Source organism: Saccoglossus kowalevskii, chromosome 16, assembly GCF_978046115.1.
Source record: "Saccoglossus kowalevskii chromosome 16, keSacKowa6.1, whole genome shotgun sequence".
Taxonomy (NCBI): Eukaryota; Metazoa; Hemichordata; class Enteropneusta; family Harrimaniidae; genus Saccoglossus; species Saccoglossus kowalevskii.
In genome coordinates, this window is record NC_140656.1 from 20,547,374 (window position 1) to 20,608,321 (window position 60,948).

The 60,948-nt window shown below is 38.3% G+C and overlaps 2 protein-coding genes and 1 non-coding gene across 3 annotated transcripts; 2 read left to right on the forward strand and 1 right to left on the reverse strand.

Annotated features, from left to right (window-relative positions):
* Positions 1–22,183: 22,183 nt before the first annotated feature.
* On the forward strand, positions 22,184–28,828 carry LOC146733744 (uncharacterized). The gene is made up of 7 exons (XM_085490930.1): positions 22,184–22,298; positions 23,497–23,655; positions 26,370–26,540; positions 26,804–26,965; positions 27,327–27,497; positions 27,887–28,086; positions 28,293–28,828. Exons 1-7 carry the CDS (start codon positions 22,190–22,192, stop codon positions 28,473–28,475), a joined length of 1,155 nt encoding a protein of 384 aa, XP_085347056.1. The 5' UTR covers positions 22,184–22,189; the 3' UTR covers positions 28,476–28,828.
* A 5,858-nt stretch (positions 28,829–34,686) lies between these two features.
* On the forward strand, positions 34,687–55,123 carry LOC100371725 (uncharacterized). Its single transcript, XM_085491201.1, has 3 exons — positions 34,687–35,418; positions 46,755–46,820; positions 53,372–55,123. The coding sequence occupies exons 1-3, from the start codon at positions 34,961–34,963 to the stop codon at positions 54,963–54,965; spliced, it is 2,118 nt and encodes a 705-aa protein (XP_085347327.1). The 5' UTR covers positions 34,687–34,960; the 3' UTR covers positions 54,966–55,123.
* Positions 55,124–57,867: 2,744 nt separating this feature from the next.
* On the reverse strand, positions 57,868–57,940 carry TRNAV-AAC (transfer RNA valine (anticodon AAC)). The gene has a single exon. It is a non-coding gene; the product is annotated as a tRNA-Val (tRNA).
* Between the last annotated feature and the right edge of the window lie 3,008 nt (positions 57,941–60,948).

The following is a 60,948-nucleotide window of genomic DNA, read 5'->3' on the forward strand; positions in this document are numbered from 1 at the left end:
ACAAAACAGTTGAGCGATATATTGAGTACAAACAAACAAGTAAATACGAATGCAACTCAATTCACTTATAATCACAATCAGCGTACATGCTGCTGACACATACGAGGTCATTTCAAATTTTCTATTGACATACTTATTTGGTTACCCTTGACAACTGAGTAGTACTGTCGTCTGCTTCATTAATATTAAACTGCGCACGTACACGGAGATGCTTGAACATAGTTATTAAATGACAGTTGACATCTTTCATTGTCTAATTACAGTTACACAATACATGACGTTGACAACTTAATTCACAGAGAGTTTGCAAGAGATTTCAAGAAGATTGTGAACACATATATACTCAATGTTGATTACAAACAAATCACGCCACGCGTGACCCTTATTTTGGAAAGTGGGATTTAAGTAAACATCCAAATACGCTGGTTAGATCTACGTTCAAAACGATAAAAAAAAATTGAACCAGTTTAATACACATTTTTAACATAAATACAGGCGCTTCATATTTTCTGAATATCTTTATGAATACATTGAATTCAATTTTGAATTATTTTATTGTGATTCAGTTTGTTTTGGTATAAAACTCGATAAGCCATATTTTGTAATTGTATTCGAGATGATTATGTAAGATATAAAAATATTGTTTATATAAAGTTGTGTATATTAAAAATATATACCCTATGTTTCAATATTGAATTAATTGACGGAAAACAGTGAGTGGAGTGCGAGATACTGGCTGAGGAATTATCCAATGATTCATGCACGAATATTTACTGAAACATCGACATTGGAACAACACAAACAAATGTGTGACTGGTAACGTTTTAAGAATAATTAATTATTACAATTTTCCAATGTGTGTTGCAATTTGTATGATTCCACAACCGGAAAATACCGAGGTCATGTTCCATCTATATCACCGGTTAATACTGCTGTTACTTGGGGGTCCATACCTGGCCCATTTTTATGCTTTCTCCAGATAAATAATTTGAATTTGAATTTTTACAACCTGATCGCTAGATATATATGCGGACTGAATAACCAGTCCTAAATTTGGCGAATCAATTGAAAATATTTTGTTTACAAAATAATATTTTTTTACTGACAAAGTCATTTTGTCATCGGGTGATGCATGGAACGTCTGTCTCAACACTGCGCAATTATCTAATGAAACCAGAGAGAAATCATCGGGATTATCCTTCATAATACTATCTTGGAAAGTCATATATTCCTGTTAACTGAGAGCACGAGAATGAATTTGAGTATACTTGATAAGATAAGTAAATGGCCAATATTGACGGGCGACAGTTCCAGGCATGTTCAAATTGCACATTATTCGAAAAGCATGAATTGCTCACTACAAATACATGGTAGTGTTATGATATCCGCTATTGATTTTATATAAACGTAACAATGTAAATTAAGAAAATGAATTGAGTGGGAATGAAAAAAAAATAGAAATTGACATTCTAACGACGTTCTTTCAAGCTATAGTTTTTCTTCAAAGCTACTTGCCAACGATTGATTCTAATTTACATGGCATCAATTCCAAAACCATGATTGACACGTGGTTACGCAAAAACATGGCGGTCAGAATGATAAGCAAAAAGGTACACCCCATTGGATGAAAGATCACATATAAGAAGTAAGTGTTTACAATTCCCAAATTACCGTCAGGTGCGATGTAATTCTATTTGCGCATGTGTAACCTACCTAGCAACGGGCGAAGGTAGTACAAAATATAAAAAGTCAAAAGACGGAAAAAGTCAGCGGCATATTTGAAACAGTGTTTTAAAGATAGCGTATTGAGTGTGTGTGGGTATAAAAAAGGGCAGCGAGAAGAACTATTTAAGACAGCTGAGAAACTTGGACTTCCAGTTGAAAAAGATGATTTTCGGAGAAAATGGACTGAAATAGAGATGGTACTTGTGTGTTTCGCTAAGCAAATATGACCGTGACAGTTTTTCAACTCCCAAAATACCCACAAAATATGAAAATATTACGCGATAGTAAGTTGAAAGATGATGGCAGTTTTGTTTCAGGGAAATGTTTACGTTGCGAGTTGGAAACATTGATGTTCGGTGCAATGTGACAATGCGTTTGGAACGTTCACGCGATCTGCGCAAGCGCACAAACGATGAACGCGCAAACGCTATCAATTCGGGAAAGGTAGATTCGTATTTAAAAGGATATAAATGGGTCCAGCTTTGGGGTGACACACACATGCGTAACACGCAATCTATAATGGGAATTCAGAGGAGGTTAATCTACCATGAATCACACCATCTAAAAGCCCATAGCTAGTTTCATAGCTATCATCAAAATACATGTGAATCGGTGTTTTTTTGCTAAACACACGATGAATTTATTTCGGTTTTTCTCACTTTTCCGAAAAAAACACCACAATTATGAATTCCCAAACTATATCGCCTACTCTGAATACAAAGCAATAATCAGATACAATTATCTCCTAATAATATGTGATTTGCAGTGCGCAAAACTCGAATTGTATTCTATGACGCATTAAAAACATGTTTTAAAGGAGTTGAAATAAGCTTAATTGAAATATTTAAGATTTGTAAACATGATTGTCATGTCATTTCAGCGTGTGTAAACATCGCTATTATGGTGAATAATCTTTCTCCTAACGTGTGACCCTGTGTCTTCTTATGTCACAGCAATTTAAAAAACAATTACATATGTTATGATATGACGACGTCGATCTTGATACTCTTTAATTGTCACTGTAATACATTACAAAAAAGCGGATTACTGTAAATGTAAACGGTCTTCTTAATTTACTTTAAAAAAAACTTGATCTGCGTAACTGCACGAAAAATGCATATTCATTATTTGTATCAACATATATGCATACACGTCATAGTTGGATAAATTTATATTTAGATTACCATATTGTATGTATGACAATGTTTACATTTACTCTTAATGTCTCCAAATTGCAATCAATCCTGTTCAACTAGAGTTCGGCAAATGGGCCTCGCCACTGTATGCAAATGTTTACGCTGTAATGCACTGTTCAAAAACGACGCGAAATAACGGACAGTAAATAACAATAAACTCCAGTCTTATCATAGAACCACCTACTACCTTGCGGCCAGTTTATTGACTAGGATTTAAAAAAATATATTTTTGGACCCGTCATTAGAGACATATTATAAATAAAATGTGATCTAGTTCTATTATCGGTGTTCAGTCGAAACGTTTCGTTCAGTGCTGATAACACATTCATTACGGTGCCGACGTGGGAACAGCGAAATTTTCAAATGCAATCTAAAAAACGCATGCATAAATTGGCGGTATTATTATTATTATTATCTATTTTTTTCGAAATTTAACACCCCCGTAAGACAGCTGCTGTTGTCAAAGGCCAACGGGGTGTGTGTAATATGGGGACATATTATTCACTGAGGCACACCTGGTGCAGATAAATCTTCAAATACCCCGAAGCTTAAAGTTAATAACCGGGGATTCTCACATCAACTTGGCGAACTGAAATATGAGAGATGACATTAGTATTTATAGATATCATTAATTTAGTTTACTTCTATAATCATTACCTCTAAGTCATTCAATATAAGTGAAAATAGTTAAGTTCATATGTCATATGCTGTCCACACATTCAAGATATTTATTACACCATATCATGTGGAGTTACTAATGTGTGTCTATGTCTATGATTTCGTTTGTCTGTAAAATCTGTTTTAATCCAGTATAAATGAAATTACGAGACTATTTAAAATCCGAGTACAAGTAGTGCACCTACGTTAAAAATATATATATTATCTTGTTTTGAAATAAACAAAAATCAAGGTTACGTAATTTGCTTTGCACATGCGCACTCCGTGACATGCACGGTGATGCAGAAATGACGTCAGATGAAGCTCTGTAAATTCATGTGTTGTGTATGTGTATCATAACATACACGCAGTAATTTGCCACGGTAAGCCTCATCATACACATGGTTTTGTTCCCGTAACATCATGTATCTTAAGGTAGGTTTTTGTTATCGATTCTGTACTACCGGGTGATGTTGTAGCCGAAGCAATGCTTATATTAGACTGAGCATTTGAAATCTGTAGCAAAATGTAAATATCCCAATGTTTTGTTGCCGTTTTCACTCAGGTCCATTGAAAGCCGAACAGACAAATCAGTACGCGATGCAATGAACATGGACACCAACATGCTAGTGAATTTGACAGAAAATGGGAGTGTAATCCAAGAGAATGAAGTGAAAACTGTGTGGAATAATGGATCATATAATGTGTGGAAACAAATATTTTACATCACTGTGATCACTACGGGAATCATTGGAAATTCGCTGGTCATTGTGGTATTTTGCTCCGTGAAACACCTCAGAAGTCTGACAAATATATTTATTGTGAGCTTAGCGGCAACAGACCTATTTACATGTATTGTGATGATACCTTTAAAGCTAACGGACGGATGGATATTTTCAGGTGTGATTGGCGATATTGTTTGTAGATTAATATTTTCTGAATTCCCATTATGGACTGCGTGCAATGCGTCCGTATGGCACCTCGCCGCCATTACACTGGAACGCTACTGGGCCATTATATATCCCTTCAAATATGAAATTATTTTCACCCGGAAACGGGTGGCATTTACTATTATTACTGTTTGGCTAATCGCAATATCTTTGAATACATATTTCCTGTACGTTTTCCACGCTTCGAGTGATGAACATTGTGTTCTCGATTGGCCTGGACCTCTGTTACAGTGCGTAGTTGGAGTTTCGTGTTTCCTTATCACATTGGTTATTCCTATGGGAGTCATGTTATTTTCGTATATACGTATTATCAGCAACCTGCGAAATAACGCCAGGGAGATGGTCCAAATACATCGGGGTGAAAATGGACCTGGAATGGTAAAGCTTACTGCACGGAGAAATGTCATAAGGATGCTGTGTGTTGTTGTGATAACATATTCCATTTGTTACATCCCTAACCAGGTCATCTTTTTAATTTACAATTTGGGATTTTCCATAGACTTCAATGGAGCGTATTACAATATAAGTGTGTTTCTTGTTACAAGTAATTGCTGTATGAACCCAGTGATATATGCTTTTCGCAATAGTGGTTTTAGAAAGGGTCTGAGAACAGTTTTCTGTCGTGATACAGTGAGAGTATCACCAGGCGTCACAGGTGTAAGTTTTCCACTCTAGCGCAAACATTCATGTATAATCACTTGATATATTATCTGACACTTTCTACCGCGATGGTCATTTGCTCGAAGAAGAGACTAATAAACATAAAGTATTTCATAATCTAATTAACTGATACTCAAATTAGATGTAGGAATTATATTTTTGCGGGAGGCTTTCTACTAGATCAAGCTCACAACCCAAACTACCGAATAAGATTATTGTTCTGTTCAGGTGTTGAATCAAAATAATTATAACTCACGTCATCCATGATTTTATCTGGAAGCCACACGACAACTGATCAAACCTTGAGACAAGAAATAATCAATACATACGTTACGCATTACGCGAGGGACACGAATTTCTAAATGGTCTACAATACTAGTGTTCAATATTTATTATCTGTTTGCTGAAAATAACTTTTTCAAATCCCTGTTCCTGGTGGAAAAAAAAATACTTTCCATGCGTTTTGTATAAGAAGGGAAATGTTTCGCCGAATTGTGGCATTTCATTTTTTTTATAACACATCTCTACCCTTATACTGGGTATTTCGAAACTTCCCCCAGCCAACCTTCCGGCAAATAAAAAAACTGCAAGTGTTTATTATGTTTCTAAAACATTATAAATTGAAATCACGTGCACAATGCTGAAATTGAAAGCATATTATTCATCACTTCAAAACTGAAATTCGCACAACATTAAAAGATAAATGTGATCTGTTCAACAGCGAGTCTTGTCGGGCGAGTGTACTGGTCAGTGTTAGTAATATATTTCCCTATATTCGGGGTTACCAGTCGTTAGATGAGGCACTCGAACGTAGCATTGGTTGTATACCAAAACAAACAGTCCGTGATGATGGAATTCTCTTAACTCATCTGAATTAAGATCGCATGGTAAACGTGACTGGCATTTAATCAAATATTACGTGGCTTTACGGATGACCGATTGCATAATAAATTAGCTATTATCGAATCAAATAACATAAAGATGGCGCTAATACATTGTAGTACTGAAGTAGATAATATATGTATTGAATCACTACAAGATCGGACGTGAACAGAGTGTGGAATGATTGCCAATAAATGAATGCACATTAGCCACACTACTATAAATGATACCACGAGAATAGTGCAATGTACATGCTTAGTAATAGTTTAATAAAGACTATAACCCGTATTGGCAACAAAAATAGTCTGCGCTGTACGAACTTTTTGGTTCAGTGGCGAGATTTTATTCCGGTCGCATTACCGCACGTGTGCGTCAAACTGTCAAATTTAAACAAAGGAAAGTCTTCGAATGTGACAATGTTGGTCATGTAGTTTACTTTATATGGAGGGAAATTCAAACGTCCAAAGATACATTTGGAACGAGTACTGGTATGCTTTTTTACAGAACGGGAATTTGTATTTTCAGATGTACAATAAAACCATGTTTCACCATTTGCAAGATTTTATTTAAATATTCTTTTTTAGGAATGAATCTGTGACTATGATTATTTCATCAGTTGAAATTGTGTTTGCAACAAATGCCATAAGTTTTTTTCGGATCTTTTATAATTACTTAAGCAAAGATAGATTGTTACGAAATGTATTCATTCGTATTTTTTTCATTATATAATGACATATTCATCGATTGACTGTTTGATTACAAAATAAAATTAAGAATACAGGCATGCATACATCAATGAAACCTACAAAATATGAAAAATATATTATGATCGATGTTACTGCTTTGTTAGTTTCATTCTGTTATCAGCTCACCGACATTTCATGATTTTGTAATATTTGTGTTATGTAAAATTAAAATAATATGTTTTAATGAAAACTATAATATAAGTATGCGTTGCTGAAATGCGTTGATACTGGAGATATTCTATTTATATTTTTATGCACGGGTGAGGTGCATTCGTTCACATTTTTACCGACACGGGGACAACAGACCTAAAGTGAAATAGCATATGTGAACTAGTGCACGATTAGAGTGTGTTGTCTGACAACACGTAAACCACGCATGGAGCTTGTACTGGCCAATCACGTTAAACTGATTGTGTTAGTAAAAATGTGTACATTTTGTTTCGGATTTGTTTTTATTTTTCACATAACATTTATGTATTAAATTTATCGCACAGCATAATAAAAGAACATTTGTGACCATATTATGAACGTGATAAGGTTAGAACACCGACCAGTAACTGAATTCCTGGCAGAACAATGACTATACGACGTCTGACCTTGAAGCTGCGAGTTCGAACCACACCAGGAAGCGTTGCGTCTAGTGCTAGTATTTCACAATTTGGTATTTTCAATAAAAAATAGTAATATAGACAGTCACAGTCTCAAATTGACAACAGTGTAGACTTTTAATAGTTTGATATGTAATGGTATTGCGTACATCAATGACTATTTTATTATTTTCCCCAGGGCAGTATAAAATATGGACCAAAACACAATTATCACATTCCCCAGGAGGCTAAATAAAAATTGCTAAAACCTTATCACTTTACTTTACTACACACAACAGGTGTCGCTTCATTAACAAAGAAATGCATGTGCAAAATGGTTATGGTTATTTTATTTATGATTTCGTAATTGCCTTTTTATTCTTCAAGTACGAAGATGATAATTTCTCTTCAAGTTGCGGGTGTCTCACTAGAAGTGTTTATGTTTATAAATATCTGAGTATTTATCGTGACAATCACATCAACCGAAATACTGAGAATCACTACGTGCATTTCATCATGACAACCTTCCGAGGTGTAAAAACGAGACAAGACCCAATTGCATACGAATTAAGTTGAAAATGTGTTAAGTACTCATTATTCTAGTATGATTGCGTATTTCCACTGAATCATTGGGTGTAATTTTGTTTGAGATAAACAATTTAAGCTTAGCTTTTGATGAGCAGTATTTATTTGATCGATATTCAAATCTCTACTTTAATTACACTGTAACAATTCATGTGTGAATGCGTATGTGTAATGAAAACATAAATAAATATATTGGTTCAATTATTTGAGCGTAAACACAAACATAACAGGAAGCTAAAAGATGTTTACTTATTGTCACATGGTACATGAAATTCCCGTCATACATCAATATTTTATATGCTACGTATGTCGTGTGTGTAGATCAGATAGACACCTAAATCAGCTTTTGCGGTTTGTGTTTGGCCTACAAATAAAGGAGATGTGATTATTTCAGTTCGATGCATTTAATTGAGAGCTACTACCAACGAGAGTAAACACGTGCAATGTACATGTACTTCACGCTTTGAATTACAAACACAAGTTTTCGCAAAATACACTCGCGTGTTTTTCAAAATGTTGATCGAGACCCGTTGGTAATGTAAAAGTGAATGCATTTTGCCCAAATTCAACAAATCGTATTAAAAAAAAACACTAAATATACAAAATATTGCGCCAACATTTTTGCGGGAACTGTTGGCATTCAAACGGTTAACTTAATATGTCAGGTCATATCTTACCACTAGCTGTAATGAAACAAGTACAAAAATTAGCCTGTATCAAGCATCACATATGTAGGTCAAAGTCTCCACATTGACGGATGACTGACGTAAACAAATGGTGTTATAACGCATAACAGCTAAACTTTCAAAATACCGCCTGGATATCATGACGTCACCAAATTAACATATTCCAATTAAGACATAGAACAGCACAATTATCTCAGAATTGATATTGAGAAAAGTGAACAGAAATAAGCAGTCACTGTATAAATCACAAAATACATATTTATATCACATTGAAACTCAAGAAAAAAAACAAAATACAGGTCTGAACGTTACTAGCCCTACACAGTATAGAATTATGAAGTACTTGTGTGGAAATATTGTGTAAGCTGGCGCTCTTCCAGGGAAAACTGATTTTTGGGAACAATAATACATCTCCTACGTAAGAAGTCGCCATGTTTGGAAGCACGCATTATCTGCCGAAATGTGCCAATCTGCCAAGAACCATGAAAAAGTGAAAAGTAATAAAACACAGCCAGCTCTTGCTTGATATTGCAGTGCAGTCAACCCTCACAGTATATCCATCCATTATACAGCAAGTCAATGCCCTCGGATACACTTAGAGATTATCAGATGCGAAACTATTTGAATAGCCGGACTCACGTATTTCCTTTATTTCATAGGCCTGCCACGCATGGTGTAAACGAAAGTACACATCATGGACACTGATAAAACATAGAAGGCAGCATGCAACCAAATTTCGCATCTACAATCCAAAGCCATGCCATTATTTTTTTTATAATTTCAGACCATACATCAACACACTTTTGATAATCTACTAGTAATATATCATCTTGTCGAACATTCATTTGATGTGTATATTTTTATTTTCAGTTAGCAGAGTAATCTTCTAATCAGTACACGTAGAGTATAGAATTATTTTTAGTATTGTTAGCACTCTTTATTTTGATACTGTATTTATTTCAATACGTCTAAAATGTATACGGAGAGCAATAGATATATCCACGGAAGTATATGTTTAAAAACTTGTTTCTATACTATAGGTAAGCATAGCTATTGCTCAACAAGTCCAGCTTTTTTGAATAGTTACTTAGGACAACCAAATAAATTATCAAATAATATCTGCTATATATAACATTTAGACAGGTTCCTTTAACTAATGACCTGTGCAATAAACATGTAATATGTATTGATGTACATTTCCCGCTAGGACAGTAGTGCTTACATGCTGTGGTCCTCGATGGAACATAAAAACTTAAGAACATACACAACATATCATATGTATCGAACAAGCAGTGTTCATGTATCTAAATGTCAGTTTATATCACAGTCAGCTGGCGTACAAGGAAAATCCATCTAGAATACGGCTTGAAACTAAATAAAGAGACAAGTAGAGAAACGCGTTTTTCTTATTCCTGCAAAACAGGAAATAATTACCACATTTTCACATTCAAACCATCTGTTTGGAACACATTAAAATGAACTGCTAATACAAATCGATCAAATTGATTGTTTTTGGGTGGGAAAATCCCATGCATTCGAATACCTAATTACACGAAGAACGTAGATAGAACACTTTCCCCCGGTATCTGAGACCTCTCTTTCAGTAAAGAGGAGAAGAGTTTACTCAGAAAATTTAGGAGTGGTTCAGCTCGCTCCTCCTTTTTAAAGATAGGTGTGGTATTTTATTTCAGCCACTAGGACTGTGTATACCATGGATGGTAAAAGTTCTGCACGAATCGCCTTGAGCGTAATTATAGAGGTGAAGTTATTCAAATTAATAATGACACGATTATGACACAAGAATTGAGACCCAATCGATGATAACAACACACGCTAAAAACGCAAAGGCTCATGGATAGATGTATGTTTGTAAACAATGACACGCTTTGGGCTTCTGACGCATGCGCAGGTGACGACTCCCCCGCTTTAAGTCTAAGCAGGTTTTCAGTCAGACTTGACTAAATTTGGAATGCACATTGGGTAGTAACTACATATAGAGTGACCCCCCCCCCCCGGATCTCCACCTCCCGACCCCGGGGGGCACTCTATATGCCGTTACTACCCCATGTGCGTTCCAAATTTAGCGGGGAAAGGGGGTGTTTTTCACCTTCTAAAGCGGGCCCGCGTGGAAGGCAAATTGGCCCCCTTTAAAATTATAATGTCTGCAATAGGTCCCCAGGAATAAACTCACAGGGTTGCTGCGCCCGCTGTTGGCCCCCTCTTGCAACAACCACTCCCATACACCGCCATAGACCATAGCTTGTTTGAGTTGATCACACCCCACTTGAGTGGAAAAAAACGACAGAGAATGCTCGCAATAGGAGTAGGATGTTCTCAATATATGTCTGCAATAGGGGGTGTTTTTTTCTTCAATATGTCTGCTCTAGGGGTACTAAATTTACAGTGCGTCTGCAATGTGCTGCCAGTCCTAGGGGCCTATTATTTTTTAGCAAGAACGCACATGGTGTAAGGTTATATTATTGAGTGAACCCCCCGCGGGCTCCCGACTCCAGTGTACACCAAAGGAAGGCTACACCGAGATAGAGACACAAGACATTACAAGCAACACGTGCTCACAACTCTACTATACAGACAAAGACGCGGTATTTAAAGCATTAGATCCCGAACTTAGGCAGAGGTTTGCCTATAAGCCAGGCCACGTTGTTATGGGTCCTTACTTAACAGTTACAGAATATCGGTGAAAGGGGTCATCGACTTACCCTTCATATCATTAATATTCTACATCCTCCCTAGTGTAATCATTCATACCCACTGACAAAATATCACTCGCTATGCACATCCCTCATATACTGAATAAACAAGTGAAACAAACACACGTCCATGCATCATGCTGTGATGTGCAGTCATCATTATGTCGTGTGCTAACATAACGTTATGGTGTGTATTCTTCATGGAATGGTGTGAAATCATTATATTGTGTTCATTTATCAAGATATTGTGTGCAATGATCACGTTACGATGTGTGTTTAACATGATATGTATGTGGTGCTAAGATGTACAATATCCATGATGTTGTATGCAAATAACTTGTTATTGTGTGCATTGATAATACTATGGCGTGCATTCATTACGTTATGATTTGCACCTATCATGTGATGGCGTGCTTTGATCCAGATATTGTGTGCCAGTGGCGGCGGCACCGTGGGGGCAGTGGGGGCGGTCGCCTTATGTGTTCATCGTGTTATTGTGCACAGCAATCATGTCATAGTGTGTATATCGTATATTGTCGCCATAACATGATAAAGGCAGATCATAACAAAATAGATGAATACCATAACATAATGTTTGCACATACAATAAAAGCACGCCATAACATGAACAATATTTTTTTGAACGATTTCACGATAAATGCACACCATAACATGATTTCTGCACATAACATCATGACGAATGCGCATCATATAAACATGATGAATGTACACCATAACTTTATACTAGTGAACTTAAGACAGTCATGATTTTCCGTGGAATTGTATTGAACTATTGATTTCTGATACGAGGCGCTTTGAGAATTGAACAATTTGAACGTTCAATTGAAGCGCGGTGGTCGTCTCGCAGCGCGTGTTCGAATTTCATGTAAATAAACAATGTATTTTACACGCGTTGTATACGTCTCTATGAGTCCCATATCGAACAGGACGCGGCGCGACGTCTGCCGCCCTTTATGTTGCCTCTCGTGTATTTCGCAACTCGAAACATTTTGTTGAAATGTAATATCCTGGGGTGTTCTACCTCGTTCTAAGCGGACCCATAGTATATTATTCATATTCGCCCAGTTTTCGGATATGTGTTTGCTCTCTAGCTCAATGGATGGACGTGACTAATGCTGGTTAGTCGCGACGGTTTCAAATGTCGTCACTGGGGAGTCGTTATAAATATTTTCAAATAATATGACCACGATATCAGGACTGTTAGTTGCCAACACTTGGTCCGAACATTGAATCCCCTAAATTCATGTGCCGATAAACTGTCTGGATTTTGGTCATAGTCCTGGATTCAAAATGGACTAGAAATGTAATCACTTCCTGTCGATGACTGCCACATCTGAATGCTCGAGTGATTTTACTGAATGGTACCGTCCGTGACGTCACATCTTCTGAAAACATGCCACATGTATTGTGCATGCCAGCACTAATTTATAAAGTTCAGTAAATAACGGATATAAACGTGATGCAAGCCAATGAGCTTTCTTGATCACGATACACCACTCAAATGAAAGCAACAACGAAATATATCAAGCAGAACTTCTTTTGAAAGTACATTCGTGTAGACAATCTCGATGTGATGGTTTCGTTCTTGGCAATAAGTGTATTCATATGCATCTTGGTACACGACTCCACCTGTGTCCGCCCGGAAAATGCAACGTATATTTTGCAGAATGAAATTCCCCAACAACACGTGTCCTTCATGTCTCCAAACCGCGTGGTTTATGAATATAATCTTCATGTATCGCTTTGTGCATATGCATGTATACTTCGAGGCGACGAGTGCGTGTCTTTCAATTACCAGCGCTACCTAGGGATATGTGAGATGATTCCAGAAAGAATCGCGATCCAGTCGCGGCTGGATACCCGCCTTGGTTACGAGTATGGTGAAAAAAGCGAATACGACATAGTCGGGGTGGGTGAGATTATGTATTACCAATTTCATACTTTTTGTCGAATGATCATTTCGTCGAATGTCAATTTTGTCTGTTATTTTAGGCATCCAAATAATGCCCAATGTTGTGCGAATTAAGGGAACAATTAAGTATATTAACCACTGGTAAAATCCGGGAAATGCAGCTTTCAGCTCGTCATTCAAGTTGAGCACACCGGATGCGGGGATCTACGACATTTCGTCGGAAATAATTTTGTCGAAAGTGAAAATTATCGTTTAGTGTCCACCTACCCCCAAATGTGGTACAAATTAATGAAAATATTGAGTATAGTTGCCAATACCTTTTTTGACACACAAGTATACTTTTTTTGATTCTGTGTTCTGTATATATTTGAATGTACACCCACTAAACGGGCATTGACTGAACCGTCTGTTTGAAAGTGTATAGTAATCACAGGGAAGACCTAATATATGTCAGATGTCAGATTATATTATTTCCAATTTTGAAATTGTATTTTTTTGATAACTACCACCCAATTTGGTTTTGTACACTAAATCATGGCCGAAATAGTATAGTCCTGAAAACAAATATCGCATTTACTGTTTAATATTACCGAATTCTCAAATAAAAGGATACTATTACATTGAGTTATATCGAGAACTTAATATTATTGTCAATTCTAATGAGTAAACAAATTCTCACTTGCGTTGTCGACCACCACTTGTCCTTAGGCACTGCGATGAGTGCGGTCTATGTCTGCCTTATGCCTTATGCCTTAATGCCGTTTTTTAATGTGTCTAAAAATACGCAAGTGTCGGATATTTTTTATCGCACCAGGATTGCAAAAAGAAAACAGGGTGATTTCTATTATTTGTCAGATTTTATTGTACATTTGCCACCCCTAGCCAATTTTCACAGTGACATTATTATTTGTGCCTTTATTATCCGTGGTATTATATTCTGTGTTTTTTTTACCGGTACCATTATTACCGTGCATCCTGCTAAACGTTCTTGCCTAAGCTTAGATCTCCGTGTCTCATAAATATACGTGATGCGTGGACAATATGCCGTTTCTAATAATAAACCCCCAGGGAAGTAGTGTAAATTAATGTAACTGCGCTCAAATCAAGCCAGGGTGCATCTGTCTAACTCCGTGTTGTACAAATTCTACAAGAGTCACATAAACAATGTGATCGACAACACATTTTTGTTTTGTTTAACTGTAACATACGGAGCTACGTTTATTTTGTATTTCTGCATACGTAGAATTGGTCAACGAACCATACTCTGGGCTATATGAATGTGTTCACTTTATACTGTTCGGCAAAACGGGCGTATATGATTACATCACATTTAAAGCACTATGACCAATACATCTGTAGATAAACACAGTTCATGTTTTTTTGTTATAATGGAATTACAAATTTTAATTAGGCGGAGTGAAATTCTACAGTACAAATCTGATTTTCATTTATTTTCACCACAGTTTGCCATTCCTTCTAGAGAATTAATATTCTAATCAATTTGTCTCGCCTTTTTTTTTTGTCATTGCGAATTACCAGAAAGGATCAACCCCGTGTACAGCCGGGCCCTGTAAGAACGAGGGAGTGTGTGCCGTGGACTACGAACACAACACCTTTATTTGCTATTGCATAAAGGGGTCACGATTCATTGGACCAACCTGCGATACACCGGGTGAGTTTCTAACTATTTATCTATAGGCCATGTCATACACAACACTATAAAACGATTCTAACGATCTTTAAAACGGTATCGTGAATAAAGTTAATACTTTTTAGCAAGTTTAAATAATTGTGACTGATATTCCATCTTAAAATGAGTACATTAGAATAATGATTCTTTTTTTAAATGAAAATAAAATTTCGGCTGTAAATATCGCATTATTCTTTTGATGAAATACTGAATACAAGAGTATTAAAAATTACCAATACGTACCGGTAAATCCAGGACGCATGCGCAGTTTTAATTATTTAAGATTGCGGACGAAACAAAAGTTGTGGTTTTTTTGACAAAACATAAACTACTGAGCTTTATACACACTGCTATTAATAATTATCATCATTCGTGATTATATTATATCTTTGATAATTACCTGGATAGTCAACATTGCGTAAAGACCGACACAGTGAGCAACTACCAAAAAAAAAACATTGCCTTAGGTTCGAATAGAAATATGTTGTAGTCACGAAACATTCCATCTACAGTTTTGTCAGTTTTCCCTTTCAATGTTTTATGTGATTTGGTACTACAGTGTATTTAAACACTGTATAATGTACACTGTATGTTTTGCCTTGAAGTGCAAAGCGCCTCTTGGGTTGTTTGGTGCGTAGCTTTATTCGTATAAACCGGCCTTTCAGATCGCTTTCACAACCTTCGTTGTGTCAGTACTTTTCCCTCTACACAATGTATAAGTTGTCTGTAATGCATTTCTGCCGCCTATCTCTGCCATTAACATCCTATTTCATTCGCCTCTCTTGTTAATGTTACGTGTTAATGTTTAGTGAGTATACGAGAACAAAATGTTGTCATATTGTGTTTACATTGAAGGTGGGCGTTATTCATTGTATAAAACTTGATAGTTGTTGTTTCCGCCTGTATGTTTTTGATACGTTCTTAACATATGACGTAATGTGTGGCATATGCGCACTGCTAACGATATGATATTCATGATACACCCGGGTCATAATCTTACTGCCTATCTGATTCAAAAACTATAGCTACGTAGATTATTTTGTTTTTGTTTTTTGTTGCTGTTTTTTTTTTAGTATTTTAGGGCACAATTGAATCAACTAGTCACAGAATTCTTGGATTGACGATGTGAAGATGACCCTATCCATCATATTTAATATTTGGTGTTAAATATTATAAATATTTGTGTTGATAAACATTGATTTTCCCATAATCCAATGCGTTCTTCTAATGGAAATCACAAGTACGAGTTTTTACCTGGGCGCAATGTGCATTAATTACCGCCAATGACTTCTTCCATACCTTCCAATCACCTGCAAAATTACGTAGTTAAAGCTCAGTAACGTATTAGTTTGCGTCGCCCTTTAAAAGGCATCGGTCGTTGCTCCACGCGTATGCAAAATTTGTGTAGTGATTCTTCCCAATACGCTCTCCCAATGACAAACATGAATCCGAGTTTTGGTCGCGACGTGTACTCAATGCTGACTTTCACACTGACGAAGACCGTAAACGGTGGCTTATGTTTTAGCAGATACATAATGTATTTTGGGATATACATATGCACATCTATTGATTTCGCGATCCGATTCTAAATGGCCGAATGACGGCTATTTTTATGCTAAAATTCTGGGAGCCATTTTGTTTTAACATGTTAAAACTGTTATACACATCAAACATCATGTCGCGTATATGTATTTTTTCTGATCTGGTTGTTCATAGGTAGATTTTGTTCAAACTTAGTAAGTACATTGAACTTTACCGGCAACCATTTTGTTTTAATCAATGCATTTCTGATGCCATATCTCTATTACGCTCTAACTGTTCGTGTTCAAACGTTATATATTTCTTAATCTTGAGAAATCACGGCAAATATGTAATATTTGTTTCGTTGTCGACAAAATAACGTGAAGATCATCTCTTGTGTGGGTTCGCAATTTTGGAGTGTAAACGAAGCCATGTCTTTATCTCTCAAGACACTTGCAACATGTCCCCCTCAAAGCTACTATACTCAAATCAAGTTATCGTTTCCACAGTGACTGTTGCCCCATCATCACTACAGCTCGAATGATTCCACCCATTTTAGCAAACACATGCACAGTGTGGAAGATCGATGGATATTTGTGTTTCTAACAACTTCGGGGAATTTAATGAGCTGTTCTTTTCAGAGTTTGTTTTTTATTTGTGAACATACAGCATATATTGTTTAAACATTAATCTGGGTAATTGCATTTACGTTACACAGGCAATTGGATGCCAGTGGGGTCATCATATTATCGATATAATTAATTGTTTGCATAGATGGTCTAAGCAATTTCGAAGTTTCACGGTCCATGTACCATGCTGTTAAGATCGCACTGAAGTGTGACATTAATTAGTTTAATTGTAACTCTGAATTATGTATAATTAGCTTCACATAAACGCAAACTAATACGCCGCTCACGAGATCGACGGTATCAGCAATGATTACCTACGAAAATTACATACAAGCCATGGCGTTAATGAACTTAATTATTCGTTGCGAAACAGCTGGTCCAAAACATCCAGTGTTGTAGTTGTGTGGCCGAGTGTGTCGCAAACCTTAATCTTAATGGAAATTTACAATGAATAAAGATTTTATTAATAATACGAAGAATATCTAACTTTCTATCAAAGCATCTCTCGTCTACCGAAATCCTCGCCCGTTTTCGTCTATTCACAATTATCGTCTGACTCGGATACCGGGCGAATATCAGAACATTTGCGTCTACTTTTGTCTACAGAAATCCTCGCCCATTTTCGTCTATTCACAATTATCGTCTGACTCAGATATCGGGCGAATATCAGAACATTTGCATCTACTTTCCGTCTACAGAAATCCTTGGTCATTTTCGCTTGTTCATGAGAATCCTTTGACTCAAATATCAGGTTAATACCAGAAATATTGCATCTAGTGTATGTCACACCTTGCTAGATATGCATTCAGTGCACAATAAGCGCCATTACAGCTTTAATTGAAGTAATTCCTGGGCACTTTAGTCATATTGCTGTATTGGAGCGTATTTCTTTAACGTCTTATACGTGTATAATATCATTGGTGTAAAATAAATGCATAGTACGACAACACACCTATGAATTTAATGTACCCCCTCCATATTATGGATATTATCGACAATAACACTGCATGAAATACTTCGTTATAGCTAGTTATTTCTTGTTTACAACTGTTTACAAAACGTCGCACCAAGAGAATAATGCATAATTGTTGTCTATATATTATAGCATGTTGACGGTATTCAGAAAATATCAAAAGACACAAGAGTAGTCTGGTATGTAAGAGATAGATAGGCCACAAGCATGGTAGACTCGTCTGTCTTCTGGCGCGAGAGCAAACGTCTAACTTCATATTTGTGATGTGCATTGAACATAGTAATTGAACTTGACAACAACAGTGTTTTTGTCATTTCGCCAACAATTCATTTCTGGTCATTGAGTTTCCGATATGTTTTTTGTGTTTTGAGAGGCCGATCAAATATGGCTACTGTCGGATACCTTTCGATGCTATATTTACATCATGTTTCTCCTACATACAAATATTCCTTCTAATGTCGACATATTTACACAACATCAACATTATTAAAATATATGATCTGACTCATTATATCTTCTATTGGACACGTTTTTGTTGATGGAATAGAAACTGTATCTTTTAACAACATTTGTTCAATGGTGTCAGTTTCCTTTTACAATTAAAAAAAATTTAATTAAAAAAGCTAATCTCATTAAGTGTCAAAGTTACAGTCATGCTTGCTGATTATATTAATGGGACGATGTCCGTGAAAGTAGTTTTGTTCTTAACAATGTTCAATGATATCTTTTTACTATACCCTTTCAGAGCAAGTGTTTATACATTTTTTACACATATTCATATATTTTAAACAATTCTGGACAGTTGATGATTAATTCATTTGTGTTTGCAAGTTCTAATTAATTTGCTGATATTTTTAATGACCTTGTCTTCAGATATATATATAAACCTTATTTGAATTTGTTTAACAATTCCCGGGCAAGTAGTCAAGTTTAATTTCCATGTAATTCATATATGCTTAGTAGCTGCAGTCGAGGACATCTAAGAATGTGTCTTAAAACTTGTAATGTAATGAACTCCGTTATACTTTTTTAAAATGGACAGGCCGTGGGTTCACGATCCTGGCGCTTTTCTGTGTGGTGTAATCTTATGTTTACCTTACTTAATTGGTTTGACTAAGTTACAATATTACAGTAGACAATACAAAAATTAACTTGAGATATACAATTTACTTTTCGCATTTTCACACAATTATTTCGCAAGTTATTCGCCGTCGGTCACGCATGCGCTATTCGGCGTATAATTTCGAATTCCAAAAATATGTATCAACACGTGAGGGACTGAAACATTTCGACATTTTCCAAGCAACTTATGAAGTTACATAAGTATATGAGTCTCCAATTTATACCTCTCTGACTTAGTGACCGATTTAAAATGTGCACCTGCCCAAACGGAATTCAGTCTTATTGTCTTAATGTAATAGTGACCGATGGAAACTGGGTTTCGTGGCAATCATGGTCAGACTGTTCAGTGAGCTGCAACGCGGGATATCAGACGCGAACTCGGGAATGCGAGGGCAAGGGATATAGAGGCAACGGCTGTGTCGGTGCCAGTATCGAATATCAGAAATGCGAGGCGCAACTCTGTCCATGTGAGTATTACGTAATGCTTTAAGTGGTTGTGATGTATTATTCTAATGTATTATGTTAACATGATCATACTTAAACTCTAATACAATTCAACGAGATCTCTGATCTGAAATCAGTGCTGAACAACTCCCCTATATATACCGCCACTGTCTATAAATAGACCATTACATCAGCATACATAATGAGTCTGGAACTTACTACAAATTTCTAGAATGTTCCATTACCTTCTATTGCCTCCTACAGTGTTCTATTACCTATTCAACCAGTTTCTAAAACAAATCTAGAATATTCCACCCAGACACAGTACGGTTCTAGAACATTCTCAGTGACACGGAAGTGGTAAATAAGTCGTACGCGACAATGTCGTGTTTAGTAATTTGTGTTTACAATATTTGGCAGAACCCATAGAAAATAGAGAGCGGCTAAATTATTTAGGTTAATACTGAAACATGATAATAAGAACATATAGCGATTATTGGATTTTAACGTCCGTGAATGGTAGTTAGCGCTTTAACAAATTCAAAACTATTATATCTACTTTACCATGTCGTTCTATATATTATTAATTATAAAAATAAAACTACAGGGGCCATATATCATATAATCGCCGTTACAATATTAATATTCTTGTATCGCCATTCAACGCTGGACACACTGGACACACTGTATACACAGTATAATTAAACTTAAATGCATGCATAATAGGTATCAGGCGACATAGTGAATTTCTAATATTTTATAGAACTCAACATTTTGGTTTTTCACGTAATTTAAATTGGCGGTAAGTAATCAGTAAATTTCGAAAATAATGGCTTAACTTTAAATTGTGATTGCTTAGAAATTCTCTTGGTCGTCATTAGCCATGGACCGTATTAAAGACCCTTTTAATACAATACAATACAGTATCATCAATTCGATTTCACTAAGTAGTATCATGGATTCGTTTTGTGCTCATAAAATTTGAATATGTATTATTAAATGAGTTCACGGCCTTTAGATTTTATTTGTCACATAGCTAACGCAAAATATGCAGTGTAAATAAATTTAAAGCGGGAGGGTCGTCACCTGCGCACGCGCGGGAATTGACGCCTGTTTGTAAACAATGACACGCTATAGCCATCTGACGCATGCGCAGGTGACGACTCCCCTGCTTTAAGGTACAATGTAATAACATTATGAAAATAAAGTTGTCCTGTTTCATACTTTGATACTTCGCGACAGTTCATTTGCATCATTTCACAGCGCAGAGTAGGCTTACATTGTACTCACTTCACATTTGGGAATACAACATTTAAAACCACTGAATTGTGTATGTTGAGAACAACATTGGCTGCAAGTTTTCTGTTCGGTGATATACCCAATTTTATCCTCTGAAAATTATTTGCAGTGTGGTCCATGTGGCAATGGGCTCCGTGTTCTCCTAACCAAGATGGAATCACAAACATGCACGGGGCGCGTACGAGACATCGAGAATGTCTTCGTGGCGGTGAGCCTAACGTCGACGAAGGTTGTATGGGAGAGACGCAGGAAACGGTGGACTGTCATGTACGATACTATGGTAAGTGGGAGGTTTTTCACGGCCAATACCACGGATAACATGTGGTTAATGATTTAATTAATTAATGATTTGTTTTGGTAGCGTTTTTTATCAAATGCAAGAACATTATTAAAATGACCACAAGCAGATAAGCACCGTGGCAAATACAAGTTCGTGGACTGTGGCGATGAGCACATTAGCGCAGTGTTCTTGCGTTCTCAATATATTCTCCTATACATTTACTTCTATGCTATCGATAAAGAGTCGTTGCTCGAAACGTCTACCTAATTTTAATAGTTACTTAGGACAAGGATTACCAAATATAATCTACTATACATCATAATAACAGCTAACACAATATCCCAGTTGCTGATATGATACATCTTTCTGATATAATATATCTATTATATCAACGAATCAACACACGATGCAGCAACGTACGGCTTAATACACAATGGTGTATATTATATTCGTCTTTATAAATAATGTTTATTATTATACATCTGTCACCGTAACGCCATAAGTTACAGGTATTTTCATCCTACCATATTAGGAAATGGGAATTCCAAATATGGAACGATTACGCGCGTAAACGTCCACTAATAATAAAAACAAACATGGCTGTCGCCAGGGTGTGACCGGACTCCACATAAAGAAGTTCGCTGATTCTGTTCTAAACATTTTGAAATTTCGGAATTCCCATGTGGTATCCTTGAAAGGAAAAGATGTATAATAATAAGGTTATTGCGCGGATACCTCAAAGTATGCACTCAGACAGTACACCGACGTATCGCTGCGCGTCGGTCGATACTTCCACTGTACTGTCTTCGTGTATACTTGAGTTATTCTCGTAATAACCTCATAATCAAATGTGTATGTCACAGACTCCCTCCGTCTGATTGGTTCAACTGTGCCCGGACAAGGCAGAGTGGAAATGTACAGCGAAAACGCCGGTTCGTGGGGAACGATATGCAGTGATCACTGGACAATAGAAAACACGGCTGTCGTTTGCCGAGAGTTGGGTCTTGGCAAGGCGTTACCAGGTGGGTTGTTTTTTGATAGACCACAAAAAACGCCTGTATGTCTTTTGTCAATTTATTATTTGTAGTAAACCACCATCACTATGCAGTATGAATTTGCATACAACTCATTTGCATATCTGTCCAAGCAAATCATGTTAAGGATGCGCGATATGATTAGCTTAACGCGATTTTCACTTTCTAAGGCAATAACGAGCAATAACGAGTTTGGAAGTCGTGTTATATGATTGATACGTGCAGCCAATTCAGATCTGCTCGTCACGAAACTATAGAAAAAAAGGTTTTTGTTGTGTTTGTTTGTTGTTTTTTTGGTGGAGATAAGTTTTTTTTTACTCCAAACTGCGTATATGAAAAAAAACACGTTTTAGGGTTACGAATATATTTCTAAATGTTGTTTCAAAAACATTTTTCGTATATAAATTATTGAATATTTGCACCACGGTTTGAATGTGGAAAAAGTGTCCCGCTTATTCAATATAATACGGGCTATTTCAATACGTATTACTATTGTAGATGGGAATGTGAAAGTGGACGTTTACGTGAATACTCAGTGGCTTGAATCGAGTAAAATGTATTTTTCCTGACAGCTCAAGCAGTTACCTCACACCAAATCATGACAAAAATGATAATAATAAGATAATTACATAATCATTCGTCATTCTTTGCGTATAGAGGACGTACTCGTATAAATTTATAAAATACAGACTAATATTACAGCTCCCGAATAGGTGATTTTTCGTTCAATGCGAGAACTCGCTTGTTGCGTGAAAGACGCGGACCAAGCATCTACCACAAGAAACGAATGATTTGATTTTGAACTCGAGTTTCTTCTTTTAAAGCTCAATGTTGAAAAGCCGACGGGATTTAATTTTCAGAAGAGGATATGTCGATTTCATTACTACATCAGAATTGATTACATCGAATGTGTATAGCACATTAATAAGCACGGAAATATCCTTAAAAGCTTTCGTATTTTTCTGGATCCACGTGATGTTTTGACGTCACTACGATGTTATGACGTTATCACTTTTGTTTGACCTGTTTTTTACATTCGATTTCACGCATAATGAATCTCGCAGTAAACGGGAATGGTTTATTGAATAGAGCCGATGCATTGGACGTTTTATATCAGATACCTTTATTAATACCATATACTTATTTCAATGAACCACGTCAGTTATCCAGTATCTATCTTTTCCAGGAAGCATAGCGACTACTTCCGAGATCACACTGCCTATTTTGATGACGCATGTTTCCTGCACCGGAAATGAATCGTCTCTGGCCTACTGTTCCTATGGTAACGCCGTGGATGCATTGGACTGTACGCATCAAAAGGATGTGACGGCGATTTGCACTGTGGGTAAGATGCAATGAGACCAAAGGTTGATTTGAATATAATAAACACATAATAATATGAATTAGAAATCAATACCAACTATCATTTATGACCACCATCATTGCAACTACGGCGACATAACTTTATGTAGTTGCATGTATTTTAAAGGGGAGCAGAGGTGTGGCTTTTGACACTCTGTACATGAAATTTGAGATCTATGAATGAATTCTGTCGATAAAAACAACTTGTATGTGCTGCGAAATGCCCTAAATATCGGGTATAAAACGGGCTGTGAAGCAGACGACAAACGTCCGCTTTTCCTGGCGTCATTTCGCCTCTAGAGGGCCAGTCAAATGACGTCATCAGTGAACACTGGTAATTGAACCCATTCATGCTAGTATGTCAATCCCATAGAAATGCTACCATGAAAGACCTTGTTAACTGACTACTTAAAAGTTGAAACATGGCGAAATGTTGGGCGTATGAATGCCATAACGATTCATGTTAAGTTTCTCGAAATCCCAAATAAAAAATCACGTTGTTGGTTGCGAGAAATCGGCAGAAGAACTAACCTGAAAATGAAGACACGTACAGCGCTCTAGCAATAGTAAACAGTGAGTAAATAAATATTGTTTGAGTTAAAAAAAACTAAATGAGAAATACGCTAATATCACTTGAACTACAGTAATCATTTCGCCCAACTTCCCACTTTTAATCGACCGCTTATCGCTTAATTTCCGACCGCACTGTATTTTCCGACCGGAAAACGACCGCATTTTTATCGTAATTTTTCTCTCACTGGCTCATTGAAACACCGACCGGTCGCCTAAACACTGGTCACTGGCACAGGAGTGATCGAAATAGTGGTTTTGAGTGATACAGTTTGGGGATACAACGGGTACTAACTATTATTAAATTCCGAACTACTCTTCTAATCTATACCACATTGTATCCTGTCGTTCGCGGACGAAACTTCACCTGTGTCCAATATTAAATAACTGACTTTGCGTAATTATTATGAAAGCGATATATTACAATGTTGAAATTTTTAGAGCCGGTACAACATTGTAAACAAATTTGCGTAATTAGAAAAGCAGCGCACTAAGTAAACGACCTCAAAATATACAAGTTTGCGTACAGCACCGTCAGAACTAATAACAATTTTACAAGATCGACGCGCGGAGCATGAAAGAAAAATATTGTTAAGGTAACGCGCCTGTTCAGTGCGTGACTTGGGGGTCAAACTTCGGTCAACACACACTTGATGTCAGCATCGCCGCGCAGTAAGTTATGCACTGAAGTACTTAAAGTTCAATTGCGTCCCAAAATGATGTCGTTGATCACCCAGTCTTTTGCAAAATATTATAACTAGTTTCCAAACTTTTGATGCAGCCAGATTTATTTAACTTTGTGGCAATATAATCTTTTTAATTTCCCAGTCCTTTCTGTCCATTCATTGTCTTGACAATATATGTGAATTGCTGTGCGAGCTTTTCGTACCCGACCGCGGTCAGACGGCGTCATGAAATCTATGCATAAAAGGCGGGCGACCTGTGGCTGTTTGATTTCCTACTCTCTCCTAAGCTAGCGATTGGTGAGAATGGTTATTAATATATTACCCGATGTACTTGTAAATCGGACAGTCATACCGCAATTGTGTTGAAACATTTTTCGGGCAGTAAGTAACGTCATAATATTGTTTAAAATAAAATATTCCATCCCAATCAAATCTAGGTCAAAGGGTCAAATTGTGTGCATATAATTATAGATAATTAAAAACTAAATATATTTGAATTTTTGACGGCTATTCGACGTTTGTGCAAGCCAGAATAAAAAAGGTAGTGTATACAATAGCGATATGACTGAGATATCATGGCATTTGTTTAGTATTGGACACAGATGAAGTTGTTCGCGAACGATACAGAGTGGTATAGATTTGAAGAGCCGTTCAGAATTTATAATAGTTAACACTCGTTTATATCCCCAAACATTTTGACTACTCCAGTGCCGGTGACCAGTGTTGGGCGAGCGGTCGGTGTTTTCAATAAGCGAGCGAGAGAAAAAAAAAACGGTAAAACTGTGGTAGTTTTCCGGTCGGAAAATACAGTGCGGTCGGAAATTAAGCGATCGTTTAAAAAGTGGGAAGTTGGGCAAAATGAGTACTGTGGTTCAAGTGATATTGGCATATTTCTCATTTAGTTTTAACTCGTACAATATTTATTCACTCACTGTTTACTATAGTCAGAACGCTGTACTGTCTTCACTTTCAGGTTAGTTCTTCCGCCGATTTCTCGCAGCCAACAACGTGATTTTTTTATTTGGGATTTCGAGAAACATAACATGAATCGTTATGGCATTCATAACACAACACTCGCCATGTTTCAACTTTTAAGTAGTCAGTTAACAAGGTCTTTCATAGTAGCATTTCTATGGAATTGACGTACTAGCATGAATGGGTTCTATTATCAGTGTTCACTGATGACGTCATTTGACTGGCCCTCTAGATGCGAAATGACGCCAGGAAAAGCGGACGTTTGTCGTCTGCTTCACAGCCCGTTTTATACCCGATATTTAGGGCATTTCGCAGCACATACAAGTTATTTTTATCGACAGAATTCATTCATAGATCTCAAATTTCATGTACAGAGTGTCAAAAGCCACACCTCTGCTCCCCTTTAACACAGACCCTAGAGATCTATTTTAAGAGTTTAACAAAGTATTGTATTGTATATATTCAGATGGCGGTTGGGGAACATGGACGACGTGGAGTGACAGTGACGTGGCTTGTGGATGGGGTAATCGTACAAGAACTAGACTATGTGACAACCCTCTTCGCCAGTACGGGGGAATGCCATGTGTTGGCAATATTACGGAGTCGATACAGAGTCGAAAATGGGCTGGTTTTTGTAGTAAGTTACTCTATAGCTATAGCACTTTTTACCACTCTACAAATGCGTTGATTTATTTTGTTACACAGAATATCAGTACGAAATAGAATGTTGATAGAGTGTGAGGAGTATCGAATAGAAGAGGTCGTATAAAAATATAAATTTTATTCTTGCCTTCAGGAGACTGTGATATGCGAATACAAAAACTGTGCAACCTTTAAAATTAACTAGTGATATAAAGCCTGTAATCGTACATGTTTAGTATGATTGTTGTTTGTACATAGACTGCACTGACTTGGGTGTGCTAGATCGTGGCACTGTATCGGGAGGTATAGTTCATGACGATTTGCGACATTTTGAGTGCACTGCTGGTTTCACAATGGACGGTGATGATACGAGTCAATGCAAAGATGGACACTGGACACATCCAATCCCACTCTGTGCAGGTAAGCCCTATGACTAACGAGTTCAGATGAAATAGCCCAACGCGATAAGGATTAGATGCGTGCTAGTATCGAATATATTGAATATCGAAAACACTAACCTCAGTGTTTGTACGGAGAAAGATATACTACATTTTTCCCTTCTGCAGTACTGTGGAATACTTTATTTTCGCTGGATAAATTTTCGCTGAAAAGGCTTTTTGGGCGTTTTGTATGGAATTTACTCTCACCGAGTTTAATGTGAAATATAGAAGAAAAAAGTATATTCGCTTGATTTTATTTTCACTGAATCATTCCTTCAGCGAAAATAAAATATTTTACAGTATTAACTTCAAGTTTTTCTTCATCAATGTTCGCTGTTTAGAAAGCTGCAAACTACCTAACGTACTTAATGGGACCTTCAGTGGACCTCCGACTGTTGTTCATAAAGAAAACACAATGCTGACGTGTGATCCTTATTTTGAGACAGAAACATCTGTTCTGGAATGCTTTGATGGGGAATGGAATGAGGATATGAACAAAGTAAAATGTGAAAGTGAGTATATCTACCAATACTTCACAATACTGAACGTTATTGGCATCATTGCTTCTTGACGATGTTAATACATCAATTGGCAAATGTTAAAAAAAAAATAGTTGAACGTTTTACACTTTCCAGGGTTTGTCTGACTTTTATTCATCAGACATGCACTTTTAGGATAAAATTGGATCCCATCACCGTTTTCTGATATTCAGACCTTCAATGTTTTAACCAGATAACAGTATTGACGTGTGGATTTGGAATGTAATTCTGTGAATTTTGTTCGATGAATACACACCTAATTGTCATTCGTTCATCTCAGTCTGTTGTTGGTGAGAACTATTGGTCACGTTGCACTGAATCGTTCGTAATCATTACATCGTGACCATCTCGTACTGTTGCAGCAATATGCGAAGTATACATATGGAGTACAGCAACTCACTTTTACTGCTTCGTCGACAACAAAATGAACTGGCAAGAATCAGCTGAGTACTGCGCCGATAGAGGCGGACATTTGGTCACCATAGACGATGAAGCTGAACAGTACTATCTGAAGAGATATTTGACGGGGGCTTCATATTGGATGAGTTTAAACGACATCGCAGTGAGTATTTGCCATACTTTTTCTGGACTACGAGTACATATTGGTAAGAAGAATTCTCAACACGATCTCCTATGTACTTAGTTGCCAGGTGACGATTAGATATAGAGACAAGAATTTTATACTAGTTTGATTTGAGACATATTTGGCGCATACACTATTTACCACACTATAGTGCTTTATATTAATGCTTATCTTCCACAACACAGGATGAAGGTGAATTCGTGTGGGCTGAATCTGTACAGTTAGGAGGAGGATACAGCAACTGGCTTGATGCAACGGAACCAAGTGATGACGAAAGGACAAACTGCGTACGAATAACATCGGGCGGTGAATGGGAGGTTAAGAAATGCAATGAGAACAACAATTATATTTGTGAAAATGAGGTGTAATGATTGAGCGCAGTTTTACAAACCCCAAACTTTCATGGAGTACGGTGTATATATATCTCGAGATTTGGCAAGAGAGAGTCAGCTTAAGACATGTGTGCCAGGAGTGCATTTAATATTTTGACAAACTCTAATGTTAGATAATTTTAACTATACTTTTCCTGTCAATATACAAAGCCAATTGTCAGTCATCCCGTATTGGCAGATAATACCTACTGGTGCAGTTCCTATTGGAAGGCATTTTCTAGTGGTAGACGACCCTTATTGGGAGACAAACTCTTTTGGTTGACATTCCTTATTCGTAGACAATTTCTATTACATGTATATTGTACATTTCATTTTAGAAAGTGAGCTCTATTGGTATACAATCCCAAATAGTCGTGGAAAATCCAGACTGGTAGACACTTCCGGTTGTTTGACAAATCTCATCGGCAGACGCTTCTTAATTGATAAACAATTCATGCTGGTAGACCATCCTTATTAGTAGGCAATTCGTAAGCAGTCCCTAGTATGCACCGATCCTCATCGGTGTGTACTCCATTATATTCGTTACTATAAATATTACACATATTTTTTTCAATATAATAATAATCAGATTGGTAAATAAAATAAAGCTTCGAAATATTAAATCTAACGGTTGTGTAATGAAATATACTATTGGACTTGGTATCTGTATTCATTGGAGACGTTTATGGTACGACACGTGTTGTTGATTTGTTTTCTTCTAATTAAAGCTGTGTGAGCTTATTAGTGTATTACACGTCAAAAAAATAGTTATCGAAATGGCAATATCATAACTACAAAATACTCACCTGTATAAACTAACCTCACTATTGCTAAATATAACAAGTTCAGATTTGAGACTATTTATATATGTGAACTTCTTGGTGTGTGTAACTGTTCGTAAAAAAAGCTGTCATTCGTATAGAAAAATATGAAAACTGTGATAGATGTAATTACGTAATTAAATAGTTTAATTTGTTTGAGAAACACGTGGTGAGTGTAAAAGATGACAATTATTTTATGATGTAAAGTCCGATCCAAGAAAAAATGTTGAGGAAGCAAGCCTCAATTTAAGTTGACTAGTAAAGTAAATAGCCAAAAATACTAATATTTAAACGAGTCTTTGATCTCGTTTATGATAACTGAGCAATTAAGTTGTAATGTAATGAACATTCTAATTAGTCATACATTTCTTTCACAAAATAAGTTTATTAATAAATAAGGGGCATTGTTTGTCAGATTTGTAATACTTTATTAATACATTTTTTGGAATAATCAATGATTATTTTCAGAGTAATTTTACCAAAACTATATCATGCACGCACATTTGGTTCACTCGACGTTGCTGTATTGTTTAGAATCAACAACTTGCAAGTTTAAAGTAGACATTATAAACATACAACTGTATATTACAAGAATTTTATGAATAGCGTGTTTACTAATTGTATTCAGTAATGGCAACTTTTCAATCCTTTGACCGTGAGACACATCCCTGGTAATCACGTGATCGTGCCACCGACTGCAGCGATTGACTGGTCGCATGTTTACTCTGCCATGCCTTAGAGTTTACTGTAAGATTGTAAGTTTGTAAGATTTTGTAAAAGGAGAAGTGAGAAGGAGACAGCGAGGCTTTACCTCAGCTGAGGGTTTAGATAAATAAAGCTGGACTATCTATAATGAACTAATGCGCATTCCTTTGAATCGGACCTGGTATCTCTACGTATGGGCGTTATCTTCCAAGCGAGTCAAAGTTCTCTGAACACAACGCCCAGTTCACAGCAGTATCACACGAGACAAATGTAACATACAATCGATATCATGGCTCATATTATTCAATGAAAAAGCCGGGCATAATATTTGTTTTTATAGAAGAATCATGAGAAAATATTCTTTAGTATGCCTATGACAGGCTTAGCATATTGGATAAATTTGCTATTTCAAAATATCGATCAATACGTGCCACTTCGCACAGCGTGTAAATATCGTCACTTCAAACCATGCAATCACTTCGTAGATAATTATCATTATCCACTGAACACAGTAACACAGCAAGACAAAGGAAGACCTGATATAATCAAACCAGTGAAACTTCTACGACAGTACACAATCCATGTGTAAACAACAATCACAACCAACCTAAAAGGGCTCATACCACCAATTGAAACTCCAGAGAAGACAATGTTAACATGTGAAGAGATATATGAAAATGATAACAAAAAGTTGAAAACATGGCTCAAAAATGGGAAAACAACATGCAAGTAATCAACCACATGAAAAAAAACTAACATGCTGGCCAGCTCAAACTTTTACAAATCTCAGGTTAACAAGACATCAATTCTGTATTTGGATTGCACCTAGAGAAATCACTGGAATCCAAATACACACAGAATAAACCCACAGGTACACAGCCGCTAAGTAGTAAACAAAAGACCACATGTTAGTCGCACCTTTGACCCAAGTGACGCATGCCCTGAAACTGGGCGCACATGAGAAAAAAATATTTAATAAATTTCATTTTTTGATAAAAAAACAAAACACCACCGTAGATGGCGCCAGCACAATATCGAAAAGTGAAACACGGTCGTTTAAAGTGCAATCGCAATAAATCTGCATGTAACCTGTTTGGGTATCAGTTATCAAATCAGACAGGACTATCCCAATTCGGTATGTTAATCAGCCTGTAGTGATTTTATAATCTGTGTTTAATATGTTTTTTCCGTCATAAGAGCGATGATTCTGTACGGAACCGTTTGATAAGCGCACTCGACATATTGTGTCCAAACGGTATTTTTTAGCTGGTAATTAATTAACCGCGTGAGCAACTACTATTATCTAAATATGTGTAATCTTTACTTAAGAATTATGATGTTCAACTCTCAGGGCTGCATGCTGGAATGTAATAAAGCATGCTAAACAGAAACCCAACACAAAAACTGGATAGTTGATCACGTGACTGCAAGTTACCAGCAGTTTCTATCGACATAGCATTCACATCTTCGCATCAATGTACGTATCTCAGCGTACTAGTAAAAACGACGGCTCTGTCAAGAAAACGACCATGAACTTTAGAAATACTGAACGTGCGGACGAAAACAGAAAATCAAACTAGAGTGAGATTTGACGAACTAGCATTTAGAACCAAAATAATCCAAAACAACTGAAAAAGTTAGAAACTGAATGAAAATCTTTTTCCAGAGTGTAACTGTGTGCGTTTTTTTAGAGTAAGAACAAACGCAAGTGTGGTCTAAATAAAAGGAGGTTTCTGTAATGAACCGTGACTAAGTTCATTTATCCTTTCAGTGGAGATGACGTCATGTTAAATTAATATATTCAACGGAAGTGTTTATGATTGGTCTAATGTTTAAAACAATAGAATGAGCCATTGCTATGTGATTAGTAACTAATTAAAATGGTGGAATATATGTTAGTGACTTCGTGTTTTACACTTGCTTTGCTAATAAAGAAATGAACAATGTAGTAAGTGCGCTCAGGCTTCAGTCTATAGCTCTGTTTATATTTTGACAGTGATGGTCTCCGGACTGATGGGCACTTTATAGAAGAATTTGGTGTGGAAAATACCTCATTGTTGTTTAAAAGCCCTTACATGTAGCTGATGTAACTAAATTGAGAATTAGTGTTGACAATCTTTAAATTGAAACAGGCAGATGAACAGTGAGAGTTGTAGTGTGAGTGGGCTTAGGCTTCAGTCTATAGCTCCGTCTGTAGCTATGTCGAAGAACAAGCTTTTATCCCCTGGAGAGATCCCAATGTTGACACGAATTTCGCTGTGAATTAGACATAAGCTGCAACACACATATTGCGTGGGGAAAGACATATTGAGTAAACTATGGCCCACCTTAAAATATGTACATGTTTTGAGTGGAATACAAGTTTCTCCGTATTGTCAGGCGTGTGTTTGTAAGTGCGCCCTCTGACGATGATACGATTTCATTCCGTGTATCTTTTTGACACATCGATACTTGATGAATTAATAATTGTATCTTGTTGTCGTTTTTTCGTAAAAGCCGAATAGAGTGTCGTTTTTGAAATAGATTTATTTGGTTTAGACGTACGTACATTCAATGCATTGCTACTCGAGACCAAAAGTGAAGTTTTTTTTGGACGTGGTGAAACGATTCCTACTAGGATTTCTACTTATTTTTTTAATTATTTACAGAAAGCGTCGATTTTATTTTTAAAAAAACAGGCAATTAAAGGACAAGACCCCGTTACAGTGGCCATCACACATAGTTGTCCTCAATTCCGGGTACTAATGACTTACGCTGACATTGAGCAGTGACGTCACTTTTGATCCAAGGCCAACATAAATAAATTTGACTTGGCACAATGTTGGTCCTATGTTAGACTTGCTGTCTTTGAGTTACCGACTACTGTCTGTCATGGACGTCAGAGTTACAGTGCTGTAGTACAAGCACCATCATACGTACCTGGACTCTCGCCTCGACTGACGCAGATCACGTGCGTAAGTTTATTCTTCGAAATGTACAGACACTATTGTATGTCATAGACCGTTTCAATACCAAGTTTCCAATTATGTTATTGTTACTGAATACTGGCCAATCAAAGCAGGCTATCAAAGAACTTGCATGAGGCGTGACCATTGTTGATGTAAAATGTTCACATCGTGTACTTTGTGTTCAGAAAGTTATCACGCGTGTTTTAGGAATTATCAAAATACCACTTATCGAGTGTTACACTCAATACTGTTTTAATCAAACTGTTGTGATATGACGCGGTGCGATTTGCAAAGTGGTGCCAGGCGATGTGAAGCGATGTCGGGTGGACGTCATGTTATGCGATTTTATGTGGTGCGGTGCTATGTGATGCGGGCGCGGTGCTATGTAATGCGGTGCGGTGCTATGTGATGTGATGTGATGCGGTGCTATGTAATGCGATGCGATGCGGTGCTCTGTGATGCGATGCGGTGCTACGTGGTGTGGTGCGAAATGATTTCGGATCGCATAAGATAGCAGTCATGGTCATGCGATATCAAGATTGTCACCTGATATCAAGTGTGGGTGTATGTGTGGCTATTGCAGCCGATAACGTCACGAGTGACCTCGTAACATATCCGATCACGTGATATAAATACAAACTACGAGCATCTTCGAAATGGCCAGATGCGACAGTGTGAACAGTGTCTGAAACAGTAGCAACTTTGATCGGCTCTTCGCCAATCCTGACAATGGCAATCGTGTCTTGCAACGTCGCGCCACCAGCGGCTTGTCTGGATTCTCTAAAACGCCACTTCAATTTGGGATTATTATTATTATTAAATGCAAATACAAAAAATGCTATCATTAAATCAGTATTTTTCCAACCACGCCCATGTCTCGGTGTTGTCGATGTTCTGTGTCATGGTAAGTACAGGTATACAATGGTTCTAGTATAAATTATGATTCATGCTTTTAATTATGCAAATCAGATTATTACAGATTGAAAACGACGTGCAGTGTTCGTATTTATCATGGTCGAATAGATATGACATGTTTATAGGTGTGCGTTTGTGAGTTGGACAACTATTTACATCCCTGATTTATTGATTTCGTGTTTCTCTGTTCGACATGACACGCACGTGTTTTGTTTTGTTTTATTATTTCGGGCAGCGTATGGTAATGACGTCACATGACATCGTCCGGTGACATGTTTGGCACCCTGGAGACCTACCTCCCCACTCTTTGTAACGCTGCTCGGTGCCGGTGTTCAAAGTCGGTCCAACAATAATACGCACATTTCGTCTCCTTCAAATAGAACGCTTTGTTGTTCCTTTCGCCCACCGAGCACGCAGACATAATTGAGGGTGTTATCAAATCATGTTGTTTTTCTTGCAAAGTATAATATCTTTCCTCTTAAAGGGTTCTAGACAACCCTGCGTGAAATATGCGAACTTTTAAACTTCAGAGTCTGAGTGTCAACCGCTGAGCTGTCGGTGTGTCGCATTTGCAAATATGCTCAAGGAGCGATAAATGCAATATTTTATTGTATTTCGTTCCATAAGTACAGGTATGTGTATTGACAAAAAAATATACGGCCCAACCCAGATATCGACTGTGGCACTGTGTCAACTTGCGTTGGGCTTCCTTTGTGGGGCATAACGAGGCTTTCAACCAATGGGCGTTAATCAAGGGCAATCCGTCACTCAGAACTGGGCCACGGAGGCTAGATATATTACAATAGGTTGTCAACAATGCCACGGTTGCTGCGCGTGTGAATACACACGGTAAAATGCTCAGTTGTCGTCAGTGGCGCTACTGTGTACACGGGTATTGTAGCGGTCCTCGTCATGTGTGGATTCCAGCTATATACAGACCGTGAACGTTAAGCCACTACAGATTATTCAATGCGAACCATGTCAGAAGATTCGCCCGTAAAAGCGTAATGGCGGACAGCAACTGGCAGTGATGGTACACGTATCGTCCTCGTGACTGCTGCTGTTCGTCGCCCTGTGCTCGTAAACGAGTTCAATGAACAACCCGATGGGGGATCAATCATGTAATTTCTCGCCACGCCGCAAAGACCTGGTGCAGCATCTGATGGGTAGTCTTCACCGAGAGGCGTGCACATGTTGTCCGCTGGAAAACTGCTATGAAGACTCTAAGCTATGTGGATGGGATATCAACAACTGTCTGGGTTGTTTTCGGGCCAGGAAAGGTTCCCAGAGAGCGACCCGGGCTCCGAACGGGGGCTCGAAATACGACGCCAACACACCTCCTCAACCACCGCTGTATATCAGCGGTCAGCTGAACCCCTTGCAGGAGAAATCGTATAGTTTCCGACATTACAGCGACACGCGCCGCTATATGAAAGACTACCGTAGGAACTACGTCGTCGAGGACGAACACCTTAAACGTACCACCTTTGGGTTCGACTCTGAGCGGGCAGGGGTACCAGACCCGTATGAATTTAAGATCTACCGGTACAGGTGAGTTTGGAAACTTGGACATGTATCTTATGTGTACAATATAATGAGGGCAAACAACTGAATCAAACTGAAGAACCGAAAGAGCTGAGAGAACGTCTGTTTACAAATGCTGCGTTGATGTCGAAAACACTGTCGGAATTTGCCAAATTCTGTGGTACAATTTTTTTGTATTTCTTTAAATTATTGTTACAGTCTATAATATTCATCTACATAACAACGGCCTAATAAACAATAGACGCAGTAACCTCATGTCAGTGAAACCAAGGTCCCATGTTAGGTCCATGGCCAAACAGATCTTTGCTTGACATCGTATTTAGTCCAGTTGTTCCATACTCTCCACTGCCGCCAACAATGTTTCGCATCGCCAACACAATTTATAACTGGGAAGGCAGAATTGTAAACATTGACCCCGATGTATATTTTTAGGGAAAACAACACGAATTCTCTAAACAAAATTAACCCAAATATTTAGCTTAGATTGAAGGGTCTGAGTGTCGTTATTTATGTTATCTAGAACATGAACGCTCGCTAACAGGGACACCTAATATGGGTTGAAAGCGTTGCCAATAAGCGTGAATCTCTGCTCAGTGAACGGAGAAAATAAATTACCTGAACCTGCGTGTATTGTGTCGCGCCTGGAATTCAACAACACCGGGCAATGAAACGAACACGGTATCTCATTTATGGCGATTAGTTGTATGCTGTTACTGCCGTGTCAATGTAAATTACTGCGGAGTTGCCACAATGCCCTTTGAAATTCACCACTGAATGAATGTCGATCTGCCCGCATATTTTGTGTTACCTAGCCCCGATCACTGGTAACAAGACTCGAGACTCTCTTGACCCCCGCGGTATCAGTGAATTCACTGACTGGACTTATTTTTATCGATTAGCCTCTGCTATTGAGATCGAAAATACCCGCGTCATTTTCCATGTAAAAAAATCATGACTCGAAGCGGTGGGATTTGATCTCTCATGGAAAAGAAATAAACACGTTTGTACGTTATCGAAATGTTTAATCTTTAGATTCGACAATGAAAACGAAGCTTACGAAGAATCAGGTTCGATAACGCCAGACCTCCTGTAAAAATAATTGACGCTAGAAAAAGTGCAACATTCTCGTAAATAAAATGACGCAATCTCCGTCATTTGGGGCGGGATCGTGTCGTACAGTTGCTGCCATTGGCGATAAACATGCAATAACAAAACATGTATAAATGATACGAGTATACATTACTCAGATGTATTCTTGCTTCTATTTTATCAAAGAAAAAACATAACTTTTTCAATCGAACGTTTTTGGCCGACAGTCCCCGTAACAGCTTTAATAGACGAAGTGCTACAAATGTGCTACTAATTATAGTGACGTAATGAAATGGTCCTGCATGGGTTTATATGAAAAGAGTGAACATTATACCTGTTAATTTGGATTAGAGCTTCCATCCAATCAAGTTTAATGGTCCGTGAAACGATGACGTCATATGGAACTATACAGTATTGTCACATATGCACTAACGGTTCATGACACAATTCCACCACTCGGATCGTTCCTATAGCATCGGTAATTCAGTATGCCACTCGAACACAATGCATCTATCAATAGTTTATTTGTGAGGATTTATTTTACAACGACACAGAAACCGACCGAAAATCGTGAAATTTATAGCTCCAAAATGTTACTCACTGCAGTGCTCGATTTCCCGACGTCTATCACTCAACCATGGCAAATGTTTTGAATTTGTTTGCAAATAGGACCTTATTCGCATTCAATCGAACCTCAGACAACTAATAAATAAACTAATTTATCAGTTGTCTGAGATCGAACTAATGTTCAGGCCGAATGTGTAACTTGTGTCATTCTACACGGGAGGAACATATACATTGTGAGAATATTTTAAATTAAATTAGCGAAATCACGGCTTAGCTGAATTAGCTAAAATAACATGTTAACTGGGAAGACATGTTTTACACTATTTCCCTGCGATACCATCATGACCAGAATGGGTCACACATATGATGGACAAAGACACTCCCTCCCATCCGGAATACCGCAGAAATAAAACGACGCCATTAAATTTTTACTAAGTGCGATCTACTTAATAGATTCAACTTTGATGAGCAGAAAGCCATATTGCACGTCTTGCGTAGGGCAGTAGTAGTTCTGTATCTAAGCGGAATAGTACTTTGGCACGCTACGTGTTTCTATGCAGTATTATTTAACTGGCCGCCAGTAGGTAAAACATTGCGTTAAACTAAACTCCTTTATATCTTAGAAACACCAGTCTTTATCATTATACCTACGTTTTATGTCACTACTGATACCAACGAATATCTGAGTGAGTCGGGCCACGTTAAACTGATGTGACGACATGTCGGTCATCAACGATTTCCGAACGGGTGATTGTCGGGAAGTAGGGCGCCAATAATTTAAAATAAACAATTATACTTGAGAGAATGTGATGGCATTTTATTATTATCATTGTAGATTCAATCGAACAGTGGGAAGCGGGTCAAGACATGTCAACAAATCTATATTATTTTATTCCAAGATGCACCGGGAGCACTCGCTTATACATAACGCAAGTCACAGCCTTCAATTTAGTGAACAATACAATTCCCTTGGTTACGGCGTTTTTTAAAAGCGTTCGCGTAGATTCCATTATACAATATGCAATTATAATATCCTGACCGTATTGTGCACACTCTCGTAAACCGGTAGTTATAACATGACCAAGACGCCGGCTGACAAGTGAACGTGAATAATCGGTATTTTCTCTCAGTGTGCATGCGGGTTACAAATCCTCGACAGTGCTGTTGATAATATTATAATTTACAATATGGTGTAATACTGTGTGTAGATTGGCAGTTTATATGAATCTAGTAGATCGAATGATTAGATATTTCTTTTATTCCGCCATTTTGTCCAGTCTCTTCTTACATTATGAGCATTGTCGTCTTGCTCTCGAAATATATATTTTTACACCGATGTTACCGATTGTAATTTTTATAATAATTTGTATATGAATTAGATCCGCCTTTGAAATAATAATTGAATGCTCAACTATATAGTTATTAAATCAGTGGGGTGTTATTATTGAAGTCACGCATGTACTGTGGTCTGATCGCATTTCAACAGTCCTGTATGGATAATACCAAGGATCAAATCGTCATAATAATAAGAGAAAAATAGTCGAGGTGTAACAAGGTAAACAATATATTCATAAGTAGCTCTATATCGGTGAGTGTAGAACTGTTTCATGATCGCGATTATCTCGAATATAATCAATAATAATCCAATCGTCGACATACGCTTGAACTTGCTTTCAATTCGACTGGCTGTGAACGTGCACAGTATGGGTTGTTGCCCATCGAATGCTTGCGTCGTGTTGCGTTAGCAACACTATCTGTGACCACTGAGCTAGTCAAAATGTTTACATAGCAAGATGTGGTGACCGAGGTGGTAAGCTGACCATGTTGTAAATATCCAATTACCTTATTTACATATAACGCATGTTCTAATTTTAGCTATGGTACTAGGAGGGAGCTGTGTATGGCCACAGTCCCTCTATGGTACGGCATATGGTCCACCCCATGACGCACTGATACTTTTTATCATGTTTGCTAATTGTCAAATTATGCATAATTAGATATGCAATTTTCTGGTTTCTAGTGCGCATACGCAATATTCTGTCCGATGATGTCAGAAGCTTGCAGGCCCGGGAAATTATTAATCTCTTCATGAGAGGCCAACAATTGTTATCATGTTGTCAACAAATAACGTTTACAAGTCATATCGGTTTAATTCCGTGGCTCGATAACTAGTATAACCTTGCTTTATCAGATGCACCAGAAATGGTTAATCTGAATTGATTAGATTCTTCAGTTTCCCGGACCATCAATTTTCAGTTCTTGATAATTGCTTTTTTTAGGTTCAGACACGCTACAGACATGAATTGTATGCACCAGTTCACCAAAGTCGAACTTGTGTTTTTATATATGTTGTTCGGTATCTCTCGAAATGGCAACCAAGTTCGACCACTTTGAATGTAAATCACAAATAACTTATCTAAACACTAGTGTATTAACAAATATAGAGTGGTGATATAACTGTCGGCGACGTTACATGTTATAAGTCAGTACTTTACTCGGGGTCAAAATAGCAATGAATCAAATCTAGTGTTGACAAATTTGCGCAAGATATGGTTACGATGAAGACATGATCCCTAGTCGATTGCTCGTTGCTTAGTTACGCTTAACCTTTCAAGAGTGTTTGGGGATTGGGGTTCCAATTTAATATAACAGTTAGACATCGATGGTTGTTGTGTTGGGTATTGTCTCACAGTAACTCTACAATATAATACGAAATATTTAGGTTTTCAACACAAGTATAATATATATCTGTTTGTCATAGCACATTAATGATTACCAATGGTGCCCATATCGAAAACGACGACTGATATTACCTGATTAACCAACCCTCACGTGTGCAAGTATGATTTTTTGTGAAAATCGTCCGATTTTAAAAGAGTGGGTATCTAAAACATCTACAGCGAGAACACAGCTGGGCTAACCTTTCTAACATCGCCGCTGTGATATCAGTGTTGTTGATCCCGATTTGTGTTTTGTCGTTTACTGTTTACACTACAGTATTATGTCTGGCGTCCTTCCTTATGGCGCATTATGGGAATTTGGACCACCGGATACGTGATTCCCATTTCTGTCGATGTCCAGACTCAAAGAAAACACGTATGATAATGCTTTATTGGTGTGTATCCCATATTTTGTGGTGGTGTAGGTTTGTGTATATTTGCCCTGCCGTATTTGGTCACGTAACACACTGGCCCTATCGCGTGGGCAGAACTGCTGGATGGTACCAATACCTCTTGGCTACTCATCATATATTGAAGCCTACAAATCATATAGTTGAAATACAGATCGTATGGTTTGTCCACTACAGGCACATTTCTTAAACCGATGTTTTCCGTTTGGCAACTATCAGAGCTAGTTTGCAATTAATTCAATGACTGTCTGTCGTTGGAAAAAAATGGGTGCATGCACACCTATCTTATAATGGAATTACTCGACTTAGTGACCCACATGTAGGCTAGTGGCGACGGTTGTGATGACAGGTTACTAAGAAGAACGGTCAGGAAAGTCTATTATTAGATATGCTCAGGCTAATTATCCGTCGACTTCACTTTGATGCGTGTCCAACCACTATGACATCATCGCTTATATTGCTATCGCCGTTCGTGTTCCATGTATGTCCACTATATTGAAAAAATGTAGCTCATTAAGCCGTAGAATTAGAAGCATCATCGACTTCTGTGCAAATGTTGTGTGATACTCGAAGTTTCGTTGTTCTCGAAAAAAATGAAAATACGGATAGTTTGTTTTGTTGACAAATTTGCCGTCTTTGAATCGAAATTGACCATGGCATTTTGTACCCCTAACCCGGTCTGCGAATGTTCTAAAATGTTGGTAGTTATTGTTTGGGTATTTTAATGTTGTGTTACGATTATTTTAATCGTAACTTTAGACAATAACGCTTTTTTGTTGAGGTTAGCGACGTCGGCTGTCTTTGTCGTAAAAGTTCGAGAAAACTGCTGAAAAATCGCATTAAATTATACTTTAGTATAACGCATTGTTAAATTAATATTTATAGTTTACATTGTTATCATTTCTGTGAGTTAAATACTAGTTGGATGTAGAAAAAAAAATCATCGTTTTAGTCGGTGGGGAGATCGAACGTCTGCGTCTGCTCATGATGTCCAATATGGCGACGAAGGTTTGTACCCCAAAAATACATCCCTGAACGTTTCATGAGTTTATTTTGTACATTGAATCATATTCTGTGAGTCTTTCATCTGAACACTGTGATAGTTTGAACAATTTTAGTTTCATTTTATCTCAGTTTGGAGACATCCAACTACCAGATAGCAATGTCGGCCATCTTGTTTTTTTCTTGACCGCTGCCAGTGTAACCGTGGTGATGGCTTGAAGATGATCCAATTTTCTCTGTGGCTCGTAAACTACACATCCGGATTATCCAAGCTCGATTATCACAGTTTACTGATAAAAATAGCTTAAAGGACGGTAGTCGTCGTGCCTCGCGTGTGCGACGTTTGTGTTGATAAACATGGATTTTCCCACAATCCAATGTGCTTTTCTAATGAAATCACGAGTACGAATTTTTCCCTGGGCGCCACTTGCACTAATTACCGCCGGCGATTCCTTCGATACCTTCCAAGCACCAGAACAAAATACTTAATTAAAAGCTTGGTAACCTCTCAGTTTGTATTATTTGGTTTGTTCTAGCTACAGTCAAAGCCGACATCTTTGTTTATAGGAGACCCATATCTCGCGCATGCGCGGCGCGACGACTACCACCATTTAACCACGACGCCTTGCCATTAGTTTTATAGCTAAAGATGGAATTGGCCAATTCGCGTATTTCGGAATCATTGAAACATGTCACTTTGTGGGCACCAATAAAAGGACAATTTAGTAGGCTAAGCGTTTTTTGCCATATTATCAGACTTGTAGAATGCAACTTTCAGAATAGATGAATGCAGTGATCCTCCAATGTAATGACGTCACCATCATTGTAAGTCAATACGCGATAACATGCCTGGTTTTATATCGATCGTAAACTTAGATGTATTCAAGTAATTTACCTCGTGAAATATTCATACATTTGTGTTGTAACATGAAGGATGGAATTAAATCAAATGCCTACAGCGGAATTAGTTTATGATTATTCATAACTTGGTTCCCCCTGTGTAGTGTCTTCATGGTATACCAAGCATGTACATTGGCATGTCTGCAATTACGTTTCTTTTATGTAAATGACGGTCAGAGGCCCTGTTTTATAAAAAAAAATATTGTTTGTTTGTTTATTTATTTATTGCAAAAAGCACAAAGCCAATTGACTTAAAGCGGGAGGGCCGTCACCTGCGCACGCGCGGGAATTGAGTCCCAAGCGACGATAACAACGCACGCTAAAAACGCAAAGACTCATGGTTAGACGCTTGTTTGTAAACAATGACACGCTATGAGCGTCTGCCGCATGCGCAGGTGACGACTCCCCGCTTTAAATAATTAATGTAATTTCATGATGTAATTACACCGATAAACTGAAGATGAAATACAACGGTAACAATTAAATAAATTCAATTATTTGATCAATATGGGCAACAAATTAGGTGTGTAAAACTCACATGTATATTTCAATTGCATTTGATGTCCTCTACCTGGTATGCTTTTAATCATTTATTGCCTTTTTTAGTTAGAGTGATTTCATCAGATCCCGAGTAGTTCCGGAAATACACTTAAGTGGGTTGATAATAACAAAAAAGGGGGCTGTGAGTAAACAATAGAAAACTCTACACTGGCTTGCCAGTAAATCAGAATAATAAGAATCGTGGGTAACTGTAGGAGATCCCACGGGACATGGGATTGTTGTGAGGGCGTAGCCCGAAAGTACACTACGGTGTACCGTAGTGTTAGATACTTACATACTGACCACTTCAATTTAATTCGAAGTACTAGGCAAGGTTTACAAAACTTTCTCGTGTTTATATCTTACTCTAAATTTCTTCAGTTGTTGACACTTGCCATGTAGAGAACATACTATATTGATGAACCGTGGTGACGAAGATAAGGTTGAAATTGTTTTAAATTGCGTCACATTCAGCTGTGTCATACTCAGTGTCTGACACCAAGTCACAGTCAACCAATCAAATAATTATGCATCGACTAATTAATTTATTCTTTTATCTCATCCAATATTTCCGGTTTAAGACCGCATAATTCTGGTCCGGGACTTCCGGTTTAATCGCTGTAGCTCGGTATGCGACAGAATGGACATAATTTCATTCACCGTCTTCGTATTTGCACTTATATATGTGTTAAAGCGGGGAAGTCGTCACCTGCGCAAGCGTCAAATGGCCAAAGCGTGTCATTGTTTACAAACAAACGTCTACCCATGAGCCTTTGCGTTTTAGCGTGTGTTGTTATCGTCGCTTGGGACTCAATTCCCGCGCATGCGCAGGTGACGACCCTCTCGCTTTAATAGAAAAACTAGGTTCTGTATTATTTCAGGACAACGTTCGTTGGCGTATTGATAATCATCCGGGCATATAATTTCCACGCATGCGCAAATAAATGGTGTTGACATAACAACCAAAACGTACACTGTACAAATATCAAACGGTTAGAACGTTTGTAGCAATTCACGACTTGAACTTAGCCCAGAACGACGAGGTTTGAGTAGACATACAGTTTCGGGTGAAGACAACAGTCCAGTTTGTAGTGATGGACACAGTCAAAATCAGTCATTTTTTGTTGATATCAGCGCTGTTCATTCACGTCCAACACCGGAACTTAGGTGCACGGCGACAATATGGCGGCGATACAGACACCATACGTATATATACACGGATATCATAAAATAGTCAAAGATAAAATGTCGTTGAGGATAATGTTTTGACGTGTAATTGTGCAGGGACGTTTATGAATGAGCATGTAAAAACGTCCTACCAACAACACATAAGAACATACTGATACGCCACTCAATTACATATCATTGTTTAGGTCAACTGGTCAACGTCGTTAAAAATCTGACCCGATTTTCCTTGTTGATGGCCTTAAACAAACTACTTCGTTCAATCTACACAACATAGCCCCCAGGCCATCAACATTGTGATTGTTTGAATCAGAACGGCTGGTGTTCCATATTTCACAATATTTGTTTTCCCTCTAACAAAGAGTTCACTTTCTCCGCAAAATATACAACAAATTGAAACAAGGTGTTGTTGTTTTTCCGCGAAGAAACAGATCAAAGACATAACGACGGGTACTCGGAGCCGGCATTCTCATATGGCATACGCCGTGGGCAGAATCATTTCTCTGTTGCCATGCTTCGCTGGTTGTGTTAATACCGAACCCTGGGGCCGATCCTGATTGCTGTAATATAACCTATCAAAGGGAACTCAAGTTGGCGTTTACAAAATAAGAAACATGCTCGATTTACTTGTTCGCGTCAAATGCATCTGTGGTCGGAGATTATGGTTATATACACCAAACTCGACCTTACAGAGTCATTACAATAGTTTTCACGTTCTTGCCTGAATCCATTGGCTTATCTTTCTATACTTTATGTGTCTTAGATGTGTATTCCATTCAGTTCCTCTTTACTCGTGGACATCTGAAAACTAGGCAATGTTACACACGTTTCATTGGAACTTGCAATGTTACATAATTCCGTTTTCCCCTCGTGTCATTATAATCCTTTTTTTCATCTTTTTCGATTACTTATTCGATGCAAGTCGTATTTAGTGGCACCCATGTCTCGTTTGCTCTGAGATCGTTACCTATGTGCTCGGGTGGCAGCCATGAATCTCAAAGGCGCCGCAATACATCATGTATTATACGGCTAGTGCCCAGTCGTCATGGCGACGAATATGACTCTCTTAGCCAATTTATACATTTCATATATATACATGTATATATGAAGATATAAGAATTAACCATTTATTTTACGATACGCTGACAGTTGATACTGTGACTGTTTGTGGTTAACCGGTTTTCTCTCCATTAAAACGGACACAATATCTGTATCCCCGGAGATCGACTGCTTGTTTCCATAGCAATCAAATATAACTATAAATTACGAGAATAATTTGATATTTATAAGGTCCACTTAGTGTTCCACGATATCCTGTTAGGTAACTAATGTGATTGTTGTCTATGACCACGCGCAGGCTTATTATTTTGTTTAGCTTAAAAACCTTCATAATTATTGTTGTTTACGCTTTGCATCCGAAAATAAAGAATTATGGCTAAGGTTGCCATGACGTCTTATAATAATAAATGTTAATGCTAATTTTACGAAGATGATTCATTTCATGTTGCTGCCTAAATTCACTGTCGCCTGCCACAGCAGGTGAAATAGATTATCCCGGATTTTCAGCGCGCAGACGACTTTAAATGCCCGGGGTTCAAATTCTCGTAGATTTTTTTCTGAATAATTTGAAATTTTGACAAATTGTCACTCAATTAAGTAGCACGGGGCAAGAATTGAATCTAATATATGAGTCATTTGCTGCATTGGGAGTCAGCCGATTTTTTGTCACGTGATATGTCGTGGATTGTTATCACCTGTCATTTTCCATTTTGCCAATAAACAAGGATAGAGAACCTGTCGTCACGTTTAATTAGACTCGTTCTACAAAAAAATAATGAATTCAACTCAAATTTCATTTCAAAATTTCCCCGGCCACTTCAACCTTTGTGCCCGCCATCCTGTATTATGGCATTCCATTGCGTTAAAGGAAATTAAAGCTATAATTCGGGATCGGTGTAAAGTATTTTGATCCATTCTGCGGGCGGCATATCGTCGTGTGCATACAGCGTGTACTTGCCAGGGGCCGCCGTGGCACAGAATACAGTGTGACATATTTGTTATAACCGTGCATTTTGTCACTCTTTTATATCTCTCGTAATATATTTCGTTCAGTCGGTTGATTCTGCTGCATCAAAATTAAGAGATGGGCCTTGTTTTGAAATCGTCGTAAAACACCGGCCATTTGCGGCATATGATGATTAAGAATGCCAGAATGTTATTTTACCCACGAGGATTCGCACCATCATATGTTGTTATTTTTTCCAAATTGTATTATCGGTTTGCATTAAGTCGATAATTATTTTTTTACTATACCAGTCACTTAGTTATGTATCCATCCTATATAACAGAACGACTTAGTCATAAAATGTTGCTGCTTTCTCTGATGTCGGTTATTTGTGGACAGCGACTTCGTATATACCGTAGACTGATAGGAAAAATATACCAAATACAAGGTAGATTTGTTCAAGCCATTTCTTATCAGCAAAGATGACTGATGAGAGTGGTTACCATAGATACACTGTTCGCCGAGAACCGATAGTCATGCACCTTTTAATTAACCGTTGTAATATTCCATAAATCAGCAACGCTCTTCCCCTGTCGACACTCGTTGACCTCTGTCACTGGATTCATGAAAATGTGCAGCATTGTGATATTCAAATGTTGAAGTGCGTAATTTGCATAACGTGTGGCTAAAAGCGCATGCGTTTTATGTCGTCATTGACCTCCCACTGATTGTGGGCGTAGAATGTGAGACCCACATCGCAACTATCGGAAACTTATCGGAATAAACTTGCATTATTATCACGTGGTTAGCTGCGCAAACAAGATAACCATCAATTCTTTACACGTGTTATAGTTATGCAAATTCTCGCCTGTATATGTCAGTAGTTCTTTTTTTAAACAGTTACGTTTTTTCCTTCTATTGCAGGGAACTTTTCCAGAGATTAGACACCATTTTGCAGCCCAATGGTCCGGTAAAGACTGACGAAAGAAAGTAAGTGTTCAGAACCTTTGCAGTTCCGACGCTTGCATACACATCAGCATACTAGTACATCAAATCAAAAAATGGCCCGTATTTAGACAGTTTCTTAAAGAAGCCAAATCCGCTAACAGATAATCACTAATCGCTGAAATATAACAACTTCGCCTCCATACTCGATCTGTCAGTGGCCATTCATTTGAAGGTATGATGACTCAACGTGTCTGAGTTTTTCGCCGAAAAAGACTTCAAAAACAAAATAATCATGGCGGCACGAAACCTGGCCCCAAATGCTAGTTCATTTAACCTACTATTTCTCTCTGGTTTCTTAGATGTTACAGCTCATTCGTTAGACCGGTAGTTTCACGGTCACACGAATGTCCTAGTATTCCACCCATGTGAGTAACTGTTTTTCAATCAAACGGTATTGCATGTGATAAAATGGTTCGGGTAATATGCAAAATAATCACGTGGTCATCTTCTCATTGTTTTTCATCGTAAAATAATGACTTATTTTCATATATTTGTGTTAACTTCATTTGTGGCGGGAAACTACTAATCGGCGTAATGATATATATTAAATAACTTTGCTTTGTTAAATATTTTGTCTACCAGCCTACAACTCTCCATTTTGTGTGAACTTTGACCCCTGTATTTGGTTCCGGGTCATATAATAATAATCTTTGGTCTTTTTTAGTGTGATTCAATATGCAAAATAATGTTTGTTGTTTTTGTTCAAGTGCTATTTTACCGTGTTCTCCTCGCCAATGTCTATGGTGACACGCAGCTGTCCGCAATAAAGCTACCATTTCTTACAGTGTCTCCAGTATATGAACTAGCCTAGTATTGTTCATCAACTGTATTGTTTTGAATTTTGCCTAAATATTGTAATATTCTCAATAATATGAGGTTATTGCGAGAATACCTCAAAGTATGCACGAAGACAGTACAGCTAGAGCGCGGCGCGGCGTACTGTCTGAGTGCATACTTTGAGGTATTCTCGTAATAACCTTATTATTATACATCTTTTCCTTCCAAGGATACATCATGGGAATTACGAAATCTAAAATATTTAGAACAGAATCAGCGAACTTATTTGTGTGGAGTCCGGTCAAATTCTGGTGGCAGCCATGATTGTTTTTATGATCAGAGGACGCTTACGCGCGTAATCATTCCATATTTGGAATTCGCATTATCTTATATGGTAGGATGAAAATACCCCGTAAAATACCGCAAATTTTCGGCATGCTGTAACTTATGGCGTTACGGTAACAGATGTATAATAATTGTAGTTATTACAAAACTACAATTACGTCTAGGTAATCACGACATCTTGTTTGTCTCATTCATCCACGACAAATTCAATCCGGGTAACAAAGTATGTTCGCGCATGCTCTTCAATAATTACACTCGTCGCTGAGCGATTGCATCAACGGCTGAACAATTAACAGTAATTGTGCGTTACTAGTGATCGTAGACACTTTGCGGCGAGCTCCCTTTAAAATTATACGCTGTAATTTGTACAGGATTTGATATATAGCTTGACGAATTACTGGTGTGTGGGTGGGTTGGTTGGAGGGGGTAGATCACGTTTCCACCTGACTACTTCTGCCCATTCGGAAGTGCCTGTGCGGCGACAGTGTGTCTTCAAGTTGGTCACATTTTAACACTCGGTTCATATGTCATCATGCCGCTGGTTATTGCACGGACCATGACCGATCAGTTGGTTTCCCTAGTTACCGGGTTATTGCATAGACTCGCGTTTTATGTCGTGTTCTTTTCGGGCACTCTCATTCGGGGCGGAGGTGCCAACAATAGCCGGTGATCTATTGGTTGGGATTGAGTTACTAGTAGTACGGGGATGATAAGAGGATGCGACCTTCGATGCGTACCCGAAAACAATTTACCAGTGCTTCGCCCATTGTTCGCTACCTCGTCCCAAAACGTGTCCCTGGCAGTCTCATTGTGGAACCGATTTGAACGTTTTAATCCGGGCGTGGGCATATTTTAGCGGGAGGGAGCTTCTCCCTGTCAACGCTGAATGCAGAAGTCGCGATCTTTGACCGGGCTTGTCATCGACAGTGCGCCTTCGATGCAGGATGGGTGGTAGTATTGTATTCTCGGGAACACACTAATTAAAAAATACCCCATCGGTCAATTAATCACCTCCAAATTTATGCATTAAAGGCGCTTGAATATTATACTTGCTCAATTATATTATTACGTATTTTATTTATGTATATGTAAATAAATTAAATTAGATTCCTGTCAGACATAAACTAATGATGAAATAATGAAAGCTGTAAGTACAAATGGTACACACTTACGCAATCGAGATCGGGCGTGGCTCAGACTAATCTATTATTAGTTTTGGGGAGCAAGCAACACGTAAACAAATTAAAAATGCAGTATCTAACAACATATATGTTGGCGTCCATATTGCATCTTTTAACGTTTTAATGCGCATGCGTTCTGGTTTACTGGTACGTCGCATTATTGTATTTCGAGTGTGGTGTGTGGTCATTGGTGCATATATGAAAATAACTCCCACATTTAAAGCAGGGAGTCGTCATCTGCGCATGCGTCAGATGACCATAGCGTGTCATTGTTTACAAACAAGCGGCTACCCATGAGCCTTTGCGTTTCTTGTGTGTGTTGTTATCGTGGCTTGGGACTCAAATCTCACGCGTGCGCAGGTGACGACCCTCCCGCTTTAAATGGAAATCCAGATCAATTCGGAATATCAACATCAAGATATTAGTTCGAGCGCTAATACTAGTCTGAAAACACTAAAATGTTTATTATTTCCGCTTTAAAATTTTAAAAGGAAGTGATTGGGTGCCTGATCAATTATTTAAATGTACATGGACTTTAAATTAAATATAATGTTTTGACCGGTTCTTCAGTGTTGAATAGTGGTGACCACAAGTGAATAAGCTTTTGCTTGCAAGTATACGGATCGATATTGCACTACGTCCTGGGGGCGATCTGAGTGCAATGCGATAGCTATCATCGTTCTGTGCCAACACATGTACGTACACATTTGGGCTCAAATACTTAAAGCGCGGTGGTCGTCGCGCAGCGCGTGTTAGAATTTCATGTAAATAAACAATGCATTTTACACGCGTTGTATACGTCGCTATGAGTCCCATATCAAACAGGACGCGGAGTCACGACTGTCGTCCTTTAATTAGTAACTTTCAACTCAATTGACACTATTTCTATATTCTATAAACAAAGTTACGTGTTGTATGACGTAATTTATGATTCTATGGCATACATTTCCCTTTCAGCTATCCCTAATTAGTGACGTAATGCGAAGTGCGATATAATTGTGTATGTCCCCGTGTAAGTACAGATTAGTTTTTTCACGGTTATACTGAATTCTCGGGCGCCAAATTACAGGAATAAGGCTGCCATTCGTTATATTCTTCTCAGGGAGTGAAATGAGTGAAATTACAGTTTCACCATTCGCGGACACGACCTCATTAAACCCTATACGCCCCTGACTAATCACCTTTCGTAACGGAACTGTAAGGATCGGGCCCGTGACAATGTGTAATCCATTCGCTATACTATATGTTTTTCTTATCGACAACAGCTAGTACGTCGAATCCAAAACAATGTCGGTCGATATTAATACGCTCGAGTTGACGCAGTGATTGGTTGCACTGCCACGAAGGTTTTAGTTTATCGTAATGCGATTCTGGGCGAATCTAACAAATAACCGTATATGAAGAAATGTAATCCCTGAAGATTCAATATAGATGTACTTCTGACGAGAATTGTTTCAAATATTTTTATTGTATAACCGGAAGTCATGGGTTGACAGTTTTTCGTCATCCCATTGACAACACATCATATGCATTCATTTATGAGGGTAACCAATTCAAATATTAATAAATAATCTCGTATTGTTATTGTTTATTGTCATGGCGACGTGTTCGTGTTCTCGTGGGTAACCCTGTTCGCGCATGTGTGCTTTTCTCCCCGCAACCAAACGCACCACTCGATTAGGCCGAGAAATACTTCTGTCAGGGAGGTCAAACGTCACCCATTACCGTGAGAATAAAACGAAATTGTTGCGACATGGTGTGTTTATACGGTCTCCGTGGAAACTATTGAGTCATGATAACTATTCCTTGAAATCGTTGAAGGGAGACGAATCGGCCGATTTGGGTCTTTCTTCTTATAGTTTACGCTTGGCACGAACTGTTATAGTTTGCTTGTATTTCTTTCGACACTACCAGACGCGATATGCAGCTACAAAATATAGGTACGCCATCGGTGTACGGAGTACGTGTACGGTCGGAATGTTCGATAGTCACATGGTCAGGATTTGCGTGAATTTGCATAATTACAGTAGAGAGGAAATCATTCACTGGGTGTAATTTTGATGGATTTGAGATTGCGGGGATATTCACTAGGTTTTAAATGCACTGTTTTGTGAAGGAAACAATAATTATCTTGATAAAATTGATTAATTGATTGATTGGGTTTTAATTTACCGGATTTAGCTATCGGCGAAATGAGTGAAAATAAAACCAGCGAATAATTAAAGCGGCGGAAGTCGTCATCTACGCATGCGGCATACGACCATAGCGTGTCATTGTGCAGCTCAATTCCAGCACGCGCACAGGCGACGACCCTCTTTATACTGTATTTTCACCTCGGAATGTGTACATATAATATTATAATATAAGATGTACTGTGATTGAAATATCGTGTACTCGGAGTCACCCCTCTTAATGATAATTATTAGATTATGGGTGATTACGTGTCGCGAATTATGAAACACGGATATAAACACAAGTGTAAATGCCTGTTTTCGATAATTATCATTTTGGTGGCGAGAAACATCTGGTTTTTAAAAAGAAAATATCAATTTCAATTATGCATTAATGGTCACGTGATACATGTACTCCAGACTATGCTATGTCACGTGTTGAAGCACAGCGTTGTTGAGGGACTGCGGTTGGAACAATTGGGGGCGAGAAACTAATAACGTCACGGTGAAACGGAAGAAAAAATAACCAATTGTGAGCTTAAACAATTATAAAATGACGTATTATTAGTATAATATCAATAAACTCAAAAACGAGTTCTTTTTTTTCGGCTGCGCCTCGCGCACGATTATTCTTATTCAAATCGCCTTATACTAGCAATATATTACAATAACGTCACGTGAAATTAACAATGGTTGGAATGTAGCTACATTATGATTATAGTATGAAGGACTGGAAGAAGTTATTTTTTCATGACAACTTCAAAATTATATTGTTCACCGTTAAGTGTAAGTTGCGACCGGTTGGTGTGTTCAGATACCTTAAAAAAGGTGTTCACATTTGTTTACGACCTCGGAAATACTAGTACACGATGTCCATGACACCTTTGGATGCCGTAAAACAGTATAATGTGAAGTGTGCGGAAAGGGGAATTATTGAATTGCAAGAATGTCTCGTTAAAAGCATCCCTTTTCATATGGTATTGTGCTTATCAATTGGCCATCTTCATGATTTAGTATGCCATAAACTCGGCGGTCTCGGATCCCATTTGATGTGTCTTATATCGAGTATGCAACCAAAACTTGGCCACACCACCCGTTAAAATCAGCATCAGAGACCGTCGTTCAAATCACTCAAGGTCATCTTGTGCCTACGGATGCCGTTATAAAGTGGGTGTGTTGACAATTTAGAGCCGAGTTAAGTTTACTACTTCATTAGTTTACTATTAAGTGCCATGAAACTGAAGCATTTTGTGATTTGGGTCAAATGACGTTCCTCCGTGTTGGTTGGTTGCTCCGCAGATTGTACACGTTGAACTTTACCACTGGCGTGCACCGACAAGATGGTCTTATCCCAAACAAGCTGACACGTTACGACATGTCAATGAATATTCATTGACAACTTACTCTGGGTAGAGAATGTGAACTATAGATATTCTAGGATTCATTTTTTTTTATTAAACTTAAAGGACGGTAGTCGTCGCGCCACGCATGCGCAAGATATATGGGTCTTTTATAAACAAAGATGGCGACTTTGACTGTTGCACAGAGCAACGAGTACAAACTTAGACGTTACCAAGTTTTAATTAGGTATTTCATTAGGTGTTTAGAAGGTATCGAAGGAGTCACGAGCGGCAATTTGTGCTAGTCGCGTCCAGGTCGAACCTCATACTTGTGATTTCCATTAGAAAAGCGCATTGGATTATGGGAAAATCAATGTTCATCAACACAAATGTCGCACATGCGCAGCGCGACGACTACCGCCCTTTAAACTTGATTAAAGTCGGGAATAGATCACAAGGGTGGCACCTATACAATAGAAAATACAACTTGAATAATAAAAATAACAAAATATGGCAAAAATAATAATGCAATACATTTCGTGAAGTTGAAATGGCTAAGCCAAGTGCGCGATTCATCGGATATACACTCGCTGTCGAGAAGATAAGAAGCGACACCGTGGCGAAACGCACTGCCTAAAACAATCTCCCGAGAGAACGGGCGCGATTATTCTGAGGGAACTGAATTATTAACGGTTGTCTTTCTTAATTTCCTGTTTCAGTTTCTGGACAAGAATTCTGGAGACGTTAAAAACAAGGACCCATGTAATGCCAAAAAGCCTGGGAGGCGAGTTCCTTACAAAGTTTCGACATAGCAGGCCCGCCAAAGGTCAAACAAAGACGAAGGAAACTACGGTAGAAAAAAGTCCGACACTTGCGGGCAGTTCTCCCAATCATCAAGTAGAATACAAGGAGTTACAATTACCCATCATCCAAACTTCTTACGGAGTCATGACGTCACCGGAGGAAACTGCAAATGAGTCTACGGATGAGCGCCCATGTTCATCGGAGTCATCCGACTCGGAGTCACTAGCGCCGCTTTTGTCCGAGCGGGTGGAAAGGCAGCGGCCAATGGGTGTCGAGGGAACCGAAATACGCGCAGCAGTCAGAAATGGAAGGTCGTGTCTCGATTTACTTTACGGGCCGAGCGTGAAGTTTCCATTTTCCGTCCAAATCGTTCACGACGGGAGCGGCGTGCACGGTAGCAAGCGGAGTTACCAGCCGCCGCTTAAAAGGTCGTCGTCAGTACCGATTCGAGAAATGCCACCGATAGAGGGCGTTTCTTCCTACAGGGTGAAACTGAGCGACGCAAAAACGCGCAAGAAACCGTTCAAAAGTTCCAGACATGCCGACACCGACAAATACGTCACAGCTGCTCGGGAGAATTTCGAAAAAGCGCGGGAAAAGTTCTTCGGCAGCCGACCGACATCGAGCAGTATGAAGAACCGTGCTTCAGTGGCGTCGGTGAGAGAGTGGGACTTGCGGGAAGGTATACGAGAGCCTCCCATGCCCACTGATTCTACTCAAAACCCTCCGAACTCTACAAATGACTTTACTGAGACCTCCGACGAGAAAATATTGAAAACTAAAGTTGTTGAAAATGTACAAAACTCATCGAGCATTCCCTCGGAATCGATTGGCATAAACTTTGACGAACATGAAATAAGGGGGATTGCCATACACGAGAGAAGAACAGAGGTCAACCCTAAAGATAATCCAGATAGTGTGCGGTGGAAAAGTAGCGTTTTGCACCAGAAACCGAACATTAGCGAGGGTGGGCCAAAGAAAAGAGGAAAGCAGCAGCTAGAAATGACTGTAAACGAGTACCGGAATCGGTTCAGTCTGAAAGAAGAAGAGAAACAGCTGCAGGAGAAGTTGAGGGCGTCCCTGCGACTATCACCAATGAACCACTCAGTTAGCGGCGTCAATGAAAACAAAGAACAGCCAAAGAAACAACAAACCCCGTCAAAATCATCCACTGTGCGACAGGGACCAATCAAGTTGCGTATTATGGAACTGTCAGACGCCCGGATTCGGGATAAGGATGTAGAAACTAAGCTTGGTATCAAAGGAAAAGCCACGGGCCCCGAAACGAAATCTAATCCAGTGTTGTACAGGGAAAAAACAGATAGCTCAGGGAGTCAGCAAAGCGAGCCATCGACGCCACGGCGAGGCAAGCTCGTCGAAGTGCCAAAGTTTTTGCCAACCCATATCAAAATGACAGAAATGAACACGGTTATTGTAGAGGGAAACCCCTACGTCACGGAAGACCAACACAAAGCTTTTGTTGGATCCAATAAAACGAGAACCGCTTAACATTTGACGCTTGGTGACGTCCTTTCTGGTGGTGCATTTCCCTCTGGGTGTTTGTGATAGTGGTAACTGTGGTTGGCAGTTCTTGGCGGCCATAGATTTTTATTTTCTTGATTTTGTGTCTCGTACGTTCGTTATTAAAAAAAAACATGTAACTGTCATTTTGGGCGCCTGTCAGATTCGGCCATAATTACCAAACCATTGGTTCAACTTCAACAAGACTTTTTTTACAAAAACCTACACGTGCAATGTTGTAGGCTTACATCATTCCCGCCTTCCGTTTTTAGCCCTACATTTGAGAAATGTAACTTTTTTGTGTGCAATCCGTCCAACACACTTGTCCTGATAACAATGTTCTTGTAGTTATTTGTATTAATCCGCGATGTTGTCGAAACAGCATATTATCTGCATTTACTTGCAGATTTTAAATTCGATTCCAAAAAAACGAAAACATCGTCACTGGCAAAAGCGACACGATGTGGCGTTGTTGCAAAAAATATCTACTAGTATGTATACTCTGCTATAATACATCTCACATTCATATCATATATATTCATATTTTGGTGTTATTCTCAATAGCACGATAATCGCTAACACAGAGCTCCTCTTACTGGGCCTTTAAAATGGGTTTTCGATCCGCTAAACCGCCCAAGCCGTCATGACATGTCGTGTTCAATACCATGTGTACAATGCCACGTATACAACAATACTGTTTAGTTACACGATCTTTGAACACGTGGCTTAACGACTGGGACGTTTTCAGTGATTTATTTTTGATAATGTAAAGATTTACATCATCTTTTGTAATTTCCACTTGCTGGAAATAGTGACATATTTTTAATAAAAACCCGTAAAGCTTAAAAAAAAACATTATGATAATGCTGCTTGTTTGTGCTGAGGGCGACAAGACGCGATATATTCGAACCGAATTCAAATGTTGCGCTTAGAAGTCCACTAAATTGTTATTTGTTATCAAAATAGGGATTCTTATCAATACAATGTATGACTTTTTTTTCTAGTTACCATGGCAGCGTTTACCCCATACGGATTGAGACACAACATTTCAGGCTCTTCTTTCCCGAAGACTTTTCTGGTGCCCCAATTAATGGCATGGACGCACAATAATGAAAACATTAAATCACAAAATTGAAATCTTTCACAATTTTTTATTCATCTCGGCCATCGCGATTACAATGTGAGACAAAGTGTTAACTTATCCGATGCTAGCGGAGCGTAGTTACGTTTGGCGCGAATGTTGCAGTTACCATGCAGGATATGACGATGAACATCCGGGGTATACACGTTACATTCGTCACGTAGCGCGCGCGTCAACGAGGAATGCCTCCAGTACATTGAATGGGGCCCATGCCAAAACAGGACGCGGCGTGACGCCTTTGACGCTTTGGGGAAAGACATGTACGTGGTGATGTTAAAGACATTCACACAATTTCCGCCGTAGCTGGCGTAGAATGATAGTTAAATTATCACCTGATCAGTTGTGAGGTCTACAAACAATATAATGCACCTTATTGGTTGACAATAATGTAATATGCATTATATATGTATGAAAATTGCCATCTCTGTTGAAAACTACTAAATTCTACCATTTTATAAAATATAACACTGTATACCATTTTTTTTCCCGCCCGGGAAACAGCTTTTCGCGTGTAAACGAAAAAGATAGCCGCTACCTTACGGAAACGCCTGACTAATAAATGTTACCGTGAGTGAGTGAAGCGTGTATATATCTTTCCTGTAATCGCGCCCCCTAGTGACAAGTCACCTCTTTGATTTCAACGGGTGACATAGACGAATTTCCCGGAAGTCGAAGATACGGGGTTTCGCATGCGCGCACATGCTGTTTTGGGGTGTAACGTAAACTTGCAGGCTTGATACTGTGCTTCTTGGTGTACCAAACGACGTCACAAAAATAAAAATCTCTTCTATTGACTATCAGAAAACGGACATGTTTTTTTTTTTCAATCATGACAAAGCGGGAGTATTTTTAGATCCCACGGTCTCGCTAATTTTCTAAGTTGTCTATGGATCTTGTTCAAAGCGTTGATATCGTTTTGATCTGTAGTCATCTATAAATAAAGATTATGTTTTTGGACGACATTGGCTGATCACGTGACAGCCACTCTATCCCCGGTCTGGAAACGCTTATTTTGTTTGATCAACTGGATTAAGTGGGACAACGCTCGTAATGGCAGCCTATGTCATGGTTTTGGCAAGAATGAAGCTAATTCTTACGAATAAGTTTAAATTATTTCACAATTTGACAGTATCGTTTTTTCTGCGTGATGCTCCTCCCTTGGTCTCCCTCCCTATTTCTTTTTAATACGCTGTGATGTTTATGTCGCCGACATGTGAACGAACTCGGTGTTTCTGTTCCTGTTATTCTTTGTGAACTAACGTTAGTAATGTTTTATTTTGCAAAGGGTTTTATAATATTTATATTAATATTGATATTATACTTCGAAGAATAAAGTTGAATATCATGATAAGAACGATGTTGTGCTTTTCATTTTGTGGGTGGCCATTTACAGTTTTCGCAACGGATACATAAGTGTAGCGCAACTGCCCCAATTACGAGTGCGTGGCATAACTCCGCCATAGAAAATATATTTGGTGGTTAGAAAAACCGGTTTCGAAAATTGTAGGGTGGTTTAATTGTATTTTAATATTAAATACATCACTGTACTTAACCCGAATACGTCATTTTATGTCACTAGAGGGCGCGATTTAGAAGAAAGGTGTGTTATGCACGTCTTTCACTAAGTTGTGCCACGATTACTAGCAATCGTGACATTACATCCAGTTTACAGAGAATTAAATGTCAACTTCATTTTACTGAAAAAATATAACTGATATTTGAGTGCTTAATAAAATATGAATTTTCCATTGTTTCCGCCCGGGCTCGAACCGGGGACCTTTCGCGTGTTAGGCGAACGTGATAACCGCTACACTACGGAAACTCATGACTGGCAAGGCGAAGATAAGTTATCATTTGCACAATTATTTATTAAGAGTACAGACACAGTCCAGATTGGCAGAGATATAAATCCGCATACTAGTATATAGTAGTACCATTCGTAGTCAGCTAGTGGTTAATAGCGCACTCTATTTAATCTGTATGGCAGCATATTCGATCTACTCAGTTTTCTTTCAGTTATATATTTTATTCAGGAACACTCACGCATTGCGCTGAATTAATGGTTACAAAATGGAGTGTAAGAAACAAAGAAAAACAACGTAAAATCGAATAGGACAAACCACTAGAAAAAACAAGCACTCAAAATCAACTGTAAAGATAATTACAGTACAGAGTGTTTAAACTGTGTTTTAAGACTTGAGTGATTTTAAAATCATAGCTGTGGGTTATCTCATTAGCTAAATCGGGCCCAAATCGCAAGACTCCGTCATCGTTCAGTACTGTGAACAGCGCCATCTAGAGACTATCCTCGTCCAGGCGGAACCCAACAAAATCTACGGCATCTATTGATTGCTGTAGTTCAATGAAGCCATGTTTTTTTTCGATATTTTTTAAAATGATCATGCGCGGCAGGACATTTAATAAAATCACTCTGGCTACACCGTTTACGTGGCCTTATGTTGTTTACGTAGTAGTGATTTCAGCTGTATCATATAATACAGTATCATATCGTACTCACCGGAAATCGTTTTGTTTTTTTTTCAATTATTTTAATTTCAAATCGCATCATCTCACGTTATGTGTATCGGTAGATTTGGCGTTGAATTTGTGTTGTTGTTTTTTTTATTCACTTTTTTAACCAGGAGTGTTGGCCACGTGTTAACTGCCAGTGGGTCTCTCGGTCTGACACTATGCGGCGAATTGTTACCCATTAAACGTGCACTAATATTAATGACAGCGATTTTAAAATAATATGAAAATTATCTTCGAAATCTTGTTTATTGTAACAGACGGGTATGATGGATATACGATATGACACAAGAAGAAAATACGGCAAATAGGGCGAACATTTAATATCTGAACCGCTACACGTTTACTGTGACATTATCGTCTTATATGTCAATCGTAACCCTCACTCAAAATTTAATTCGTTCCATTATTAAATTGTATTCCCGATTCAAATTTATTGGATGGTGGTATAGCCCGATTCCCGTAGCCCCGCTGTTGAGAGGCTTTGGTTTTTATGCACGCAACGAACATGGTAATCACTTTTAGAGAGAGAAAAAAACGTCCCGCTGGTCCCGCGTCGTCTTGCCTCGGGCTCTTAAATGCAAACACGGATTTATAGCGGTCGTAAAACTGGGATAGGATAAGGTCTATGCAAACGTACAAACTGAAAACGTGGATCATAAATATTGCCCCGCCGACTTGTACTTAGGAAATGTGGGGGCTCACCAAATGTAATTATAACTCTCCGAGCATCTTCAGTATGAGTAACTAACTTAATTAGGGCGCCTCTTTAATCGCATTAAAACTAACTAACGATATTATTTTTCAATTTTTTTTTTTTTTTTCATTTCGCAATTGTCGATTTATAACGTTGAGTGAGTGTCGAGATCAAACGCATGCCTGTGGGATGAAGTAACGCGGGACGGGCAGATATCGTGGTATCTCAAATTTACGTCTTTTTGCATGTTACCAACAATACAGTCAGTCATATTATATCTTACTGATCATTCCCTTCGAAACTTAGGTTATTACTTTTCTCTATTCATAATTTCTTTCATTTGCTATTTGCTAGGCATGTTGGTTGAACCGTGGCGAAATTATGTGGGTACGTTTGAGTAAGGGTGGGTACATTGTATCATAGACCTTAGAAAGAGATAGGTCTATGATTTTATATACCTAGCATAGTTTGTTGTTGTTGTTGTTGTTGTTGTTGTTGTTGTCGCTGTTGTGCCGTAACTGGTTAACTCTTTGTTAATTTTCGCACTTGTTTGTTTGTCTGCTTTCGATTATTTTTTGTCATTATTTCTCCTAATTATAAAAAACAATTATGGGTTATTGCTAGAAACCATCAGGTTCCACAAGGTGCAGTGTGGAGCTGTGCTATAATGTTACGTTAATCAAACGGTTAGCACACATACCGCCACCCTAATCTGCACTAATCATCATGACAAGTGTAAAAACTGGAAACACTGTCTAATAAATGCGTATCGGCAAATGTGGTCGACAATCGTACATTTAATCAGAACTTGGCGATGTATTGTGGCATTTCCTTTCAAATACGACTAACCGCTTACCATCATAGACAGCGCGCTGACCGCCTCTGGCAGTGCGTGTCATGATATCGCTACCGTCGGTGTATCGGGAATTTCCACATCGCTGCCCCCGCGACATGATCGCAAACACAATTCGCATCTGCGTCACTGTGACACACTGGGCAAACAGTAAAAAAAAATATATAATAATTCTCCAAACGGTTGTACGTTTAATCGTATGCCGACCGATCAAGCATAGAAGTTATTAATAGTGTGGCGACCACAACATTTGCGAAATGATTCCAGAAAATACGTTGAAATGCAACGCTGATAAATACTGCGCGTGGAAACAAGAACGGGCGCACAGACCATCGTGCCCCGGGGGTGCCCGACCTGTACCTGATTACACATTCGCCGCTTCTTGTCATTCCATAGAAAGGCAGGGAATATGACAGCGGCGCGGCGGTGCTCAGGTGCCACGGTTATCGCACCCCCGAGGCTAGAGAAGTTTAAATTTGCGAAAGGTAATTGGGACGGTCGTTTAAAGTGGTTTATCTGTTGTCCTATAGGCGGATTCTCGGGGGCACGAATACAGTTTTTCCCGGGGGATGAAGATATAAAAAAAAGTGGGACTGACAAACTTCCGCAATGAGGACAAGTGTAGGTAGAAAGATAATTCGCATTAGGAATTACATACAAGCTAGTATTGTTCTATCCTAGTTTGTGTTATTTTAACGGAGTCAACACTCGTTTTCAAGTAGGAATTACGTCTAGCGAAAGGTGAATCTGG

Excerpts from the sequence above, each read along its gene's own strand:
- LOC146733744 (XM_085490930.1), top strand. The coding sequence starts at position 22,190 with ATGTACAGCGAAAACGCCGGTTCGTGGGGAACGATATGCAGTGATCAC. Across the intron at positions 23,656-26,369 it reads GACGGCGATTTGCACTGTGG|ATGGCGGTTGGGGAACATGG; the intron begins GTAAGATGCAAT and ends GTATATATTCAG. Across the intron at positions 28,087-28,292 it reads TGAGTTTAAACGACATCGCA|GATGAAGGTGAATTCGTGTG; the intron begins GTGAGTATTTGC and ends TCCACAACACAG.
- LOC100371725 (XM_085491201.1), top strand. The coding sequence starts at position 34,961 with ATGAACAACCCGATGGGGGATCAATCATGTAATTTCTCGCCACGCCGC. Across the intron at positions 35,419-46,754 it reads TTTAAGATCTACCGGTACAG|GGAACTTTTCCAGAGATTAG; the intron begins GTGAGTTTGGAA and ends CTTCTATTGCAG. Across the intron at positions 46,821-53,371 it reads GTAAAGACTGACGAAAGAAA|TTTCTGGACAAGAATTCTGG; the intron begins GTAAGTGTTCAG and ends TTCCTGTTTCAG.